This window comes from Heloderma suspectum, chromosome 2 (genome assembly GCF_057233095.1).
Source record: "Heloderma suspectum isolate Gila_16-S chromosome 2, 16-S_ref, whole genome shotgun sequence".
Lineage (NCBI taxonomy): Eukaryota > Metazoa > Chordata > Lepidosauria > Squamata > Helodermatidae > Heloderma > Heloderma suspectum.
Genome location: NC_139459.1, coordinates 61,312,366 through 61,382,994, shown reverse-complemented (window position 1 = coordinate 61,382,994; position 70,629 = coordinate 61,312,366). Strand labels below are relative to the sequence as shown.

The following is a 70,629-nucleotide window of genomic DNA, read 5'->3' as shown; positions in this document are numbered from 1 at the left end:
GGGTTTGACGACCCAGAGAGTGCTAGGAGATGCGGGCAAACAGGCCCGGCACCTGCGCCGGCCTGGGCATGCCGAGGCTCACGCCAAAGCAGCTTTCTTTTACAAGGCTTGGTATAGCCGGGGCTGCTGATCAGGCCTGCACATGCCTTACAGACGTTCGTTCGTCTTACTTAACGTTTAAAGTATATTACCCTTTTCTACAACAGCATGGTGCTTATTCCCAAGTAAAGTTGTGTTCCACAATTTGCTGCTGTCGACCTTGCTGTACTTCGTGGTTTTAATTTGTGTGAACCGCCCAGAGAGCTTCGGCTTTTGGGAGGTATAGAAATGTAATACACGAACACACGAACTGAAATAATACACGTGGCCGTCTAAGCACGACCACCACCACCACCACCACCGTAAGACCATTCAGTGCAGGCTGCAAAATTACCTAACCTGCACCACTGGGATGGACAGATTCGTGGGGTCTATTCAAGACAAACAATTCACCTCTTTTGTTGCTCGAGCCTGCTCAGGTCTACCCGGAACGAAGCCCTGCCGAGTTTCATGGGGCTGACTCCCAGGTAAGCATGCAGGATCAATTGCAGCCTTTGGCTGTACCACAAAACTAGAAAGTTCCGCGGCACACAAGGAAGGCCTGGGAGTGGCAGCTTTCCTAGTCTAGAGCGTATTTTCGAGTTCCCCAACCTGGTGCCCTCCAGACGCTTTGGACGACAACTCCATGGCTAACCGGGGGGAGGGGGGGGAGTGCCGGGAGTTGTGGACCCAACACGTTTGGACGGCACCAGGTTGGGGAAGCCTGGCGTATTTCATCAGAGCCACTGGGTTCTTCTCCCTTGCTTAGAAACCCAACAACTCCACCATCTCCTGAATTAGGCTCCGACTCGTACACTCTCAAAAGCCCATCCACCCAATCTGAAGCATTGCTCAAGTCCCATTTGAAATCACTTGGACTCTTAAAGCCATTCCTAATTCTGCATAGAATGAGGCTGGTTCAAGTTCATCTTTAAGTGATCACTGGCCTTACATTTATGTTTCAATCCAATAGGGCAGGGATAAATATACTAAAGATGCTGTCGACCTTCTTAATGAGCAACCATAATCAACCTCAAACGGTGACCTTCCTCGCACAGCTAGCCTTATCAGACGTGAGGAACCGGGAAAGGACAGCAGAACGCACGCACGCACGCACCACTGGTTCTGAAATCACGGGACCTGTATTGGCGCCAGAAGGAGGCAAGACCCCCCCCCCCTCACACACATAGTCTCCTGCGATTACTTCAAGGAAAGTCTTTACTCAGGTTCAAACCAGGCCTGCCTGATCCATGAACCAGGAATTGATTGCAGGGAGGCTGCGAGCTAAGCACGGTTGCCTCCATCTGAAAAATGGCACTTATGTCAGGGTATGCATATTTGGGTCAGGAACCTTCATGTGACCTACACAGTTTTTATTCTTCAGTTTTTATTCATGCCCTTGTTGGATCCCCTTTCCTTGTTGCAATGTTGTTCGCCCTTTCGCCTTTCCTATATCTTTGTGGTGCTGCCACTGTGAATTTCAACCTGTGCATTAATCCCTCGAATCCACTCAAAGCCTCCAAGACGGTTGAGAGGCTTCCCTTCAGCCTCCCACGATCTGGTGCCCTCCAGATGTCTCTAACTTCAACCCCCATCAGCCCCAGCCAGCACGGCTAATGGTCGGTTTACCAGGGATACTGGGAGTTGTTGTCCAAAACCTCTGGAGGTTGCCACGTTGGAGAAGGCTGTTTTCCCTTCCAGTATGGGGCAGGGTCGGCAGCTTAAAGGCACAGAATCCTAACTGTATATAAAACATTAAACACATAACATAGTTAAAACCCTACAAATGGCGTCCTGGGGGCCCAAGCGTTTGGGGGGGGGGTCGGATTGTAGGGGTGGGGAGCTGGCGCCTCCTTTTGGCTGCTTGCTCTGTGATTCTGGGAGCTCCGCAGTTGACTTGCTCTAGGTGCTCTGGCCACTCCTGGCCAGGACTTGGTCACCGGAGCCCACCGTTAATACTTCTTAAAGAACAGTGTCTTTCCCTGATCTCTGCAGAGGTGGCCAAGGGCTAAACGCTTCGCCATCCAAACCAGGGGACATTCGGTCCCCAAAATGCAGGAACCTCCTTCCTCTTTTTTACCTCCAGGCCGAAGGGGCTTTTGGGGGGGGGATCCTTCCCTGCCTCCACCGCAAACAAGATATCTTCATTAACTTTCATGAGTGTAACCAATCATCATATTAGTCCTGGAGGATGGGGTCCATAGGCGCCTCCTTTGGCTGCTACCTCCGGATGGGCTCTTGGGACCCCCTCCCCCTCCCCCTCCCCCTCCCCCTCCCCCTCCCAGATGTAGATCACTTGAGTAGAATTGGGAGAGACAACTATACACTGTAGCAATGAGGGGTGGGCAAATAGTCCCCAGCCGATGAACAGTGATTGCGGGGTGTCTGTCCCCCCTCAAAGAATTTCAGCTTTTATCTCCTCCGCAGATGAGTGAGAGAAGAAAGAAATCTCATGAAGAGTATCAATTATCGCCTTAAAGCACACTTTGGAGAGGCGAATGTTGGTTTAATGGATTCGTTTGGCTCGATGGTTTTAAAGTTTCACACCGCTGGTCTTTTCACGTCCTGATGTCTTCAGCAGCAGTCAGAAGTCTGGAATGAGCCCGTTCTACTTTCACTGAAACGAAGCAGCCGTCCGGGGGGCGGGCAGGAGCTGTGGAGGGTCCCTGCGGGATGGGGGGAAAGTAAGCACGGCTAGAAGGAAGTAACTGGGCTTGTGGAAATCTGTCCCGCTTTAAACTGGGACAGTTAAGAAGCTGGAGCCGAACAAAAACCAACACACACACACAGGTCTAGTTAATTACTAGTAGGGATTTTTAAAAATAATGTTTGTAACATTTTTTCGTGTCCAAACTGCTTCACAGAAGAGACTGAGAGGAAAGGGTCGATATTGGGCGGGGGGGAGTCAGTAATTCAGAGTTGACGTAAGCTTTTCAGTTACATATAACTCTTCATCGGGCAAACGAATATTGAAAGTACAATTCTACTTAGTTCAAAAAACACGTGTAAGAATGTCCCGGTTTTTGGTCTAAGGTGAATGCAGATTACCAATTTATTATGTCTGCTCTCATTTTACCTGATGAGCGTTTCTGTGTAACTCCAAAGTTTATACCTTTTTTGGGCCAATCAAACAAATATTCTCATCGAATCTGTGACTTTATTTCTGTAGGAACCTTTCCTTTTTACCCGACATGTTGTTAATTAACTGCCCGAAAACTTCGTAAAGTTGTTCCTTAAATGTTCCCATTTTAAAGATGGGCAGTTGAGGCTGAGGGACAGGTAAGGTCTCGTCTCTGTCCTTTTCGAAGAAAAGTCTGTTTGGATTGTTGAACAAGAGCGTTTCTGTGAATACCGCAAGGTAGTTTATGCAGCATAGCACCTAATTTTAGTAAATAAGTTGACATGGATTCCTAATCAACTAAAATGGGACGTTTACATATTTCTTTTCTCAAAGAAAGCTCACGTATTCTTCTCCCCCCACCCCTCCCACTTAGGAACTAATTCTCAAGTATAATTGAAAGCTGTCATATAAGAAGACAGTCTCGACTCTATGTACTTGATCTCAAGTTTCTGTTGAAGTTAAAGTAATCTGTTAAGGTAGGGAACTTTCTGATGGACAGATCAGGTTACTTGTTGACCTAGTCCCTCAAAATGTGAAAAAAGAACTTCCCCAAACTTTGCAAATGCTATCATTGCTCCTAATCCCCCACATTTTCCACATTTCTTTCCAGTTTCGGATTGCGTGTATTTGTGAGCATTTCACCAGATCAGTGACAGCTCTTTATTTGCATAATTATATGCTCTGGTCTGAAGAGAAAACTAACCCCCAAATTTCATGGGTCACCGAACTACGACAATCAATGTTTTATCACGTATGCTAAGCAAAAAAAGGGGGAAAAAACCCTAAGAAGCTATATGAAGTTTCTTGGGGAGGTTTTACTCCTAGGAAAATTAAACATGTATGCCCCTTGAATGGATGTAAAACCGTTCCAACTCTTTGTAGCTGAATTCTGTTTGAAGGAAAAACTAGAGATTAAGACGTAGATCTAGGGAGAAGTGGGGGGGGCATAGACCCTCAAACGTTCCTTCAAAGTAGATTTCCAAAGGAAGCTCCTAAGCATCTTGACAGTTTCCTGATCCAAATACTTTAACAGCGCAATCCTATACACGTCTACTCAGAAGTAGGTCCCATTGAGTTCAGTGGGGCTTACTCTCAGGTAAGGGATCCCATATACACTTTGTAGGACTATATCACATTCTGGGTAGACGTGTATAGGATTGCACTGTAAATCGGGTTTGCAGCAAAACAACAGCCCCATAAACCCATTTACTCTCTCTCTCTCTCTGCATATGTATATGTATATACACACACATGCACACATATTTGATTCGCTATCATATTTCCCATACCTAACCCATTGCTTTACGGCTGGGATCCTGCTTTCCGTCCATTTAACCCTCTGTAATTGGGGTGGAGGAGAAACTGACGGGAAAGTGTGCATGTAATCTAATCTATAGATATAAAGTATTTAAAATTCAATGTAATTATGACCCAAATGACCCCCCTCCGCGCAACAGGATTTGTTCTGGTCCATCAGCTGCACAGTAATCTCCCGCTCCCGCAGTTAAGGGGGTCTGTCAGTGTGGAATTGGATAAACGGGCATTGTGGGAGAGAAGAAGCGGCTTAGGAGTAACCAGCAGGAGAACCGAGAAAGAGGCTTGACTCCGGAGGCTGCTGTAACGTATTAACGGGAAACTCCTCCGCTGGGTGGGACGGACCCCGGGGGCGGGGCGGGGCGGGGCGGGGCGGGGCGCGCGGCAAGAGCGGGGCGGGAGATCCAGCGTGGGGCCCGCCGGCCCCTTTCGCCGGGGAGCTCAGTCCGGCGCTCTTACTCCGCAGCGGCCTCTCCTGCACCCCAAAGCGGGGTTGGGAAGCGCGCGCGCGCTCTGCTCTGGTTTCAACACCTGCCGGTCGCTTGTCGAGCGGCCTCCGCCCCGCCGCCTTTGGTCAAGGCCGCGTCAAGCAAAGCTTTCGGGGCGGGCGCGCATTTGGGGACTCGCAAAGGCCTCCGGCTCTCGGCCGCCTCCTCGTTCCTCCCCCGTCTCTGGGCCGCCGAAGCAGCCGCGAGGGGCCGAGTTGCGCACGGCCGCCGGGATGGCCCGGCCCGGCCGCCCCCGCCCTCCCGGGCCCCCGTAGAGCCTCGCGGCCGGGCCTCCCTCGGCTGGAGGGAGGTCTGACCCCGCGCGGAGCGGAGAGGCGGCTCCGAAAGAGGCGCCGGGCGGGAGGAGGCGCGAGCAGGCCGGGCCTCGACCGGGCGCGCGAGGGGCGGCGAGGCGCGGCGCCGGCCCCGGACGCGCCGGCCCGCCTGCCTCGGGACCGGGACCCGGCCGCTCCTCTTGGCGGCCGAGCGCTGGCGGTCCGAGGAGAGAGTTCGGGGGCCGCCGGAGGCCCAGGGAGGGCGGGGGCGCGACTTTCCAGGGAGGCGAGCCCGTGGCCCTCCCGGCTCGCCACGCCACTCGGGACCAGGGAGGGTGCGGGGAGGCCCCTGCTTCGCCCTGTGCGCCGGCTGCTGTCTTCGCCCCGCACCCCAGCCCCCACTCCTGCCATCCGACGTTCACTTTCACACTGCCATCCTGGGGGCTAAGAACTCCGACCCACCCGAGACCGTTTCCACTGCCCTTGCGGGTCATCTCGATTTCCAAAAGGGAAACAGATTAGAGATTTGCCTTTGCGTTAGCAAACTCCTTGAGAGGATTCCTTAAAGAGCCCACTTCTAGCTCCGCTTTAGTCGTAGCTAACGAAGATAGGCGAAGAAGCATCTTGCGAGTATTATTTTACCTAATAATATCAAGCAAAAATACCTCCAGGAGTTCTTGGAGGGTATGGCTCTGTGAGAATCCTCTTCCTCGGAGCACTGCTGTGTTCTTAAAAAGTTCGGTTCGTTCCTCAGTTCTTAACCTTCGGCTTCCTAACTACTTCTCTGAAAAGTTTGCCTTTCTGTTTTAACTATTTCTTCTAAGTGAAGGAACCATGAGATTCTATTAATTAGTAACGCTGATTTAGCGACTGTCCTTTGGTACGAATCTAAGAAACCATTTCATTCTAAAAAGGGACACGAATAATAAAGAGAGAAATAAATAACGGCTCCATTGATCGTTGATCATATTTTCGTTCATACATGTGTATTAGTACATCCTAAAGCCATGTTAAAGACTGACTCGTCTCTTTCAGGAATTCTCCCATTCTGGAAACCTGGAATCCTTGATTTCAGCCAGGCGTTAACATTTTTCCTACACTTTCTTTTCTTTAAATCTCACGTTGCTAAAGGGTCAGCTAAAGGCTAACCTCCTGTAAAAGTGAGAGGTTTAATATTTATTTATTTATTTCATTTCTATACCGCCCAATAGCCGAAGGTCTCTGTTTAAGAGGCCGGAAGTTGTAAGTCAATCTGACAGCACTGATAATTCGACAGCCCCCCCCCCCTTTTTGCCATTAGCTTGAAAGAATATTATCTGAATTTTGAGTTATTCTCCCGCTTCCTGAAGTTGGGTTGTTAGGATTTAGAAAACTAAAAAATCAGGACCACCACAGGATGGTTTCTCAACGTTTACATAGCTGGGATGGGTGCCAGCGAAAGAATCACTTGACGGGCCAACTGAGGCCGTGGCAGCCAGGATTCAGCAGGGCTTTTTACTAGGGAACCCGGGAAAAGGACGCGAAGCTGGACCTGCCCTTTCCGCTCCCTGTAGCACCATGGACAGCGCCTAGTTCTGCGCGCTCTCGCGCTCTCTTCGTCCCAAACTCGCCTTGCCGGTTTCGGCCCAGGCCTGGAACAGGCAGCGCAAGTCTTCACTCCGACAGATTTCAGGCTGGACTCCCCGCACCCGCCCCGCCCCGCCCCGCCCCGGTAGTTCCTCGCATCTCTTTTGGAGTAAGAACTTGTATCGTTGGAGAGTTACACATTCATTTCTTTTTCCTTTCTCAGGAGTTCAACCCCATGTACTCTCCTGCAGCCACTCCCGATTTAATTTTCACCGTCTGTGTATTATCTTCCTACGTCCCCCTCCCCACCCGGAAAATTCCCTTTCTCCGGCTTTCCCGCACTGCCCACTCTTGGCTATCTGCTTTGCCTGGTCTAAGACCTTCTCTCTCCCCCCCGCCCCCTCCCCCGCCCCTTCTGTGTATGTGCCGTTTCCCCTTCCCAAGCCCACATTTTCCTCGACCTGTACTGGGGGACCTGGGGTTCTGCTGGCGGGTTGTAAAGTAGATTTGCTCCTCTTCTTTGATGAACGCCTACTTGGAGCAATCCCGCTTCCAGACAGCTGGTTAATTACGGCCTCAGGAGACGCACCCCGGAGCCACAGCCCAAACGAAAAGCTGGAGAATCTGACAGCGACTCACTTGACAACCCTCCCTTTCTCCCCCCCCCCCCGCCCTTTGCGAAAGGGTCGGCCAGTCTGTGTGTGTCAGCCCCATAACTTCACCTCCCTGCAACTTTCCCCTTGTCGACCCACCACCTGCTGAGATCGTCGGGACCTTAAGCCCCTGTTCAGTCCCCCCCCCACTCCGCGCCCTTAATTCAGGTTATGCAGAGGGGCTGGGGGGGGGAGAACACGTCTCTTTTCTCTCTCTTTGATCACATCCCTGTCATTTTAGCAAACAACCTGGAGCCGTTCAGCTTGTAAAGTCAAGCTATTTACGTGTTCGCTGTTTAAATCCTACACGATGCTCTCCGTCCATTAAAACGTTTCGCTCCGACTTTCTAGTGGTAGTGATCAGATTCTTTCCGTTTGATTTCCCGATCAGTCCAAATGATAGAATTTATAAGATGAGCAGTTTGAATAGTTAGAGGTATCTCGAATTTCTGTTGGACGGTCCCCCCCCCCCCGAAAAATAACAGTAGCAGCCTCAACAAGTTACAACCCTCCAAATTTCTTAAAATATGAAAATAAATTCTTGGAATTACATTTAGAGTAGTAACAAACCAACACGGACACCTCCCTAGAAGATTTACAGTCAAATTTACACGGGTACAATGCCCTTTCCTTTCATGATCTGGATTCATATAAATTGTTTATTTAGTTCTTCACATCAGAGCGGTTTATTATTAGTTTTAAAAGCAGTGCCTTTGATCTGTATGCAACTTTAACTACTGCGAAAAGACTTCGCTTGTGAAAACAGTTTGCCATAAAGTCCCCCTCGAATTATTCGTTTTTCTGCATCAACTTTCCGGGCAGGTTCACGAAGGAAGCCTCTAACTTCCTTTTCACACGACTTCTACCCTTATTTAGATGGATTAAATAGACTCACTTTTTCCCTTCCCACCTGTGGTCAGGTTCCCCCCCCCCCCGTTTCCTCTTTTATATAAGCAAGTTTTCAGTTCTCTCCCTTTAATCTTCTGTTGAGCCCACAGAAAGTCTAAGGAAAAATATTAGTTCTTTCCAGCTCAGAAAGTAGTCCAGAGTAGAAGGAGGGGATCCTTTTCATTTTTGCAAACAGAACTCCCCCCCCCCCTTCGTGGAGGAACTTAACTTCAAATAAAAGAACCTGTTGCACATTTCTGGTTTTTGAAAGGATTTTTTTAAAAAAATCACTGGCGAATTTCTAAAAGTGTTTAACAGCAGCCTCTTTTTAGGGGCATCCTTCTTTTTGACCAGTTGGCTACTTGATTCCTATCTTATAATTAAGGCATTGGTATGGTGGGCAGTTAAACGCTAAGCCAAATTTTGTTTTGTTTTTAAACACAACTAATTGGCTGAGTTAGAGTTAGATGTTTGCATATTGAGATTTAAGAAGCAAAAGGATTTGTGTTAAGATGTCTCTCAACTTTGAAATTAAATATTTGGTTTTCTTCTTGATCTGTTTTAGAACGTTAGACTTTTGCCAAAGCATTTGCCCCATTGACTCACAAATAATTCCGTTGGTCTTTTCACACTAAGCCCTAACACCTCAGTTCCTACAGAATCCCCTTTCTCCAGGTAATTTTGCTCCCCCACCCCAATTATCCAGAACACTCCTAGACAACTTACAATTTAGCTAGTGCATTTCTAAGTTAGCAATCTTAAAAAATAACTTTTTAATGGGGGACATTTACAAAATGATGGAGTCTTAGAAGGGAAAACAAGGCACTGGTGATTACATGTCCAACATCATGGTATTTCTAATTATTTTCTCCTCAATTATTTTCCCCAGCTATGGTTTTCCTTATGATTATTTTCTTTTTCTCTTATTCGTGACATGCATGGATAATTGTTTTCTACTTTCTCCCCCTCTTACCTCCTGTAACCCTTCAAAGTCATTTGAAATTACTTTTCTTGTCTTTCGGCCATTTGTCAATGTCAAAAGTATCTGAGCTATCTCGTGAAATGAAAGTGCCTTTTGTATATTTTAGATATATACAAGGATTTTTCTATAGAGTTTTCTGGCAATCAATAGGCACTTATTAACGACTAGACTGTCTATTGGGTATTTCTGGGGAAAATAACCAGGTTCTCCTGTAATATCAGGATCCTCATTCTATTGCTCCAAAATATTGGAGTTCCTATAAAACATTTTCAAGAATAGTTAACAGACTAACTCCAGATGCTACTTTTCCAAAGTGTCTTCCTTCAATAATATCTTTCTGCCCTCTCTCTGTCTAACTAGCTATTTATCTAAAGTCATGCTGCAGTACATTTGATACTCTTAGGGTGCCACAACAGCTACAGAGTTTATATATATATATATATATATATATATATATAGTATATATATAATCACACAACCAAACCAAATGCCGCTAATATCCTTGTAATAATGGGTGGGACTTTTACCTTCTACAAGGCAAACCTTATTCTTTTCAATAGAAGTGAACCTTAGATGAGCTGGTAAACTCAAGAAGTGTATAAGGTTACCCTTTGGCTTCACCTTATTAATAATTATAATTTTGGCTTCATGCTAACCATGATCTGCTTTGATATCTGACTCTCTGAAATAGGTTTCTCTACTGATATCTCTCCTCCTTTCTCATCCCCACTATTACTTAATCTGAGGAATCCTGAGCGTTAAAGGTGGCATATGCCATAGAACCAAACAGGCAACCCGGAGACCTTTTTCAAGGGCAAGTTTTCCTGCTGCCCACAAAAAAGGGGAAGAGACTTGCATGCTTTAAAGCACTGCTCCATGGGTATCATCTGCCCACTCATGCTGAGAGAGATACCTGTGCACTTTGAATTGCTTAAGGGGTGGGAGGGTGAGAATCAGAGAACGGGTTGTTATGGCTCCAGCCAAGAGCAGCAAAATGTAAACCAGGCAAGTCTGGCAAAATGTCACAAAAAGGTAGAAGGATTCGTTCATGTTGGTGCAACTGGAGCCGCAACAAAAGCCAAGTTCTATAACATTTAAGATTTCATTATCAACTTTCCACCTTGCAAAATGAGACCTGCTTGCTTAACTTAATCCATAACATATGTTTATAAGGGTAGCACATTGTGTGTGTGGTTTGGAGCTGATCAAGTTGTAAATTTTCCACCTTAGATTTTCAGCGCCTCCTTACTCACAGCCTAGCACTTCGAGATTTTACAAAGGGGAGAAAATGAAACAATAACCAAGTAATTTATCCAAAGTTACCAGTTGCACCAAACCACTTTATGTTTTCCCTGTGGCATTGATAAAACAGAAGTCCTAAATTTATGAGAAACTGAATCAGAAAGGAGAATGCAACACAATTCCTTCTGGCACTGGGGGGAAATGACCGTTTTCAATAAGATTCCATCACATCACCTGTTTTAAGAATTAAGGATATGTTTTTCTTATTTCTATAAATCTAATGAGGATTGCAATTATGGTTGGAAAAAACTAGCCAAAAGTAATAACTTAAAAGTATTTTACTCCCTATTGCTTGTACCTGTCCATACAGAACTTTCAGACTTCTTTTTCTACTGAGAATTGTTTCCATACAGGGAATCTCTAATCATATAATCAATACAAACAGCCAAGGCTTTTAAACTCCAAAACGGTTTTCTTAACTTAATGAAATGAATAAATTTAGAACATAGAAGGTAATTCTTTCAGAATAAATTTAAAATGTGGGAGATATTGAAATAGACCATGTTTTTCTCCCCAAAGGCATCACAAATCAAGAAAAAGATAAAGAGAGACCATATATTTGATTTTGTGGCATTTTCACTTTAAATCGCTCATAATTGTTTTGATCTATTCATGAAAGAGTGACAAGGAGACTAACTTAATATGACCAGCTTTTATTTCTGCTGAAGCTATACCTCATGAGTGTATTTTCATTGTAGTACAACCAATGGAAACAGATATCAAACCACTTTGATATATTATTTTTCTGCTGGTAACTGAATCTTCCAAACACAAATTACCTACATTTTGGTCCAGCCACCAAAAAGGGAGAAAAATCATTAAGTAGATTACAACATGATTACAACATGGATTGGCAGAGTAAAGATGCCATGGTTTACATTTTGCTACTAGTCTGCCTTTTGTTTTAATCCGACTATTTATAGAATTAGTATAATTCTTCATATTATTTAATAGCACTTTTTTTGTCTGGGACTAAAAGAAAGAAGGGAGAAAATCTTTGGAGAGAATGCTAAAAAGGGCAGTTTTAGTTCTGAATCGGAATGTCTTGAGAGACACAGCGCCATCTAGCAAACAAATCGAGAATCAAAGGCGAGGAATCAGGAGGCCTTCGGGCAGTCTGAGAGAAAAAAAGGGCAAGTAAGGGAGGAAGATTGAGAGAGGAGGAGGAGAGTCGGCGCAGGAAACTTACACGCCCTCGTCAGTTTCACCTGGACAGACCGCTCTCCCACCCGCCCCCAACGGAGCAGATAATCCGCACCCAGTTAAGTGTTCCGAGGGATTTCCTTTTGAAATAACAGTTTTACTCTGTATTGCCCGCACTCTACTTCTGTTTCTTAAGCTATCCAGATTTTCCTTAATCGAGTCAGATATCAGCACTATCCGGTATCTAGTATTTATACACCGGGACACATGCACCTGGCTGCCACTTAATAACCTTATTATCTTCAAATACTATCTTGGGGAGGGGGCGGTGGAGAGGAAGAAGGCAGGAAAGTCATCTTGGTCAAGATAGATAGAAAGGAAAAGAACTATCAGATCCTCTAACTATAGCCTCGGTTTTCCTACCCCACTAGCCAAAGCGATTTGCCGGCCCGATGAAATACAGGAGTTTAAATGCTCCATGAAACAGGAGTAATGTATTTTATCAAACTTAGATTTCTGCCGCCTTTGTCGTTCAAGGAAAACAATCCCCTTTCATATGTATTTTCTTGTCTTTCAAAGGACTACAAAACAAAGGCAGTGTACATACAATCTTCGTCTTTGCTATTCGATTAGAGTCATCTTCTCTCTGTGTGTGTATTTAAAGACACCAGGCGGGGGGGGGGGGGGAGAGAAGAAACCAAATAAACCACCTCTGCGTGTTTGCAAACCATGTTTACATTACTTCTGCAAAATTAAACAAAGATACAAAATGATTTTGTGGAACAGAAATTGTCGCCACTCTGCAAATGCATTGAAGGTTTCATAATAAAGAAAAGTCATTATAAAGGCTTCATGGAAATCATCGTATGTGTGTTAGGAAAGAAGCGGCTGAGATAAGACAAATAAGGGACACCTTCGCATTAAGAGCTCTTTATTGCCACCTGCTCTGGAAATTTTACTGCATAGTTTCAATCAGACCCAGGGAGGCCAGCATGTCACCAATCGCTCTTGTAATATTGTTTTGAGGTCTCGGGGCTGTTAATCATTGTCTGGAGATACTTCAAAATTCGCTTCTTGTGCCAGATCTCCTTTAAGTGGCTGAGTATCTTTCGAAATATACATTTTAGAAACCTGACATCCATGAGCTGACCGGGCGCCCTTTCCCAAATATCCCCCCACCCCCGCCAACGAAGCAATTAAAAAGCCATGTGAGTAGCGTCACTTCGAACTAATAGTGATATTTCACACGTCCCTTATAACCATATCATGAGTCATTTCCATGGATTCTATTTTCTGTTTGTCTCACGCGCTGCAAGAACAAGAAAGCTTCTCCCCTTCCTCGGACGTCCTACACTGTCCTTCCTTCTGTGATCTGAGCGTTCGGTTTTGTGAAATCCTTCGGAAGTAGCCAGGAGACAGACGAAGCCCAGTGAACACACAGGTCTATCTGTTTGGGGCTCTTGACAGTACAGTGGTTGACGTTCCCTTGAAAAACGGGGAAAATACTGGTGGGGAGCGGGGGAGAAGGGTTATCTTTGGGTGTCTCCTTCGATAACGCCTCTCATCATCCAGATTTTCTTACCCATGAAACCTGCTCCGCCATGGGGTTCCCCAGCTGTTTAAATGAACATTGATTTATTGCGTTTAAAAGTAAATTTACACACGCGCCAACATCATTCCGTTTTGTTTCCCCAGACCGTAAGATTTATTTTCTGCTTAGAGCTTGTCTGACAAAACAATGTCCTTTAACTTTATTACACATCGATGAGGAAGCCTGTCTTGTTTTTCCCCTCCTGGAATTTATTGCTCTTGTTACCTGGTTTGTCGAGGACGGGGAAAGGAGGGGGCAGCCGGGGAGAAAGCTGCGCAAACCAGAAAAACTGGCGGCGGGGTGGGTGGGGGGGGGATAGAAAAGAAAAGAAAAGGGTGAAAAATACAACTTCAAGGAACCTCTCCGCACGCGCAGGTTTGGGGCTTTTGAAACAGGGATCAGGAACCACGAGAAGTATAATATAGATTTTCCCCACAAATTAGAATGTTTGAGTAATTTGTTTCAAGAGGGATAGACGCTGTCTTCCTCTGCTAGAATGTCTGATGCTCTTTGCTAAAACTCTCTTGAAACAGAATCAATTATTGAGGAGTTAAAAGAAAAGAAAAGAAAAGAAAAGAATTTTAACCGTCATCATCACCCAGCGTTCTCCCTACCTCGCTGCTGCCTTACCTCTGATAAGTAAAGTCCCAATTACCCAGTTTATGGGATGGTTGATCTCAGGGTACTGGGCAGTCTTTACAGCACACTTCATCTAGGTTTTTGTTGTCTTTAGTTCTCATTAAAAGGCCACGTTCTTCTTTTCACTGATACTCTGTGTTCTTCCTTTCACACTGTTGAATACAAAGTTCTTACATCTTATCAGGGAAGGAGGGCTGTGAGTCTCTTTGCGGTGGGGTGCGGGATAAAGCAGGAGGGGAGAAAAGAGAAGAGGAGGGAGGGACCTGTGGTCAGGATTTTTCAAGAAATATGTGAAAAGGGTGTGCGTGCGTGCATATGTATATATATATAGCCCCCTGGAGAGTCTCTTGAGGCAATGTAGTATTTCAGGGGTGTTAGAAGAGCATTTGAAAAGGGCCATCAGAGAGGTGCACGCCTGAATGGGGTCTGGTCTTAGCCCTCCCCCCGCCTTCTTTCTCCCAAACCTGATTTCTCACGGAGGCGTCTAATAATCATTTTAGAGATCGTCAAATGAGGACACTGTCCCTTTACAAGGCAGAAGTGAGGATGTGACGGGGGTTTATCAGTAGCAGTCGGAGGAGTTCTTTGTAAGGGAGTCTGCCATCAACACACCATCTTTCAAGAAAGACCCCCCCCTCCGGCTGCCAGCACGATCCCCGCCCCCTCCTGAACAGGCCTTGCCCACTTGTTGTCCAGAGCGGCCAAAGAAATGCAGACTTCGTGTATTTGAAGGATTCTATTACCAAGCCAGAAAGGGTGTCATTCAAATCTCTCTCTCTCCCACCCCCACTCTCAAATCAACGGGGCCTTCCTTTGCGGGCGCGTGTGGACAAATGCACAGACACCCAACTTAAAAATATATCCAGGATCCAACCCAAAACGAGGCGAAAAAGAAAGGCCAAGCCCTGGAACATCTCCCTATTCATATTAGCAGCATTTCTTTCGGGTTGCCCTTCGAAAGGGCCGTGTCACTCAGAGAAGGAAGGGCCATTCCTTTTCACACACCCCTCCTCTGCCCTCACAGGCAGACAGCCTCCTCCCTCCCTCGCACCAGATCTCCATCCAGCTGGAGCTGAAGACCCAGAAAAGATCACAGCGTTCACCGCCAGATCAGGACAAGGCGCCCTGTTCTACCAGGGGCTTTTCAGTCGCGCCTGGAGATGAGTAGGGGTCTCCTCCATAGTCCACACCCAGGTGTACTCATGCCCCAAGGAAACGGAGAGGCTAGGATCTGAGCCGAATTAGTCCTGTTTGGCGGGGGGGATTTACATTTGACGCCCCCAAAGCCTTTGGGGATGGAATGTCCCACACATGGAGGAATGTGGTTAGTGCGGATTAGGGGATGGAAAATCGATCCTACATTCTGGGCCGTGAGGGGCTGGTATTCGAATCAGAGTCGACTTTAAAAAAAATCAGTCCGACTGAAGCCTCGGTTGTGAACAGGACGGGCTTCCGTGAGATCAAACTCGCTCCCGTTCCAAGCGCTTGGGTTTATCTTGCCTGTGGTTCGGGCTGCCGAGAACTCAGGGCCGGATTTGTTCGGGGGCAAGCCGACTCCATGCCAGCCTGCAGGGCTCCGAAGAGCCCACACGTGGGGGCTGGGGGCAGGATTTGCCAGGCGCTCCGAGGAGCGGCTGACGGAGAGACCCCCGCAGGCGCCCCTCCGCGCGCGCGAAGATGTCTCCCGCGTCGTCATCCCGAGGCTGGGTCGCAAGGAGCTGGGCCTGGCCGACGGCCGCCCCCGGGCGGGAGGGCCACGTCGCAAAGGACACCCGGCGCGCCTCCGCGCCTGCCGAGGGCGTCGCAGCCTCCGATACAGCGGCCACGTCTTCTCGGGGCGGCGGGGCAGGCAGACATCGCGGGGCGGGGGCGGCTGCCCTTCGAGGCAGAGCTCCTGCGTGCCTCGCCGTCCCTCGGAGCGCCGGGACGCATGTGGAGCCTTCGCACGCCGCGCACGTTAGCTCCGAAGGGAGGCCGTCTCTCCCTCCCTCCCTCCCTCCCTCCCGACGCGTCGACTGTCGGCCAGCTTGAGCGCCACTCTTTCGGCGCCAGCCATAGTCACCTTAGATGTACCTCAGTGATTTCATGGGGTGCGAATCAAGGGGATCGGATCGGGGGCCCAATTCGCCTGAGCGGAAGATGCCCCAAATATCGACATTGCGGATAGGCATGGGAGGAAGGATGGGGGGAGGGAGGGGTACAGGCCGAGCATAAGGGTGGCAGGCAGTTGGTTCACCGAAAGCATCTGACATCTCTTCTCCCCTCCACCCCCGGCTCTCTTTGCAGAAATAGTAGCTACTAATGAACCGAGTTCCTGCCCCTGGCCCCGAACCGGGACGCTCCAGGCGCAAATCTGACTGCCCGCTCCAAATGGGGAACCAACAGGCACGAACCCCTAAGTCGGGCTCCACTTTCTGGTGGCCCTTGCTAATGTAAAGGAAAGAAGAGGCCAGTGGAGAAAGTGGGTGAATAAAATGCCCGTTAAAATGCTATTAAACACAGTAGAAGGTTCAAGGCTCGCGCCTCGTTCCGCCTTGATATGCAATTAAATTACAGCAAATTCCTCTTTAAATAATATCGTTTGGAATCCTTCGCTGAGATTCAAGGATGTCTGAGGTTAAGTAGCTTTTAAAACGTCAGTTCTAAATGGCTTATGCAATGAATAGCTACCTTTAAATCCTAACACCATTATAAATATGCTATACATGTGGATGTCAGTTTATCTCTACATATTTCTTTTTCAAATGAGGAAAGCATTCATGACCATCATAATAAAAAAAGCTCCTTGACATATCTGAGTTTAGAAAAAGCAGATGTTAATTTCCCCCCTCCCCCACATCTTGTTTTATGACCAACTCTGTTGGAAAGGAGCCAACTCATCCCTGTTCTTTGCTCAAAGACTAGTAGCCCCGGCGTATTATAGCCTTGGCAACGCAATCGAAGCCGAGGTTCTAGCAAGAAAATAAACATCTGGGATTTTTGCAACAGCAACAAAAGCCCAAATGAACGAAAGACTTGCTATAAAAATGGAAAGGGAGGTTACGAGGGGACTTGTGGATGGAGAACGAACACACCTACAGTTAAGGAGAAAAATGCCCTATTGATATTTGTCAAGGCAAAAAGTGATTTTCCGGGGCCTGGACAAATGCATGTGTATTATCGGCGAAGTAAGGTTAAAAACAACAACAAATAAACATCACTTGGTGTAATATTCGGACACAAGCATAGCTCCCACCAAAAGCACCCTGTTGGGGCATCTTTTTGCCCTGCTTTAGGGTTAAAAAAAAAATCTCTACCCAAACCTCCTTTGGGTGATTTCTGGAATGCTTTATTTCAAGGCACCCTTTTTAGCTGCTAGGAATGGCTGTATTCACCACGGTTCTCTCCAGGCACCCTAACCCTTTCCTTCTAAGTGATCAAGTGTAAGAATTCCCATAGTTTTCTCCCTCCCTCCCCCATTCTCTTTTCGCCCCATTAACTAATATGTTTGAGAAAGATTCTTGTTTGCACTGAGTTACATGGGGACCAGAATACATGGGAGGGCTTCAAAACTCTCTCTCTCTCTCTCTCTCTCTCTCTCTCACACACACACACACCAAAACCCACAGCAGAGCGTTTTCTGGCATAACAATTAACTGTATGCAATATTTATACTCCTACAATGTTAGCCATCAGAAAAAAACAAACGTACAGTCGGTGGAAGTTTAATAAACAGACACCCAGAGATTGATCAAATAGAATGAATAAAATGCGTGGATTATGCATACATCGGCGCTTCTGACTATTCGCTATTGATTCTGAGTTAGGAATACATTCCATTGGAGTGGAGGTGGGAAGAGGGGCTTTCCAGCAAGCCAGGTTACCTGCTACTGAAGTTAATTCCCCTCCTCCCCGCCCCCTTCTCGGCAAGTTCCCCATGACGGGAAATTGTCAGAATTGCATCCTAGGATCTCATCAGGATTCTCCTTATGACATATCAGTCCCATGAAGAATTCGCTGGGATGGGGGGGGGGGGCTAACTTTGAGGACTATGGTGCCTCCTTACTCTGGGAAGTGAGGAGTATTTAATGGTTTATTTTAAAATCCCTATATCTCTATATAAGAGATATAAAATCTCTTAAAATCGTATCTCTATATAAGAACATAAGAGCACAAGAAGAGCAGTGTTGGATCAGAGCAAGGGTCTATCCAGTCCTGCATTCTGTTCACACAGTGGTCAGCCAGCAGGACAGCACCTCCCATGCCCCCAAGCAACTGGTGCACACATGCATACTGCCTCCAATACTCGAGGGAGCGTATAGCCATCAGGGCTAGTGGCCACTGATTGCTTTATCCTCCATAAATGTGTCTAATTCACTTTTAAAGCCATCCAAATTGGTGGCCATCACCACATCTTGTGGAACTGAATTCCACAGTTTAACTATATGATGTGTGAAGAAGTACTTCCTTTGATCTGCCCCGAATAGATAGGTGTCCATAAAACTACGCGAATGCGAAAAATGGGGCCACCAGCCAAACTGGTCTTAATTGCAAGGAAATGGTACTGGGTTCCCCCCTTGCTTTCTCCCCCCCCCCGCCCCCTTTAAATGCAGCATCTCGCCGGCTGGGGCAGCACAATGGCAGCCATCTGGTGCGTTTGAGAAGCGGCGCGGAGTATGGCAAAGGGACCCAGGCATCCTCCGTGGCTTTCTCCAAACGCACCGGACCCCGCGAGCTCCCCACAGCTTGGACTAGGGAGATCTGGTGGCGAGCGAGGCGAGGTGTCGCCCGGAGTCCGCCAGAGCATCTTCTCCTGCGGCTCCGCTTCGCATCCCTCTTCTGGGAGCGGGTCCCAAACCAGAGCGAGAGAGAGCAAGCGAGCGAGCGAGAAGCCCAGCCCCTTTACCCTGTCTTGGAAGGGGATAGGCTGGCCCGGGTCTGACGTCACTCCTCACCGCGCAGGAGAGGAACTGGGAGCGAGAGAGAGAGAGAGAGCGCGCGGGTGGGGTGGGGGCTGTTGCGGGCTCGTCTTCCCAGTCTCAACAGTTGGGAAGTTGAGCTGGGAGCAGCAGCAACCAAAGCGACCCTAGCCAGAAATGAGCATTTTTTGCACATCCTCTCCACCCGCCACCTCCCACTTTTGCTGGGGTTTCTGTCCCCGTCCTTGAGGGTTCCCTGCAGCGCCCTCCACTGCAATGCAGGGCTCCGCTTCAGGGCACGCAGCAAAGCCAAAGGAAGCCCCCCCCCCCCCCGCTCGTGAAACTGACCCGGGCAGAGACCTGGAACGGGCCACCCCCCTTCCTTCCTGGCAGAGGGCTCGAATGACCTCCTTCGCAGTCCCATCTCTCTGTCTCCGTATTTCTGTCAGGAGCTTCGCTGGGATCAGAGTTCCCTTCCCACTCTTACAAAACGCCCTTCCCTTTCCCCCGATTCGACCACGCGTGGCTCCTGCTTGCGATCCAACACAGGGTGGTGGTGGTGTGTCTCTGTTGCCAATCAGGACACATCCGCAGCCCACTCAGCAGCCAGCAAACCACTTACTTTGAAAACGAGGAAGACTCTTTGAAAGTTCCATCTTCCTTCTTCTCTTCTTTGGCTCAAGCTCAGTCTCCCCAGGTCACTCAGCTTTGACTACAAAAACTGGCTTGGTAGTCATAGACCAATGGCGATCAGAAGAGAACTCAAACTTTCCCCCTCTCTCCCCCTGCCCTTCACCCACCCCTTTCCCTCTTCTGCCACCTTCTTTCATGGCTAGACCTCTCTTTCCGTCCCTAGAAGCCCTCGCTGGGGCAGCGTCTCCCCTTCCTCGTTAGGTGGCAGCGGCGTTTCTGCGGAGTTGTTTTGGAGCAGGGAGCGGCCGGCGCCTCGGAAGCGAGGCCTTTGAGTGAAGTGCAGATTGAGACATATCAGGATCCCTATAAAAGGGCCATTTCACGAGGGAGGTTGGACACAACGTTCGGACTCGTGACTGGCATTCCTGAGAGGCCTGCATATTTTAAAAACAACAAAGCAAGACCCCAAAGAAGGGCTTAGGGGGAGAGAAGAAGGGACTGGGAGAGAAGTTACTAAGTGACAAACATCTGTCAACATGGGCTAATTTGTACGCCTTGTTGCAAGAAGAAGCTGACCAGTGGGTGTGTGTTTAGTATACGCAAGGATCTTTGCCGTCTCTCTCTCTCTCTCTGTGTGTGTGTGTTTAATCCTAGCAAGTTTATAAAATGGATCTGAGAACAAGCCAAATGGGAAAGTTTGAATTGAAGGGTCTTTCTGGCCTTCGGATTAAAGTCACATCTTCTCTCCCACCCCAGGCCACCATCCCAATCTCCCTCCCCTTTGTGAACTGTTTCAAGGTAGGGAGAGATCTAAACGTTTTTCAATAGAAAAAGAAGAGAGAGACCAAAAGAAGCCCAAGGGATTTGAGCTTCTCCGCCCGCCCCCCCTCGTTCTCAGGTCGGTTTTATCCTCCCCAAATTATGTTATTTCATTTGCTCCTAGAATACGTTCGCCAAAGCTTGAAGAATAACAGCCAGGGCCGTCCTTTTGGCGTCCACGTCAGGAAAGCAGCAGCAAGTGCGCTTTCCCAGTCGCTTCCAACAATTGGAGCAGATCTGAAACGCGGACCCAGGCTGGGAAAGAGCGAGAAAAGTTGGTGGAAAGGCAGGCAGGCGCGCGCGGGGGGGGGGGTGGAGGCGGGTCGGGAGTCTGCGGTTTAGGAGATGGGACCGGGCTGGGTGGAATCAGCGGCAAGGCCTGGAGCTGGCAGAGCTTCAGCGTGCAGGCAGGCAAGGCCCGCGGAGGAGCCAGTTGCTCCCGGAGACAGCGGAAGACAAAAGGAGACGAGGCCTAGTGGTGAGCTGGATATCTCTGTTAGTTGTCAGCTCAGGTCTGGGGGCGGGCAAGGAATGCTAATCAGCCGTTGCAGAGGGGGATGGCGACTGCAGGTCTCCCGCATAGTCACGTCACCGCTCTCGCTCGCTCGCTCTCTCTCTCTCACACACGCAGCCCGTGGAGGGTTATTTCAGTTACACTGCTACCGCATACGCTTAGCCTTTGCGCACACATCCACTAACTGCAGGTTTCCTGCAGATGGAACGCCACTCCATCCCCCGGATGAAATCGGCTTCCAGGTGTTTGGGTTCAACCGGTCGTCAGTCTGCCAGGAAGGCGGGGGGGGGGGGTGCTCTGTCGGGGCATCTAGATTCACACGCATACGGAGGCGAGTTTTACAGAAGCACCGTGCCTTTGGCTCTTGCAGATTTCCTGTTCAGTCTTCCATAGACATATCCGCTCTTCGGTCTTCTCTCTCTCTCTCTCTCTCTCTCTCTCGCGCGCGCGCACACACACACGCGCGCGCGCGCACGTTTTCTGCCGTCCTCTCTAAGCAGAGGGATCGATAGCTGACCTCACGGTTTGGCCAGTGCTTTATTTATCTGCCCGAGCAAGGATATTATCAGCCTTAAACGCTATATACAGCAAACGTCTCCCTAAATCAACACACAAGGGGAGCTCCCAGAAGCAGCCTGCTCCTCGGCCTGCAAAGGGTGCGCTCTCGGCTATCCTCCCCTCCTTCATTAAAGCAACCGGGGCCGGGTTTATACCCTCTGGTTTTGAAGGGGATGCGCTGTTTTCAGCTTAATGGAGGGTCTTGCCACCTCCGAGATGTAGATACACGATCATGCAGCCATGATCGCTGTTACTTCCAGAGATTCGCTTGTCAGCCTGGCTGGGCTGTTTTCAAAGACTGCTCAACCTTATCCTTATTATTCAGAATGGGGTGGGGTTGGGTGGGGTTGGGTGGGGAGAGGAGATCCAATTTCCCACTGTTCTTTCGGTTAACCGCTTTCTTTTCTAGCAGTTATATTTCTAAACCGACTTGGTCCTTTCCATTTTATGGCTTTGTGTTTCTGTTGGAAACCACGTGGTGGGGGGGAGAAAAGGAAGAGACCCCCCCCCCCGGCGAAATGCTTTTCCTTTCACAGTCTTGTTTAAGGGTGCAATCCGCTGCACACTTACTAAGGAAGAGGCCGCATTAAATTCAATAAGACGTATATTTGAGCAAGGATACCGGAGGATTAGGTACACGGTCCTACTTAAGAGTGTTTCCCCCCCGAATCGGGGCCTTAAGGTGAAAGTCACCAGGCCCAGAAACTTGACACAATACCCTGTTACTCGGGTATCAAACAGAAGATGGGGCTCGCTTTTAAAAAGGGTCCGGCGGTCCATCCTACCAGCACCCCATCACCACCACCACCTTCTACTGGTGGGTGCACCTTTCGTAAGAGAAACTACATACGCGCCTCGAGCAAATATTTTGCTTCTTTGCCCTCACTTCATCAGGCCATTTCATCAGGCGCCGAAGCACCCGTGCTTGGAGTTCACCCGCTTTATACCTGCCGCTGTTGCCGCCTGTTAAACGGCTGCAACCCAACACATCTGCACATCCAATTTAATGCATAATTACTCGCAAGTAAATCCCAGTGAGTTCCGTGGGGAGAGTTCCAAGTGAGTGTGCATGGAGTTGCAGCCTCACTGGGGAGTTCTCGTCACTGAACACGGTTGGGACTTACTCCTGAGCAAACAGGCTTAGGGTAACACACTGTTGCTCACCGTCCTTCAGTTTTATTTGGAGGCTTTTAACGAACGCCCAAGCATCAGGGTAGGGAAGAGGTAAACATGAAACAGTTCAGAAGACCGGGGGAGAGTCACCTTGGCTCCTCCGGGCTTCTATTCGCACATTTCTCCTGACTTTCCAGCTGTTTTGTGTAGACCATTCTCTGTGATGAGCCGGGGGGGGGGGCGGCGGCGGGGGGGAGAGGAAAGGGAGAGTAATTGAGGGAGGGTATTTAGTAAGAATATTTCATTCCAGAGTCTTCAATGATTTTTTTTAAACCAACAACCCAGGTTTGAAAATGGATCCGCTGACAAGTAAGGATAATAAATGAGGGGCGCTTTCAGATAGATATCTCAGACGTGAAATTGCGCCCAGCTGGTTGTGTAAGCAAACAAATAGTTCCATGTTCGAGGCTCCCGACTTGCGGCTTGATGAATAGAACACGACAGAGGTAAATGGCTCTTTAACTCATTTAGGAATAAAACTCGTTGGCTTCCCAAGTCAAAGAGCCCAGGAACGGCGTGGATTTGGAGAGAGCCCTTTGAACAAGAGTTTTATTGGCTTCCACTTGCGATTCCACCTCTCCCCGGCCCTTCTCTCGGTTCCCCTCTCCGCAGGGGGGCCTCATCAAGTCACCAATTGGCTAGCAATCCCCGACAGGTTCGGAAAGGTGCGTCCTCAGGGCAAGCTCGAAAATCTCCCCTGATTAGGGCTGACCGCTCGACTTTTCTCCTGGAACCCCTTTTTAAAATGAACTCACGGTATCCCCCCCCCCCCACACACGCACACATATATTTCTTCCCCTAACACCAGACGGTCTTCCTTTTGTTTTTGGCGTTTTTTAATTACACCCAAATTGTTGGCAGCAAGGCTAATTACACAGGTGGGAGAAGGGGAAGAATATATTTCAATATCTTTTTTGCTGAAAAAAGGGGGAGAAGGAAATGAGATTCCATTCCACTATATTAAACACCAGTCAAATATAATAGGAATGTTGAGGGCGGGGGATAGATCCCCCCGGCCGTCTACAAGCCCAAACAGCAGAAGAGCAAATTCTCCTTAACTCAGGCTCCACGAAGGGGACATTAACACCCCAGTCTCAAACTAGGGATCAATGGAACTTTCAGGTAAATAATATGCTTAGGACTGCAGGCCTATTTCCAAAAGGTCTGCTCATTACTGGAGCGAGCTGTTGCAGGGCTGTCTGTCTTTCTGTCTCTCCAGATTTACAAGGCAGGCGAGGGGGCTGCCTCACTCCTTGGGTAATTACTTGGGGGACTTCTTTCCGACCCCTCCTTTTTTTTATTTACTTCCAAGAACAGTTTGAATCTACAACACTTTCCAGCCACTTCAAAGAAATTTCAAGCCCTCTCACTCTCTGTGAACGTTTTGCCTGCAAACAGGAACTCTTTGACTTTCATATGACACATCTTTTTCTTTTTTTTAAGAGATCTACACCGAAAGGAGTGACTTCGGATTAAAAGGATTGAGATCTGTTTTCTTCTTGATGAGTTGAGAAGGAAGACAAGATAAGCCAAGTTTGCCTTTTACAAGGGAGAATGTCCCTCAGCCTTAAGCTTTCCACCGCAAAGCTTTCTCTCTCATTTATCTCCGCCGGAGTATTTTTATATGGAGCAGACTGGGTCTGAAACACATTTATTAATCCCCCCCTTTCTGTGATGTTAAGCGTGACTCAACAAGGTTCCTTCCTTCCTTGCTTGCTTGCTTGCTTCTTTCTTTCGTTCGTTCGTTCTCTTTTTCCCATCAATAATTCGTCTTGTGGGCTCTTATAAACAGAACAAATCTATTCTGCCTTAGTGGGTGAAAAAGATCATAGTCTAACCCTCATTTCGCTAACCCTGGAGCCCAGTCGTAAAATCGCTATGGCCATGTTCACAGGTCACTTGGGCCGAAGTCCATGCAGAATGCCATTCCTTACATGGAAACCAAGACCGAGTGGTGGAATTGACTTCTGCCTAAACTGCTTAAATCTGGGGTAGCAGCCCCTTGTCTTCTCTGTGACAGCCATTTCTTCAAGACAAGACTTAGTTTAAAGCTGCCGCGGTTTACACTTATAATGACCGACTCCTTGGCGAAATGCTCCGTTCCCATTAACTATGAAGGGTCTAAATCCATTTTACATCAAGGCACCTGACTTATTTCGTTGTTGACCTTGAATGCAACTGAACACTTACAGGCATCTGCATTTCCACATTACAAAAGTCATATATTTTATTATTATTAATCATTATTATTAATATAATCATCATAATCAGCATCGATTTTCCTGTTTATCAGTATTCTTACAGTTCTCAAGAACTGTCCCAGAGAGGACCAAAAGCCTAGAAAAGGATTAATTGGGGTGTGGAAGAATAGGGGGAAGCCAGCCTATTTGAGAGAAGGCAAATGGTGTGGCTTATTGTGGCGCAGCATTTCGAAACCGGCTTGGTGGGGAAGCTGAGAACTGGCCAACTTTTTCGACTACAGACCCCATAACTGGTGCAAAAACAAGCCCATAATTCCATGGCAAAGCAGTACACACATAGCATTTTGGTCTCAGACACTAAAGCGAGGTTCATCCAACAATAGTGTCCATTTCTGCGGAAGGGTAATGGATTCGAGGCCACGTGACATGTCGAATGGAGATAACGCCATGGGAGAAAGTCTTGGCTTTTACCAATCTCTTGGAGTGACTGGAGTCCTCATAAATTTAGGCTAGGGTCTACCCAGCATCCGTTCTTGAGCGCCCAAGGGTTTGAGATTCTGCTGAACTGTTGGCAAACTATTTCCAGCAAACATCATCTGAACCCCCTTCCTAAAGCAAACTGGCTAGGCCGCAATAGAAGCCTTGTAGCGCTTCTCTCAGACTTTATTGTCCGAGGAGAGAATGAAAAAGAAGCTCAGGTTGCCCCATAACCGGGAAATCAACGCCCCCATCTGTACCTCATCTAGACTGGAAAGGTCCCCTGCCCGCATTTTAAAAGTATCAGTTCAAGTGATGTCAAAAATTAATGGGGGTAGGGGTGCAGGGTAGGAAAGGAGAAGAGGATGATTTACACGAAATGTTATTCTGCCTTCACCAGGAGGATAACCTCGCAAAGGATACTTTGACTACGGAAGAGCGCAGTTTTTCTCAAGGATCTTCATCCTATACGTTTAAGGACTGTCTGAGATGCCCCTCACCCCCGAAAAACCAGAGCCACGCTGGGCCCGTGGTTTTTCACCCGAAGCCAAATCCTTCAACGAACCCCCAAGTGAATAAGGGTCAAAGTGCGCATTTCCCAACCTTTCTATTGAAACTAGCTAGTCCATATAGACTCTGGCTGCTAGCAGTGGTGATTATGGAACTGTAAGTGCCCACCATGTAGAAATGCACGCTCTTTCCCTCTCGCTCTGCCTCTCCTCGGATCTTCTGCGTCTAGACTATTTAAAAAAAAACCCCAAGCCGGTTGGATTGAAGGCTCTTGTTAATGCAAATTAAAAAAAAAATCTGGAGAGTGAAGACAGCAAATTAACAGAAAAAACATTGCCAGTGACTCTTCCAGTTGAAAATCCTGGTTGTGTTTGGAGGGTGAGTGAGTGAGCGGAGAATAGAAGAGGAGGATGGGGGGCGGGTGGGAGTGGGGAACACATATGAATGTTATTTTTAAAGATCTGGCTTTATTAATACGTTAAGAAAGAGCTCCCTTGGCAGTGTGTGTTCTTACAGCTCCGTCTCAGATCCTATAAAACATTAATGTCCTGAAAGCTGCTACAGAGATCTGCAGCGACCAGCTTCAAGCACTGGGAAAGTCTTTACCTTCAAAAGGGTAAATTCGTTCACTGTGAGAACGAATGGTACATTGGGGGCGGGGGCGGGGAAGAGGTTGTGGGGCTTTGAGAGGAGACCCAGCATTAGGATTCAAGGAAAGGCGTCTATGTGCCCACAGGGATAGGAGCACACACGTGTCCTTGGGCCCCGTTCACAAGACCAGACATATGGTATGTATATGTATCTATGTATCTTTCTCGTTTCAGTCCATACATAACTACCACAACTCTAACCCTTGATTTCACTTAGGGGCACATAGGGAAAGAGAAGCATTCATTTTGATAAAACACTCCCTCCTTCTCTTAACCACACAGAAACAATAAGCCACATAGGTTTGGGTGTGGGAGGATAGCAGAACCAGGGTAAAATCCCCAACCCTGTACAAAGAAGCACACGGGGATAAATCTTCCATGCCTGATAGTGATACCTCAACACAGTGTCCTTATATCTATAGTGGGCAGGGGGAGAAATAAAGTAGTTAATCCTGACTTGGAAAGAAAGACAGACCGTTCCAAAGTAGTGGAAACTTTCCCCCCATTTCTGTCCTGGATTATGCGCATAGAACGACTGAAAACTACTGGAGGTTAAGGAGATCCCTCCAGCTCTTTCTATTATGTCCGCTTCAAGACCCACATAAAACCACTCAGTCTGGGCATGGCCAGAGATCTGTACATCTTACCAGCAACGTGGCCGTGTACTTAGTTGTTTGTAGCTACTTTCCAGAGTGTCACAGGGTGGGAATGTATTTTAAAAGACTTGGTGTATATGTGTGTGTGGGGACAACCCCCACCCTGCAGACCTGAACAGAAGGTCTGCTTCAAGGAACAAAAACTCGTGGATTGGCATGGGATGTTGTTGTTAATGTTGTTGGTGGGTTGCCTTTTTTTTTTTTTTTGCTAAATTCTTTTATTTTTGTTTAAATTCTCACTTCAATTTTAATTCTTGAAGAACAGCTTCGACAACATATATCGCACTCATTATAAGAAGCAAAGGGTTATATAAAAAATTATTAGTATAGAATCACAGGAAGCCTGGTTTGGAACCAGAAAAAAATACAAAACAGATATAGATACATACACACAGAACAATTCCTTGTTTTTTTTTAATAATTATTTGGAAAATGTTATTTCCCCCTCCCCTAATCCTTGTTTGTTTCATGTTTTCCCCCCTCTCTTTTATGCGCATACGATGTTTAAATTTTTACAAAAAAAGTGAAAATAAAGACTAATTATCTTACAAAATGAAGAGCAATGTTCGTGGTAAGTGTTTGCTTGTGGGTTCCCTTCCCATTTCCCTCCCTGCATTAGTCAATTCGGCGTCAGGTTTGTTCGTTCGCTTTGTTTTTTAAACTGTGTGTTTGTTTGCTGTACAGACGATATCCACCTCAGTCCATCATAAATCCAGGAAAATCCATTCTAGTCTTCTTTTTGAGGGGGCTTATATTAAAATCCCTTCGGTCCCCTTTTCTTTTTCACGTTTCCCATCTCAGAGTTTTTGTTTGTTCCACAAACACGAGGTGTCCGTTTCGCCATCGCCTCTCAGCCAGGCTCTGATCCTAAGCGAGTCTTTCGTTCAGTGTCTGCGGTTTCTGATTATACGTCTCTCTCTCTCTCTCTCTCTCTTCTCCCCCCCTCTTTCTCCTCGGGACCCCCCACCCGGCGGTGTGAGCCCCCGAGGTGACTGGGCCGGTCTCTCGCGCTGGAGGACTTCCTCCGGGTCTCTAAGCGGGGGAGGCCACGCGGTGTTCTAGGAACACTGGATGGACATGTAGGGCCAGTTGAAGCTGCTCCCGGAGAGCAGCATGTCTCGGATGAGCGTCTCGATGGGGGTTTTACCTACCAAGCGGACGAAGAAGAGCTGCTCGATGACCGACGACGACACCGTGCGCAGCGAAGGCAGCCGGAGAAGCAGCTTGCCGAAGCGGCTGGGCTGGTTGGGGTACTGGCTCCGCACGTATTCCTCCAGGGCGCACTGCGATTTCTCCTGCAGGCTTTCGATGTGCGCCGCGTCCGACAGGCCGCAGGCATCTGCCCAGCCACGGGGGGGGGGGGCGGGGCGGGGCGGGGAGGGAGAAAGGCAAGAGGGGCAACACGGTAAGCGAGTGGTGGCCACGGCGCCGAACCAGCCACGGGTCTCCCCCCCCGCACCGCCCCCCCGCGCAGCCCCCCCGCGCAGCATCAGCAACGAACAGACAAGAGCAGCCGAGCAGCCGCGACCCCAGACGCCCCCTCCCCCTCCCCCTCCCCCTCCCTTTGTGTTGCTTCCTTCACCTTGCGAATAAATAATGGGAGACGCGGAAAGGCAGCCGGGAGGGAAGCCGGAGCCATCTTTCCCCAGCCAGCCAGCCAGCCAGCCAGCCAGCCAGCCAGCCAGCAACCTGGCCCCAGCCGCCAGGAAGAGGAGCTCGCCTCGCTCTCTCGAGCTGCATCCTATTGTTATCCCATGGACACACACGCGCACACACCATTTCTCTCCACCGCCCCCCACAACACACTCGCCCCAATAGAGACAGACGGACAGTCACACAGCCGGCGGGGTGGGGGGGAGGCTTTTCCTCCTCCTCCCCTCTCTCAAGTACTCCCCTCCCCCACGCCCATCATCAGCTAAAGGGAAAGGATTCGGGGTGGAAGAAATGGGGCCAAACAAGCGCGTGCAGAAATGAGCTCCGAGCCAGGAGAGGATTTGGAGTCGCTTGCACGAAAGACTGCAGTTTCCATTTCCGAGAGAGAAAGAGAAAGGGGGAGGCCCTTCTTTGTCTCGGGATCTCGGAGATCGAGTAATTGAAAATTGGTCACATCTCTGTAAGCTGTATAATCATTGCCAGAAAGATGGCTCAGTTTCTCCCCCCCCCCGCCCCCCCGCCTGTGCTAAGCAGGCGTCTGCAGCTGCTGTCGCTCGCTCGCACGCACAAAGCTATGCCGGCTGCATCGCCTGAGCTGGTGTGGCGAAATCCACCTAGAAAAAAGGAGGCCGGCGGAGAGCCGTCGAGATGCCCAGTTCTAAGTCGACTAGGAAGCATACTCCTGAAGCTCCGCAGCAGAGCCAGAAAACGGCATCATAAGAGCGCACACCGCTCAGCCCCCCCAGTTCGATGCTTGCTTGCTTGCTTTCTCTTCCTGCCTTCTTTCCTTTCGGGTAGTAGGAGAAAGAAAGAGTTTAGGGTTGACCCTTCCTTCTCTCTCCTCCTTCCCCATTAAAATAAACAAACGAACAACAATCCATGTAGTATTGTGGAGGAGAAAGAGGAAGCCACACACCTAGGTGGTGGATTATCCGAGCTCAAGAAACCACAGGGCCGGGAAATGCAGAGTCGTTGTCTCCCTCGTTCAAATACACGACCTCTTTTCTTATATGAATAATACATATTTCGAAACACTAGGATCACAAGCCTGCAGCCAGCGAGAAGGACGCTTTAGCGCAGATCAAAGGCAGGCTTCGCTAATATATAGATCTGTATATGAATTAATCTCAGGGTAATGGGCCCCAAAAGGACGTTACAAAATTGCGACTGTAAAATGATGACCCTGGAAAAGACTCTGCTCTTCTATTCAAACAAATATCTATCTATCTATCTATCTATCTATCTATCATCATCAATCTATCATCTATCTTTTTTCTTTTCTTTCTTTTGTGGTGTTGGTTTATTTTTCTTTGTGAGGTTGAGGGATCTTTCGGTTTGTAGAGCTGGCTTTAAAAAGATTGCCAAACACCTTCATGTCCACCTTTCTGGCCTCAAGCGAAAACAGAAATTAACCAAGCTATAATTCAGCCGCTTCTGAGGAAAAGACCCCCGTGGCCCCCGCTAAGGACTAAGGAGCGCTTAGCTGTACAATTACCCACGCCCGATGGTTGTGCTAATCCACACTTTTGCCCTAAATGCAGCGATCATTTGCAACATCTAAAAAAGGGGCTGGCTGGCTGCGTGGGGTGGGGAGAGACAGGTTGCACTACACTCACACACACACAGAGCGGGGGCCTTGGCCTTCTTTGCGGTCCATAGCGGAGAGTCACTCGCCTCCTTAGATGGCGATTGTCAAAGATCGCCCTCTGCTTCTCCATCTGACTTCTAGCTTGCCACTTGCCATGTACTAGTCGCCCATTTATGCCAGGGGCTTCCACACAACGTCCAGACAAGGCTGGATTGAAGTGCCCAATCGTCTCCTCAGTACAGCTCTTGGGAGGCCGCGTCCCTTTCACTCGGCTGATGAACTATTTAGTGTAACTTCTTTCTCCAGTGCAAGACCACTACTGGGACCCTGAGAAAGGGCGTGGGCAAGGAGCCCTCCCCGCTATTCTTTGTATTTCCCACGGATATTTTATAAAACGCCTTTTCTGTCTGTTGTTTGTTTTTATCCCCCCTCCCCCCGCGGAACGGTAAAGATTTTATTTGGCACCCCTTACACTAAACACGATTCAGTTCAGTGGGACTTAATGTTGTTCTTTCCAAGCAAACGTGTCTACCCACGGTCGAGGGAAGCTTTCAACCTCCCTTGCCTAACCGGAGGATCTGAAAATTAATTAAACAATCTATGGTATCTGATCGATTAGCTGATTGAGTTGAGATGAAATAGACCAAAGAAGGAAAGCAATGCATATTCACCTACTGTGAATTACATCTCAGCAAAGAGTGGGGGCTGTGAAGGGATGGGAGAAGGGAGGGTTTAGGTGGAAATTGTGCGTGTCCCACTTTTTAAGATGGTCGTATTTCTTCCTGCAGTCATTATTTCTCAGTATTTCTTCCTCCAGTCTATGGCAAAGAAATGATGTAAATAAATAATCATTACTGTTCAGCACATGCCAACCTGGGCCTTTGTACTACGGGGAGTGTATTTCATGTAACGCATCCAGGAGAGTTTAGTGCTCAGAAAATATAGATGTAATCAGCTCCCATATAACGAGAAATCAAAGTTCTTATGGCACAGGAGAAAGATTTATTGAACTGATCTTATCTAACCTGATCCTTCCTCTGGAGATTTTATATATCAAAGTTGGGGGGTGGGGTGGGGGAGAAGTACAATGGCATTCTTTAATGAAGTTTGCATACATGTGTAAAAAAACAAACAAGCCAGGGCTACTTTCAGGTCACTGTTCAAGGCTACAAACTTTTGTGGATGCAAAATAATATCGGGAGCCCAAATGGGGAGATTGGGGGTGGGGGAGAAATAACAAGCCAGAACCAGAATAACTTCCAAGCCAGTTTAAACACTGATCCCTCATCTTAAATAACATTTGGAAGCAAGACTCATTCTGCATTTCGGATCAAATTGTTGAGTTAAAACCTCTGGGACCAGGTGGCTAAAAATGTCTTTTCCATCAATCAAAGTTTGCTTAAAAAGTTGAATGACTTGGCGAAAGATTGGCCATAAATTACCTTCTGGCTAGCAATCAAAACAAGATTAGGCCCAAGTGGAAATGGGTGTATATGAAATTTGAAAACGCGGGTGGGGGGGAGGGGTTGTTGAGGGAGAAAAAAAGAGAAAAGAGATGGCATAGCTATAGTAGCAATTTTATTTCTATACATTTGTGGCAACCCCCCACCCTCCACCAACCAAAAGTTGGAAAATGCTATTTCGGTTTATTCTGGGATGTCAGCCTCAGCAAAAACAACGACAAAAAGTTGCATTATGTGCAGTTAAATGGACCGACGTGCACAAATACATAAAGTCATCCACCTAGCACTGGGGGCAGGATGCGTGGAAACGGAAAGAAAACGCCTCTTTGGGGGGTCAGATCTTTTAGCCAGGAGTCTTTGGCGGTGAAGCCAATAAAGCAGCCGCCCTCTTTCTTTTAATACTGTGGCCTAAAAGCTGCATTTTCAAATCGGCCCAGCCATTCCCACCCATTGATCAGTTTAGCTCTAACCGCCCCACCCTCACCCTCCCGAAACAAATAAATGGGTTAACAAAAAGCATGCGAGTCTGCAGGGGGACCCTCCAGTTAAATCACCCTGAAAAATGCCACCAGGGTCTCTTTTTGTCAGTTCTGAAAAAGCACGTTTCCGTCAGGAAAGGACCCTGAAGATAAAACGCACCCACATGTCTCAGGGGCTGTTCCGTAAATCTCCCCCGTCTGTTTTAAGACCTGCCCTTGATCCTCTGAAAAGGAAGGGCCTCGCTCTTTCCACCACCCTCAAGCTGCCCGGCCTGCATTTGCAGCCAGAGGAACAAGGGGGGCAGTCACAGCCCGTGTCTCCGAGCACCGCGCATGCCAGTGAGATGCCCCTGTCTAAATAAATTATCCGATGTTCAAATCGATATTAATACTACATTTGCTACATTACAATATTGTGCAAATTTAAGAGTCATTTGACTACAATGTAAATACTATTCCTCATGCATGAAAGGCAACAAATATTGATGGATTCTTCCTCCCAGCCAGACCCTCAACAAGACTGGCCAGCTTTGTTCCTGAAAGCTTTGTATATGGCCTGGGCCCACTTTTTAAAGGTGGTGGTGGGGGTTTAATGGTACAGGATTAGGATCCTGAAGGAAAGGGATCATTTTTAAAAAGTTTTTTTTTAAGGTGCTATATTAATGTATATATACACACACACCCTGCCTTAAATGCCACCCTTATCTTTGTTTCTAATTCCTTGAGCTTTGATGTTTATATACGTCCCCCTCGCAGGTTACAATAATAAAGGATGTCTTGTATTCTTATAGGCTCCAACCAGCGCACTTCAAAGGCGACGTTAATGCACTCTCCTGCAAAGTTAATTTGAACCATCTATCATAAGCAAAATTGCTAACATGCCCGTTACCCCCGCCTACCCTTAATTTGCTGTTTTTTCAGGCAATCTGTTACATTTCCCATTATTTGCCTGGTTTTGCATTGTTTGTTTATTTGTTGTTGTTTTTTTAAAGGAAGAAAGAATGAAAGAGAAATGTATCTGCAGGTTGATGCTTGCAACCCTGAGGCTGGGTTTCCCTTCCTCCTCCTCCTCCTTTTTTTCAAAAAGGGAGAAATGAGTCCCTTTTTTGGCACTTGAATCCATTTTTATGAGCCTCGCTAACCACAGCAACTGCAAATATGAATGGTTTCCGATAAGGGGAGAATCAGGCAGCAATAACGCAGCATTATTTATGATTTATTTGTGCTTCTGCTTTCCTTATTTGAACAAGCTTTGGCGAGAAGCCCTTTCAGCAAGGCCTTAAACCTCCTTCTCTCTCTCTCTCTCTCTCTCTCTCACACACACACACACACACACTCCAGAACTAAGAGGGAAAAGTGTGTGGGATATTTAGGTTTCCATTCTCCCCTCCACACCCACACCCCCCTGAAGCCAAAGGCAATCTCCTACATTTAATACAACGCATCACCTTAGGCTTGTCAATTTCACTCGAGGCCTACAGGAAGCGACCCACCACATTCGCCAGCAAAACTAACGCGATGGACACAAGGGATGCTCCCTCACCCCTTCTTCTCAGAAAGACAACGGCCCTCGAAGATCTACAGCTCTGTGGCAAGGGAAGGCATCCAGTTTCCCAAGGCCAACTGGGTTTGGGTGAGGCGAGCAAGCTTTGGGCCCAGGACTGGGAAGGCCCTGTGACCTGTCCAGGACGGTGCCGGGGTCGGCTGAAGCTGAGCGCTTGGGAAAGATCCCCGGGGGCGTCTTGGATGTTCTGACGCTGCTGCCGTCACTCCAGCTGCTGCCCCCCTCGTCCTCTGTCCCCCACCCCCGACTCGACTGACCTGACGTGAAGAGGACGATGGCTTTGAGGCAGCTGTACTCGGCCGAGTCGACGTGCAGGGCCTTGAGCTTCTCCACCTGCTCCTGGAAGATGCGGATGTGGTCCATGAAGGCCACCACGCGGTCGGCGGACATGGGCGAGGCGTGGAGGCCGGCGGCGGCCAGGAGCGGGGCCACGTGCAGAGGCATGGAGCACTGGGCCGCGTTGAGGACGAAGAGCTCGCTCCAGGTGAGGCGCAGCAGGGCCACCTGGTCGGTGATCTGCAGGTCTGGGAAGAAGGGGATGTTGCGAGCCCACTCGACGGCGCTGAAGAGCAGCCGCGCCGCCAGCTCGCAGATGTTCTCGATGCCCATGATGTTGTTGGGCTGCATGCACTGGCTGCCGTAGCGCGACGTCGGGTAGGGCTCGGCCCGCAGGAGCAGCGAGATGTAGCCCGACAGGTAGCAGTGCCCGTTCAGCGGGTCGCCGTTGGTCAGCGCGTACTGGCCCGGGTTCGGCTGGCTCGGAGGCATCCTTCCTCGCTGAACCGCTGACGAAAAGAGGGAGAGAGAGAGAAAGGGAGAGGAAATGTGCATCCAGCAGCCTTGGCAAAACCCAGCCCGCCAGCCGCGCACGGTGCAAAGCCTGCTTCCCGCAGCGACACACGCGCGCAGACACGCACAGACGGGCTCGCTCGCTCTCTCCGACGCTCGCACGGACCCACAAATCGGGCTGGGGAGGGAGGGTGGCAGACGCGCACAATGCAAGCCCCCAGACTGGCATTGTTGTGCAAATGGGCACATGGAGACCCTCCTGAAAGACCGCCCTTCCCCTCGCGAAATAATAATAACAATAACAATAATAATAATAATAATCCAAAGCAGCCCTCTCCAGAACTACAAAAAGTCAGGGCCCCACCTCCAAGTTGCTCCCTGCTAGCTTTTCCAGAGAGCCAAACAGCCATCCTCGGCACCCCCTCAAACAAGCCAGCCAGCCTCAGAAGTTGCTGGAATTCCGAAAGGCCATCGACCAAAGACTCTGCTTTATTTACCAGTCCGGAGTCCCACTTAGCAAATAGGCTTACAAAAGTGTTTGGAGGGGTGGGGGTGGGGGTGGGGGTGGGGTCGAGGAGAACCCTCCCTAGCCTCCCATGCTACTTCTGCCTAAACAACCAGGTCCAAGCCCAACTTCATATATATATATATATATATATATACACACACACACACACACACACACACGCACACTCAATAAAGTTCTCCCTGTTCAAAAGGACGGGGCGGGGGAGGGGGAGAAAGCGTTTTGTTGTTATCGTCGTTGTTCAAGGAGGGGTTAAAATAAAATTTGGACTTAGAAAAGCCAAACATGAGTTGCAAGAAGGGAAGGATAATATTAAGTCCTGGCCTGTACAGTTCCAGATGCAAAAAGTCTGCCCACTGCTTTGGCCAGTGAAGGCACACGTTTGCGACTGTGCCACCCCCACCCCACACACAGTAGATTCATTACCCACCCCAAAATGTAAGGATGCTTGGAGTTGCCAAAGCTGAGTGTGTGTTTGTGTGGGGGTTTACTTATTCAGGGCCAGCAATTCAAACTCATGGCATGTAAACAAAGGTAATTTAAGGCAAAGACAGGGCCACTGAGAGTTCTTTTTAAGGAGCAGAAAATTAATATTTTCCTTTTCACAGGAAGGTATATTTTCTTCAGTGTTTCCTGTTGTTAATCATATTTTTGATGAAGGAACCTCCTTCACCACCACCACACCCAATATTCCCATGGAAATGTCAGAATCCCTCCCTCCCCCTGCAAATTATACTTCCAAACCTGGCAGTTGTGTGTTTCAATTAAATGCAAACATAGTTCAGTGGAACTATTATTTGCTACACATCTCTCTATGTTTATTTCCCTCTGTGTATATATTGTCTTTCTCCGAGACCCCCTCTCCTTGCCAGCACCTCTCTGAAGCTACAAATGAAGTCGTCAGTGGCCAGTTTTTGTTTCTGTTTTTTTCTTTTTAAAAATCTATTCATCCCTTGTGGTGCATGGGAAAGAATATTTTAATTTTTTTTTAAACCCCCAACCATATCCACTGCACACAATCGACTGTTTGGCTCATTTGACTCTTAGGACGCCTTTAACCAGAGCCACAAAGCAGACTTTTAACCATCAGAGTGCTAAATAGATTGGGGGGGGGGGGATAAAGACACCACATACGCCACTGCAGTCCATCTTGCGACAGGAAAATAAAAACAGATTACAAGGAAACATTAAAAATAAAAATAAAACACTCCTATTTTGGAGGTGGGGAGGGACAAAGAGCCTCGACCTTATAGCACTGGAAGCGTTGGTTTTGTTTACAAATGGTGGGCATCACATTCCAGAGGCAAATTATGTCTTATGATGCTAGCGAAATAATAACAATAATAATCAGTAACTGGGCTGGAGATTGCAATTGGGATGCAATATTTAAAGAGATGATGGAGTCTGATGGCGAAATAAAATGAGCAGCATGCGAAAGGTGGCGGTGGTGGCGATGGAAAATGACAGAACTATAAAAGCACTGATCGTTCGAAAACTTTCCTCGGGAAGCACGAGGGAGCCAAAACAAGGCCGGATTTTGCGAGGGGGTCGCCTGGGCAGATCGGGAAGGTGCAAGAAAGCAGCAATACATAACTTACACATACACCCTCCAGTATATATTTGTTTTCTACTTACAGACGTCTCTTTCAGCTTTCAGAGCAAGGGGGGGAAAGGAGGCTGCGAGAAATGGATCTAATGTGAAGTGTTGTGATTCCTGCCACCTTTGTCCCCCTTCTTTTAATGGGAATAATAACAATAATAACAACAAAAAGGGGGGGAAAGAAGAAAAAAAGAAAAAAGAAGAAAAAGAAAGAGGAATGGGAACCCAACGCTGAGAAAGTGGTCTGTCTGATCTCCCCCCCCCCACTCCTTTCCCAACTCCAAGCCAACAAAAGAGAGAGAGAGACACCCTAACAAGGAATATAGAATGGGGCTAGAAAATTCAATACATGTTTAGTGGTAGAATCATCATCATCATCATCATCATATCTCTGAGGAAGGCAAGTGGCAACTGTGCGGTGAGGGCTGAGAAGGCGGGGGGGCTCCGAGGAGAGGGCGCCAGCATCCCCCCCCCCCATCTGCTCTCGACACACACAAGCTGGAAGAGAATTAGAAAGAAATAATATTCACCTTCCCGCCTCATGCCCACTTTGAGGCACTTCTTGAGGCGGCAGTACTGGCACTGGTTGCGGTGGTGCTGGTCGATGGGGCAGTTCCGGTTGGCCCGGCAAGTGTACGTTAAGTTCCTGCGGACGCTCCGCTTGAAGAAACTTTTGCAGCCCTCGCAGGTGAACTGCCCGTAGTGCTTGCCGCTGGACTTGTCGCCGCAGACCACGCACTCGATGTGCTGCTGCTGCTGCTGGCTCTGCCCCGATCCCTGCTGCTGCTGGCCCTTGTCGCCCGGCGTGGAAGGGGCGCCCGGCTGGCTCGGCGTCTGCGGCGTGTGGGGCGCCGCCGAGGCCCCTTGTTGCGGATCCCGGCCAGGCTGAGCTGCTCCGGTGGGGCCGCCCCCGGCCACGTCCTCTTGCGCATCTCGCCAGCTGCTAACTACCATTGCCATATCTCGGGCCCACGGAGGAAGGGGGGGGCTGCCGGGAAGAGGCTGGGAGAGGAGGGGGTCGGGGTGGGGTGGGGTGGGGAAGGGGGTGGGGGAGAAGAAGGGCGCCTGCCTGGCTTGCGGGGGGCAGAGGCGAGGGATCGGGGCTTCTCCCGCCTCTCTGCTCCTACTGCCGCCGCCTCTTAGCTCCTACCGCTGCCGATTCCTTTCTGCTTCTTTCCCCCTGCCCTGCCCTGCCCTGCCCTGCCCCCGCCTGCCTGCCTGCCTGCCTTCTCTCTCTTTCTCTCTTCCCCCCTCCAATATGGGGGTGATTTTTCGTGGAGGGGCAGTGGAATTCCAGAGGGCTTTGACCCCCCTCTGCTCCCCCCCTCTGGCTCGGCGGTGTTTCTCTCCTTCCTCCCTTCCTTTTTCAGCCCCTTCCTTCCCTCCCTCCCCCCCAGAAACGTGTCCTTCTTCAAGTTGCGAAACCAGCCAAGGCGAAGTGGGCTGTTGGGAAAGGCATTCAGGAGGGTCACCCTGGGGAGGCGGAGAAGGGGGGAAGGAGGAGAAGGAGGAGGAGGAGGAAGAGGGAGAGGGGGCGATCGGCTCGCCGGACACCCGCCCTGGCCGGCCAGCCCCGCGCCGCCCGCGGGTTAGCAGCACGCACCGCCGGCGCACCGGCAGGGAGCCAGCACGGAGGAGAGAGCCAGGAGCTCGCCGCCGCCGCCGCCGCCGCCGCTGGTGAGGCTGCCGGTGCTGCGGCCGCCTCCGCCGCCGCCACTGCCGCCGCCGCTGCTCGCCGCCGGGGCCCGGCCGGGGTGCCGCCGCTGGATCGCGCCCGCCGCCGCGAGGCTGGGAGTGGAGGGAGGCCGGCGCCGAAGCGGCCGAGGCGCGGCTGCCGCTCAGGGCGCGCGGGTGTCCGGGGGCCAGGTCCGAGGCAGCGCGGCGCAGTCGGCCATTCAGGAGAGGCGCTTCGGGAAGCTCCGGCGGCGACGCGGAGGACGCGAGAGCCGAGTTGCGGAGACACTTTGGGGGTCTGTTGCAGCCGCCGCCGCCGTTGTTCTTCGCAGTCCTTCTGCCGCCGCCGCCGCCGCCGCCGCCGCCTCTTCGCCCGGCTCGCTCCTTCGCTGGCTTCCCTCTCTCAGTTTCGGTGGGGAAGATACAAAGGCGCAGCCCGAGCCGCTTCGATTTCGCCCAGCGGACGGAGGATCCCCAGCCAAGCGCCAAAGCGAAAAGCGAACATGGAGAGAAGCGAATGTCACACGCACGAAGGGGAGGGAAAAAGCCAAAGGAGAGAGCGAGAGATCCAAAGTAGGTCGAGTAAATAAGCCCTCTTCTCCTCGCGCCTTCCTCGCTCGCGCTCCGCGCCTTCTTTCTTCTTCCGTGCTGCTGACAATAATCACTGCAGATCGCCCAAGAAAACCTTTCTTGCTTGCTTCCTTGCTTTCTTTTTTTAAGAAAAAAAATTCGGAGGGAAAGAAAAAAGCACGCGCAGACACACACGCACACAAAACCGCTCAGCAGGCAAGACCAAGACCCTCCCCCAAATTAAAAAGAAGTGTTAAAATTGACGATATGCAGATGTTAAAAGGCGTCCCCTTTGCTCTTTTCTTTGAGATCTTCTCTTTTCCTTTTCCTTTTAAGTTTTCCCTCTCTCTAGTCTCATGGAGGAAGGAAGCGAAAGGCAGAGGGAAAAGAAGGGTGGAAAAAGAGAGGAGGAGGAAGGAGATAAAGAAAAAAACGCCTTCAACTGATAGAATATGCAAGGAAGGAGAAAGAGAGGGAGAGAGAGAGGGAGAGGGAGAGAGAGAGAGAGAGAGGGAGAACCAAAAAATGAATGCGTTTAAACGAGAAGAGTGGGAGCGCGATGTTTCCGAAAGGGGGATCCGCGCGAATGTCTGTATATAGTGAACTTTGACACTACTATTGAAACTGACACGTTTCTATGGAGATCGCTGCCTTATATGGAGCTCATGTCAAGGAGCCAAGAGAGGGGCTGCTGGCAACTGATAATCAAAGGCGACTGACTGGTCAGAGCCCTGAATCGGGGGGAGAGAAAATGGGAGGCTAAGGTTAGCCAAGCCTCCCTCACTCTATTGGCTGAGGTCTCCTCTCTCTCTCTCTCTCTCTCTCTCTCTGTCTCTTTCTCTCTCGCTCCCCCCCCCCGCCTTTCTTCTTTGCTACCTACTGACTGAGATGGGAAGGGGGGAGGGGGGAGGGAAGGAGAGGGAGGGGGTGGAGGGAGGGAGGGAAGGAGAGAGAGAAAGAGGGAGGGGGATTCTTCTGACAAGCACAATTTACATTGAGATCGCCCTGCTCTGCTATTTACTTTGAGACCTGATTAGCATGGGTCGTCTATGGTCACACACACAGACACACACGCACGGCCAAAGAAAGGAGAAAGGGGGGGGGCGGGCGGGAAAGAGATGCATTGTGATAGGGGGAAAGGGGAATTAAAAGGAAATTATTTTGGCTCATTCTGAAAGTTTTTTTTTTTAATTAGATTTCTCTGTGTCTCTTTGGGGGTTCCCCCCTTTCTTTCTTCCAAAAATATCCTGATTAGGAATTACAATGCTTGGATTGGATTCCATTGTTTAATGACTGCAAGTAGATGGCTAAGGAGATTCCATAAAGAATGTAAGTATTTAAAAATACATTTATGGCTCCATATGTTCCAGTTCAACACGCCCCCCTCTTTCCTCTTCTACCACACTGCCTCCTTTCCCTCACTTTAAGTGTTCTCTCAGGTTGTTGTTGTTTTGTAAAAATACGTTTTATAACAGCCACTTACACAGTGGAATTTGCTTGATCAGAAACCAACATCCCACTTCACTTGGAGATTTCCTCCCTTTTTAAACTTCTATTTTATATAGATATATTTTAAATTAACTTGTCCCTCTTCCCTATGTCTTTCTCCCATGAATGTTTTTAAGCAGCCTTAGTAATGAATTAATTTATTGCAAAAGTAAGTGGACTTTTTTGCTGTCTGTGAGAGGGTCGATGGTTGCAAAGGAAAGTTCAAGAGAGAAAGAGTTTGGAGGAGTGTATGCTGGGAACCGGGTAGGTGGAGGTGGACACACACACACACACACACACACACACACACACGACCACGACAGATTCCCCTCTCCGAATCCATCCCATGCTAGTGGAATCGCTGGATCGTGCTGCCATCTAGCGGACAGGAAGAGAGCAGTGAAACTGCAGTTTCTTTTGCTCCCCCTTCCTGCTGCGGGCAAAAGAGGAAAAAGGCAAAGAAAAGAAAAAGGCTAGTTTCGCTAGTGAAGGAGTAGGAAGACACTAAAATATCTGAATGGATCTTTCTTTTATATGCCGCCCCCAAACCTGGCATGTGTGTGTGTGTGTGTGTGTGTGTAACCCCTTCCATTTGAACGAGTTCCCATTAGCTTCGGGGTCGTCCCTGTACTTAACTTCTTCTCAGCATTTCCCCCATCTTTCCAACTCCTATAAAGTTTCTACACCGGGGCAGGGGTGGGAGGAAAGAAACGTTGTTCCAAAATATCCTTGTGTTCTATAAGGCAACCCGAGGAAAAAGTTGTCTTTGGCATGCTGTTCTTTCCCGGTCTAGCTTTTAAAATCTGAGGAGCCCACAATTGGGAGAGGAGAGTTCTGGATCCGAAGATGCAGTTGGCGATTTAGTGGTGGAATAATGAAGGGCGATTCCCCCCCCCCTATCACTTTCCCCTGCCAAGCCGTCCCTATTGTAGATTGCATTGATTAAAAGGATGTTATTGACTATGCAACAGCGGGCTCTCTCGCCTGCCTCTCTCTCTTTCCCAATAAACTCTCGGTCCTGTCTTCTGGTGGTCACTGAAAAGGTGAAACGAATAAGATTATATCAGTCGCTCTCTCTCTCTCTCTCTCTCACACACACACACACACACACACACACACCAGCAGTGTATGTATATCATCTAAGATTTTATTCCCCGGACTGTGGAGAGACAAGGAGAAAAAAAGAGGCAGAGCGAGCGAGAGAGAAAGGAGGGAGGAGGGGAGAGAGAAAGAGAGAGAGAGAGAAAGCCTGGGAGAGGCACCAGCTCCTTGACAAGGTTTCTTCGGAGTCCGGATCCCCTCAACTGGCAACCAGCAGCAGCCCTCGGCCATTCAAGGCAAGTAGCGTTCGGTTTCTGTCGCCCGTGTTTATGATGAGGTTAGAAGCTGGGAAACAACATCTAGTTAGAGTTGGGATCCCCCTCCCCATGCCTCAATCTCCTCTGATAGAGCTCCACAAAAGTAGCAACTTGACCAGGAGAACTTAAAAACAAAACAAAAAACCCGCCCCCCTCCTTTCGCTGCTTCTCAGCAGCATCTCGCTTGCTTTGCCGGAGATTCTGAAAGGTATCCGGTTCAGGCCTGGTTGGATTTCCCAGCCAGATTTCCTCTGAAGGACGTGGTGGTGGTGGTGGTGGTGGTGGTGGTGTGTGTGTGTGAGGGGCAAGAATCAGTGGCGGCTGCTGATGGCTTTGAGATGGAAGAAGTTATCAGACAGATACAGAGATAGCTAAAACAAACAAACAAAACAAAATGTTGTGGTCCCATCCTGAAAATCCATTGATAAGTTTCCTTGAAATCAACGAGACTCACTTCAAAGTCCATGGACCATACAGAAAATTCGCATACTTGTATACTGTGGGACGAGCTTTCTTAGGAAACAGCTTTGGATGGGAGGAAAAGGTATTATGAACATGGATCTGTCTTTTCCCAAAGCTGAGTCCTAGAGTCCTTTTCTTGCCTAGGTGTGTGTAGGAAGAGGTTAACAGATCCATCCACTGGAGCACTGCTGTGTATTATTATTCTGCGATGACTTTTCATCTCCTAAAGAGGGATGCCAGGGTGCTTGCAGCCGACTAGTGTCAGCGTGCTAATGCTTGTTGTCTTTCACCTGCTCTGTTTGTTATTTGATCACCTAATGAAAAGATCGATTGCAGACTGTTTATCTGGGGTGGGGGAGTGTCAACAGATTAAAGGGACAACAGCGAGATCCACAGAGAGAGAGAGAGAGAGAATTACAACAAGCCATACAACACATTAAAATAATTATAAAAATCTGCCCTTGATTCCAATTACATTCTGTGTCCCCCCCCCCCCGAAACTGTTCTTTTCATATCCAGGTGGTTACTGCCACAGTTCTAAGAACGGTATAAAATAGCACCCATTCAGTCTCTTATTTAGGGAAGTTAGGGCGAAGAGTGGCCGTTTTGGTCGGTCCTCAAGGAAACCTAATCTTTTAAGGTGTTGAGCAGTGGGAAATGGATAACAAGTTCAGGCCAGGAGAAATGGATCCTTCAACAGGAGGGATCCATAAGCTCGACAAAAGAAGCTGATTCAGACGTCTCAGATCTAGAAATCTTTTGTCAATCTCCCTCCCCCCCCCCTCTCAGCATCAGCACTTAAAGAAAAACAAAGAACAGAAATATGGATTTCTCAATGTAATTGGGAAGCCGGCTTTTCGTAGCGTTTGGCATATATGTCTCTGGAATATGACCCCCAAATTAGAAGCAAGCTCTAACTTTCTCCCATACCGAAACGGTTACATGGAAATCGCCTAGGTTTCCGTGGCGCTTATCTGTGTTTACAATCCCAGCTTGGCCTGCGATGGGCAAATCAGTTAAGCAGAGGGAGCTGCTAAACCGGTTCAGCCTCAAATAGCAGGACTGCCAAATGACATTTTCAGATGTCAAGACACTTGGCTGGGGGGAGAGGGAGGAGAATCTAAAGTAAGGAACATCCACAGCATAGTATGGACGCATGAATTGGGATAGTGGGGGAATAAAAGATATTGATTATGTTCGACGAGCTTGTAATGTTCTGGAAATAAAGGGCGTAAGGGGTTTGTTGATCGCACCGTCACGGTCCTGCGAGAAGAGAACCTGTATTTCTCTCTTGTATTTCAGTGAAGGCTTAAAATCTGATAGGGGTATTTAATGGGGAAACAGAGATGCAGCCTGCGTTTAAGGCCACGAGCCACGACACTCTTACATGAAAGTAACCTCGTTCGTTTGAAAGCCGTTGGATTTACAGCCACTGAAACCGTAATCCTAAACCCACTGTCCTGGGAGTAAACCGGATGGAATATCATGGCACTTACTCCTGAGCAGACATGCATAGGATTGCCTTGTTAATGGGTTTAGGAGAGGAGTGTTCGGTTCTTGCTCTCTCTGGGGCTGTTGTCTGAAGGGGACAGACGTACCTCCTGTCTGGATCAAAGGAAAATCCTATGTCTGTCACAACTTTTCGGAGCTATTTCTGGAAGCACACTCGAGGCACATTTTTAAAAAGGAAGTGTCCAATCCCAGTTAAAGAGTAGGCAACAATGGCACCTAAACTCAGAGATGGAAACTATATGTTTTGAGACTTGTTTATCTTCCTGCAGTACGCATTGTGTGTGTGTGTGTGTATATGTATGTTTTAAATAGGCCTAATTTTCCTAACACACGTTATACGTGTGTTTGTTTTATATATTATTACAGTGTGTTCGTGCATAGACGTGTTTATTTATTAGAACAGCCTTATATGGAAAGATATCATAGAACAGGAATCCTCACTCTCTCCTAAGTGGGGGAAAATATGTTACATTCTTTTAGCAACTTTGAGCAGCTCACCCCCTGTTCTGGTAAGAGATCCAGCTGCATTTCGTTAGGACATGACATTTGGGAAGTGCTTTTTAAAGCACACATATGCCATTCCCGTTCTACATAGATCAACTTAAAACAGACCCAGAAAGCCATACGGAAGGCGTGCTCTGAATTCTGTTCTCTCGCTTTCACACACTACCAGCATGCTGGGCTGTTTGCCCCACAAATCAGCGAGCGAGCGAGCGCTTTCTACGCACTCTTGACAGGCGCTGCCTTTTAGCTTTTGGATGCCTGATCCATCAGACTGAAGGTCAGCAGGTCGAGGGGCATCCGCCTTCGAGGACTATTTCCAGTATTTGGCAAATATTAATTGTAATGTAAACATTTCTGCCCCCCCCCCACACCTCCCTTCGTCCTTTCCCCAAGCCCCTTCTCCTATTAAAGTACATTGCGCCCTTGCTGGCTCCTGCCCCGATCTTCCGCTGGCGAGGGCTCCTGTGTCCAGCAGGGCGAAGCCCGTGAACAAGCCAACCCTTGGCAGCGAAGCTTACCCAGAAATTCCGCTTCCACGATGAGCGGAAGTAGGTCCCATTAATTGTCAGCAGTGCCGGGTCATTCGTTTTTCTCTTTCCCTTGCTAGCCAGTTTCAAGCGAAATGGAACTCCCGCCCCACTCGAACGCTGCGCCATGCACGCCTGTCTGTTTCTCTGTCATTGCGTGTTATCTGTATAAATCTAGTTGTCTACAGGTTACAGCGATATCTCTCGCCCCACCCTCTCCTTCACGGTAGACCTGCCATTCCCAGGTAAAGCAGCCGCCAGTGGACTCTGGCTCCCAGCTGTAAATAGCCACCAGGGCTACCTAGCATTTGGCCACTTATTAAAAAAAGAGAGACATGTTGCCTTTCAGACAAAGGTACCGCATGCCCTGGGATGAGCTCCGTCATGTGAGGTTTCACCAGCGTCCCCACGGTTCCAACCGATTTGAACACTTCTCAGTTCTTTCTAGTCTCACTGTGAGTAATTAGGTGTCTGATTATGGGATATTTCCCACTTTAACCCCTATTTTTTGGTGTATGTGTGAAAAAAAAGTAAAACTCATCCACACAGATTTTCCTCCTCCCTTTTTTACTGGAGTAAATGTAAATGAATATGGCTAGAGGAAAGGTGTCGTATGGGCGGTGTATCTACAGAAAGCATCCTTTTCGCTCATCGTTGCTTATACCTAACATCCTAACCAGACGTACTTTTAAGGCAGTCCCTTCTGGGATTCGAGTATCTACAAAACCCATTAGGCCGTAGTGAGTTAAGCATAATTACTTGGGACCAAACCCTGCCAAAATCAACGAGATTTACTTCCAAGTAAACGTGGTGAAAAAGAGCTTGCAGCGAGCTTAGAGAAAACGTCTCCTCACAGAAGAAGAAAAACCACAACAGCGGGTTTATTAAAGGCAAACTAGGGGAAACCCACGAACTTGGGCAGCAAGATGGCTTTAACCTTTGCAAACGTTCCTCTTCATACCATCTCGACTGGCTGAGGGGTAAAATAAAAGTTTAATCCCCCCACCCTCTAAAATAAACACAATGTGACACTCCTGACTGTCCTTCTTGGAGGATTGTAAGAGAAGCTGGAGAGAGAGAGAGCTAGCGAGCGAGCGAGAGCAAAATACCTTTCCAAATGCTTCTGGCCTTTCTGTAAGCCATCCAGTTACCACTAGCCTGTATTGTGGGATTGGTTCGGCTGTTTGGCATCTAACGAAAAATCGGGGCTTGATCACTGTTGGGGGAGTAGGACGCCGAGTCAGAAGCAACTGACCGTTGAAAACATGGATTTGTTTTCACCCACAAAAGCCAAATAAGTTGAAACTGGCAGAGACATCACTTGCATCGCAACTCTGCAGCTTGTTTCCCCCCCACTCAGTTCAGTGAGGCTTCCTTCTAAGTAAGAGTTACAGTTTCACAGCGCGATCCCCTCCGTGATTACTCAGAAGTAAATCCCATTGTGTTCAATGGGGAATGTAGGCTCCCCGGAAAGTGTGTATAGGATGACAGCCTTAGAGACCTTAAACTTGGCAGTGTAGTCGAATCCCATAAAAGGGCGCAGGAACCTTCCCTCTCGCTCAGAAGAGGGGCCATATTCTAGGCCGTACTTGGAAGCTTATCGTGTGCTTTGTTTCACAGCCGAAAGGATCAGGGCGATCGCAGCAGGACGGGAAATAGATGGCCAGAAACTCTCCAATCTTCCTGCATCAGATCGATTCCACTCCGCACCCCCCTGCCCCGCCCTTCCCGGCACAAAATGGCGAGTTCTCACAACCAAATATTTACTTTCGGCACAAGTAAAGCTGCGGCAAGGATCCGAGTGCGGCAAGCAGAGAGAAATAAGAGTGTGCAGAAGAAAGTCATTGAAAGGGGTGGGGAGGTGGTTAAGGGAGAGAGACTTTTTTCCCTTACAGCAGATCTGAGTGCAGGAGGAGTTTCTCTTTGACTTCTTGGAGGATCTCCCCTGCACTGGAGGGCTCAGAGCAGCATGTACCGGGAAGGATGCCCAGGCGAGTTTATGCCCAGACATAGATACAACAAAAATACGTGAATATAGGGCTATGCTGGGGATGAAAAAGGAGGCAGTTGCAAAAGCAGTCACAAACTTGTTGTCTCGTGTCCTGACAATACGATCCCCTGGCTTGCAGAATCATTTCCCATAATAGTCACCTGTCACGACTGCTATTTCTTTTATCATAGGGATTAGTCCATCAGAAGCTGGGTTAAGTTGGACTTCTCTTTCCCAGGCTAAAAATATAATTTAAAAAAAGCGGGGGGGGGAGAAGAAAGAATCCACTCGATGTTAAGTTATCGCTTGTCACTTGCCTCGTTTGCTCAGAGGCGCAGATGGTGTAAAAGTTGGGCGGAGGTTTGGGGCCGCCCAGGAAGGCCCGGCGTTGCTGCTGGTGTGAGCAGCACTAGCATCACCCTAAGCTCATCCTAAGCTTGATATAAGTAATAAATCTCACTTTTCACTTAAACTGTCAGGGCCGAGATATGTTTATTACAGGCCTGTTCTGTCAGACAGCTAAGGAGAGGGAGGGAGGGAGGGAGGGAGCAGGATTTTTAGCTGGGGTTGGGCTTTTTGTTTTTAAGTCAACGAAACGAACCGCTCAAGCAGACCATAAAGAATCGTGGTACACTGAAGCAGGCTAAGCAGACCGGACCGGGGGGGGGGGGGGTTGAGTGCGCAGCAACTGTGAGGGCTCATAAAAAGTATCCCGACCGGCGTGAGCCTGGCAAAGGGGTGGGGTGGGGTGGGGAGAGAAACGAGGACCAGTTTTATTGTTAACCCCTTGCACGGAGACTTCTAGAGCTGAAAGGGCAAAGGAGGCAGAGGAGTCTTTTGTCTCAACTGATCCTCGGCTATTCGGGGGCTCAGGTTGGTGTGAGAAGGAGGAAGAGGTCACTTGAGATCGCCTTTTATCTACTCCGCTTTTCTCTCTGGATCAGCAGCTTTGAATAGGCGTCATCTAATCGCTCTTCACAGGAAGAAAGTGGGCAAGCCACGAAAATGCCTTTACTCTGGAAGGAGGGACTGGGTTGCATTATTGCTCCTAGGCCTCAAGCCAGGCGTCGGAAAGCGGAGGAATGCAGCGAGCCCACTCCGCGAGCCTGTTAGAAATGCAAAGAGAGGAGACTCCGTTTTCCTTCCTTCTCCTTTCTCTGCATTTCATTCCCAGGCTCATCCTGGCGGGTAGGAGTTTTTACAAGCCCTCGAGTTTTATTTATAGTCCCTTGATTATTTAATTATTTTCTTATTTTGGGACCCCACCACCCTGCCGCTTGGGAAACAGATCCAAAGGAAATCAGAGCAGGGTATAAACCTCTACTAGGAATCTCCTCTCTCTTTCTCTTTCTCCCAGCCCCCATTTTGTTTAGACCATTGCAGCTGAACCAATTTTTGCAGGACTAGTAACACGTCTAGTGGTTCATCAGGACTTGACATCTGACTCGTGGTTCCGGGTTTTTTAGGCTTCGCCTGTGGCCCTGCTTGGTCCATTGTCACTGAGGACACCCAGTAAATCCAAGGTAAATGGGTGCGGGAAGATGGATCTTCTTTTCCTTCCCGAAAGCTGTCAGGCGAACATAAAGTTGGGTCGCTTAAGCAAAATCCGCGTTTGTTCAGAGCAGTCTTTCTTTCTCAATCTCTCTCCATCCCCCCCCCCCCCCCGCGTGGGAGATCAGTGTGCGTCTTTTATTGCCAGAAGATTGAGCCTGGTTAGACGGAATCATTTATTCATTTGCTTCAGAAGACAGAGTCCTTTACTATGATTAGCCTAATGGTTTTGGCTGTAAGGAATCAGAAGCATTTTAGAGCCAGCTTCCAATTCCCCCCGCTGGGGGGGGGGAGGAAAAAAAGGGGAGGACACAACACTCTCGGTTGCTCCTGCCCCTCTGGCTAGGAAGAGCCACCGTGGCTAGGAAGAGCCACCTTGCTGTCTAGGGCCAAAGGATGCTTGGAGCTGGAAATACTTTCGAATGGAGACATGGTTGCTAAGGCTACCCGTTCCCATCCCAACCCATAAATCCGTCCAGCCTTCCAGGTCCAACTGGGCAACGAGGCTTGATTGAAGCCTACCTCCGCCCTGCTCCTGGGAGCGCATTCCCGCTTACACGCCTCCTAAAGGCGGCAGTTCAAATCGAGAGCTAAGCGGCCCCTTCCCTCCCAGATCCGTTTGACTGGAGGTTGTGATGGAAAAGTGTCCACCCAGACCAGTGCCACGAAGATTAAATTAAGTAGAAGGAGGCCGGCCGGTCTACATTATGAAGGTCCGCTGACGCGTCAAAGCGCTGTTTAACGCGTCGTTTCCACCTACTGTGCACAAGTCTTCATCAGGGAGATCCTCTTAATTTTTTTTCTGCCTTCGGGAGTAGGGAGGTGAGGCACATGCTTTCGCCTATTCTCTCTCTCCCTCCCGCCCCCCGCCTCATTTTCTCTTCTAAAACAAACACAAACGTTGCTAACTGATCCGAAATTCCTGGCTGAATTTTTGCTCGGGTTGCTCCCAGACATCTCATTTGTCACCAAGAAAATGACCGTCGGTGTATTAAGCAGAACATCTGATTTATTTGATTTAGTGCTCTGGGCTGGAGCGGAGACCTTCGAAGCAATCCCCCGATGCGGAGTTAACACTGAGAGAGAAATCAAACGAAACTTAAGAGGCAGCATTTAAGCCTTGTCCATTTGGCTAAACTGACCACGATTCCCGAATGGCTGAGGAAATATTTTTACAAACAGCTGCAGCAGAAGGAGCAAATGTTTGGAAACCCCTGATACTTTCAGTATCGAGGGAAAGTGGTGTGTGTGTGTGTGTGTGTGTGTGTGAGAGAGAGAGAGAGAATGTGTGTGGGAGAAAGAACTACTACAGCTATTACGAGAGAGAGAAATTAAAGGCAATCCAAGAGACGTTGAAAACCTGATCTATGCCCTGTAAAAGTTTAAGCCTGATTCGGTGACCGCTTGTAAATGCAAATGGAAATGAATAAATAAACCTCAAACCGGCTAGTTTGGGTGTAGTAGTTTAGCAAGACTAATTGCAGACAATGGAGCTGAAATGACTTTTCCAATTAGCTGCTGGTTGGAGTTTAGTTGGAGGAACTGTCAGCTTCACCGATGGGTAATTGCTTTATTGCTCACAAAACTATCATCTATTTAGAACATATGTGCTAATTACTGTGGATGGGCGTTGGGGAAAAAAAAGAGAGGAGACCATAAATCTATTAGCACTTGGAAAAAAAAAAGTCCATGGGGCTTGTAAGTAGCCGAACTGCCTTCCACATTATGATCTGAGGGGAAGAATGGTGTGAGTGATAAGCAGGTCTCTTCTCCAATGCAACATCCGAATTCAATCCACCCGGAAAGACAAAGGAAATATAAGGTTCGATCCACATCCCAGTTAACTCGGAGCACAGAACCAATGCCTGACTTTAAACCGGTTTAATGTCACTGAAGCGAGAAAGGGTGCACATCGATCTTCAAAGCACAGTACTTGGGCTTAACAGAATTTTCGGAAGGAGGGTTGTGTTGCATTGGTCAATTTCAGATGGGGGCACTTAGTTTTAAGGACTCCTTAAAGGAGACAACCATTTTCTGCAACCAATCACAGCCATAAATCACTTCCCTTCCCCTTCGCCTCTTTCTCCACCCCAAAAGATTAGTTTAGAAATCTTTTAATTGGATTATTCTGGAAAATTAATCTCCTTTCGGCTGGCTAAATTTTGTGTACCAAATATTGAAAATTAAATCCTCCTCATTTGAGGTGGGGCAGATTGGAAGAGGGGAACCCCGGGGCCTTTTGTTAGTTACTGATGATTTTTTTTATTTTTTTGGAAAGGGCTACGACCCAGGTGAAGGAGATGCCAGTGGGGGTGGGGAAAAGAGGGGTTCAGAAGTCCCTAAGGAAACCCAAGACCCAAAGGTTGGCAATCTAGTTTGTAAGAATGTTACTATAAGGTGATACGTAGAACAGTCTTGGAGGCAGGATCCGGGCTAAAGGAGGACAGAAGAAAACCTCAGATCAGGATTTTCTTTTCTTTAAGTTTAGAGGCAGCAGAAATTTTTTACGGGAAGCCATTGAGTTACTCAAAAAGGGAAGTGACAAGAAATAGTCCTTTCTCTTCAAACTGATAACTTGCATTCTGTTTTGGGTCCCCCCACTTTTCCTTTGGGCGTGAGAAAGAGCAAGTATGTAAGTAGGGGAGAAAATCTTTCCCCCTTCAAGCCTAGTTCTAGGTGGGATTGGAAAGAGGCAAGGGATTGTCATACCCTTCACAACTTTCCGCATCACGTTCTATGTTTCCTAAGGCTAGGTTTCTCAGCACAGCACACCGTTACCTGGAAATGAATCCCACTTAAAATCAATAGGATTTTATTCTCAAGTGGGTGTATGTATATATATTTGGACACCCAACGACACAAAACCAGTTGAGGAGGGCAAGATAGCGACAGAGAGACCAGCCTGCTTTTGCCCATTTCTTTGTCTTTCAACTAATGTCTGCAGCTAATTTACAACTCAGCCTATTGAGAGGCAGGTTGGCAACAAAAATCCCCCCCCAATCCTAATCTTGTCTGAAACTGCTATTCGCGTTTGTCAACCAATTCCATACCTTCCACCAGAATGTTTCCCGCCACTCTAATCTCCCACCTCTATACTTTCCAATTTCTTAATTTTTCCCTGGCATATTTAATTATTTCCTTATCGGGCTTTGAAAGGACCTGTTAAGGCAGAGATCAGGAGTCAGAGCTCCAGTTCTGGCTACCTGCTGGGATCTCCTGTGCGAGATCACGACATCTCTCTAAAATGGGATACCTCACTTTTAAGCTCAATGTAGCTGTTAATAGCAGCCCTCTGAGGTGTGGTTAATTGGTGGGATAAAGGCGCAATGACTTCACAGGGAGACTGCAATGATCCTTTAATGTACCTTAAAGAAGCACACACACAGGGTGAACATGGCGTCTCTTTGGTAGGAGGAGAGCATTTTGAGAGTGGAGTCTTCGTAGGAAACAAACGCGTCACTGGAACCCGATGATCCATACACACAAGACGAGTGAGCGAATTCCTCTGGTTCTTAGGCGATTGTGTGGATGGATAGGGCCGAGCAAGTAAATGGCTAGGAGCGGGGTATGGTTGGCTGGGGGCCAGAGGCTTGAGAATTTTGCTGGACCGTCTTGGGAAATCACTGTCTTTCAGGCTAACCTACCTTACAGGTTTGTCATATTCTGAGCTCCACTGAAGGAACAGGCGGAATAATAATCAACATTAAGTAGGTTCCCGCTTATCCCTCCTTCCCAGGCGCAGAGAAGGAGCGTCCTGTCTCTTTCCTAGCAGTTAACCTTCTTCCAGGCCATCCTAGCCAGGCCAACGGAGGAGGTGAAGCTGGTATCAGGTCTCCCATTTCAGAGGCAACCCGGTTGTCAGCCGGCTGCCCTTCAGCAGAGAGTGCGGAGAGATGAATTTCTCTCTTCGCAGCTCCTCATATTCTGAAAGTTTCAGAAACAAGCACGCCCGCGATCGAGAACTTGTTTTCTCCCGAAGAGACCCATTCACTGCCTTTTACTGTAAAGAGTAAATGAGAGTAAATGAGAGTGTTTAAAGAGTAAACACGCAGAGCGTGTATGAGGACGAACTCGTAACTGCAGGATGATTTATGAAGACAACGACGTGGCTGTATGGAACACCAGACCTTCTCAAGTCAAATCCAGCCACCGCCTAGCAGTATATGATATGTGAGAAAAGGAGGAAAGCTTCGCACTAGATATAGGATTTGTGGCACAGACGAAACACACCAGAGACCAGCACAGGACATACCTTTGTAAACGTATACATTTCTCTTGACCTGCGGCTGCAGTTCTCTCCATTTAGATCAATGGGACTTTCTCCCTCACAAGTGAGTAGAAGATTGCAGCTGTCTATGATGGGTGGATGTCAAATACCTATAGCTAGCGAGAGAGAGAGAGATTATATGCAGCGCACATGGGGATGCTTTGACTTCTGCAAACCCGTGTTATATATTTGCACAGACAGACTTATTCCTAAATATACCACATACAATACCTGTGCAGTGCGTACACGGTTCTGCCCTTAATCGCACACGTTTAGAGAAAATATATGCGTATATATAATATGCGTATTTATACATTAAATATATACCTTTCACACGTACGTGAAAAGCATGTAGTTTCAAGCATATCTTCCATATGAAACCGAACGTAATTACCTCGGGGTCTCATCGTATCTCTATTACTTTCCCACATCCCACAAGCAAAATAAAGTGAAACTTAATGCCTTCCCTTTCCTGTATGGTTTGTTAAAAACTTCCTGGTGTTCCAGTCCAGTTTCTTCTCTCTCCCCCCCCCCCCCAATAAATTAATGTTGAAGTTCGGACGCCTTAGCAGCCCGATTTTCCAGGCGTAGAAAAAAGTGCTATTGCCATCAATGGTACTGCTTTCCAGGTAAATCGGTCCAGTCCTATACAGACTGTTTTCAATGGGCTAAAGCGCTTAACACTACATAGGATCGGGTGGAATGTGTTCAGGCTCGGGGTATTAGGTTTCACCTTCTAATATTTGTCAAAAACACCCAACATGTATTGAGACCAGGACTCAAGTAAGAAACAAAATCGACTTTCTATTCCTTTGGCCGTCTGTTTTTGCTTTACGTTCTGTGGAAACGATTTATACTTCCAAAGATCCTAACCTTCATCTTCGAGGTTTGAGTTTTTTCTCGGAGGAGAGGGAGACCAATTAATCCCCATTATTGTATCCAGAGAAATAGATCGCAGGTGTTTTAGCTACAGCTGTTGAATTTTAATCTGCATCTCTCAGTCAGATTCCTTAAACAGAAAGGCATCGCACCAAGAAAAACCTTTCCTGGACCCGAGGCAGTAGAATAGCGAGTACACCCCCCTCTGTCGAAGTATCCGTTAATCCACTTACAGCGCAATCCTATGCATATCTACTCAGAAGCAAGTCCCATTCAGTTCAATGGGACTTACGCCCAGGTAAGTGTGGATAGGATTGCAACCTTAAAGGCGTGTGGGCCATATATGTCCAGGGACTGCAATCTCATGTATTCTTAAAACCTGATTGAACTCATTGCGGCTCTACCAGCCGGGTTTACGCACGGTTTTGGGGAAAGCTTACTTGGAAGTACTCGCAAGTAAGTGTGCATAAGATTGCCTTAAAATACACTCCTCTGTAGACTTGCAGGGAGGAAAGAAAACCTTATTGGGGGATTTATTTCCCAGTAAACGTAGATGGGACCGTTCTGAAAGCTGAAGCATTCTTCTTTGGTCAGTCAGTAGAGGCTGGTGATTCCGATCCAGGTTTTAATTAGAACCAGTCAGAACTCTAAGGAGTTCTCTCCTTAGAGAGGAGCACCTTCAGTCAGAGCTCCCTTAGAGTTCTGACTGAAACCCGGAGCGGATTCACTACCCACTGACATCAGAGCCACCAGCCTCCACTGTCCCTAGATCCTCCACTATAGTCCCTACAGTGTGTGTATGAACGTGTGATCCTCCTTACAGAATTGTCCTTTGCTCCACAACCAAAGTGCACTGATTGCAATAAAAGGGGAACCAATGAATATGTACTTGTATATTTACAGTATACAAGTAGAATCGCATCCTCTTAATTCAGTTCAGGTTATGGTTGGTTTAGGGTACAATCCTATGAATGTTTAGACAGAAAAAAGGCTCTACGACTCCCAGCAGGCTGGGGACTGCTGGGAGTTGTAGGGCTTTGTTTCTGACTAAACATTCATAGGATAGCACCCTTAGTGATCTTCCCTATCTAGAGTCGTACCGATTTTTGGTGCAGAGGTAATTCGAGACTGGCACAAAGTGCGGTGCGTAAACCAACTCAATATAAGGCGGTTTCCTCCTACCCGTCTATTCGGGCCTAGTTAGAATCCTGTCTCTAGAACGGTCAGATCCGACTGCTTGGTTTTAGAAGTCCTTATTTTGATCCAAGTTCTTCGGCAGAACTACTTCCTTTCCCCCTGGGCCACAGTTTTCACTCCGTTCCTATGCATGCCTTCTACTGGGAAGCCAGGCCCACGGATGGGATTTACTCCCAAATAAGTGCGCCTGGCTTTGGAAGCTACAACCCTATGCGCCTTTCCTTGGGAGTATGCCCCACTGAACACACTGAGTACATTCGCAGAGCCGGGGTGGAAGTCTCCGACCCTTGGGCAGGATAAGAAAAAGACCCACTTTTAATAGAAGAAAATCAAGAGGCGTCGGAGCAGAGAAGCGCAATTTCCTATTAGGCAGCAGGATAAATAAGTAAGTTTCGCCTACGTGAAGGCTCTGTTCATGTCCAGGTGAATATTGAGACATAGATCTCGAGAGGCAGAGGTGCCCTGGTAGACTGGAAGGGAGCGCTTTCGGTTATGATGAGGCTTTCTGGGCTGTTTTGCAGCTCATAAGGCACAATTAGATTGGAACTTGTAAAACAGATCGGGGGAGACGGGGAAGAAAAGAAAGAGAAAAAAGATGGAGAGCGGCGAATGGAGACCTTTATGAAACCAATACAGCCTGCTTTTCACGTGGGGGAAAAGGACAGGTCTTTTCGCCCTGCAGCAACTGCAGAGAGAGAGAGAAACATGAAAGGGCCGAGATACACTAAGGCTGCAATCCTGTACCCACTGATTTAGGAGTAAGCCCCATGGAACACAATGGAACTTACTTCTGAGTAGACATGGATAGGATTGCACTGTAATTCAACCTGCCCCACCTCGGTGCCCTTCAGATGTGTTGGGACTACAACTCCCAGAATCCCCCAGTCAGCATAGCTAGCTAGGGGATTCTGGGAGTTGTAGTCCAACACATCTGGAGGACACCAGGTTGGGGAAGACTGCAGTAAGGGCTGTATCCAATGTTAGACTCATTTCAATGGACCTACCCTGAGTAGGCCCAACCCTGAAACGTGAAGCAGGCAAGGTCCGCTTCCTGAGCGCAAAAACACCCCAGGTCCCTCCCTCCTTCAGGCCGAACCGAAGTACGCTTGCTTGAGAGTAAATCCCACTGAATCGGGGTGGGGACTTCCTTCCGTGCGTGGCGTCGGGACGGAGGGTTGCCGTCCTAACCAGGCTTCCTCGGAAGCAAGTGCCAAGGGACTGGACCGTGGGATGTCCACCTCTCCTCCTCTGGAGAGAGCAACGTCGGCAGCAGCAGGAGGGCAGGCGGCGCGCGGAGGCGTCCAGGGTCTTGCTTGGGCGGTCGTCTTCAGTCCAGCGGGGCCGCGGCCGGCCAACGCAGGGAGGCGTGGCGGGGGAGAGGTCCGGAGCGGGCCCGCCGAGCCGAGCCTTTGATCCCTCTCCCGGAAGGGCGGAGGAATTCTGGAGCTCACTTCGAAGGGGAAAAGACGCATGGCAGCAGGAACCCCACTTGTTCTGGGGGGGATTGTGCGGGGATTGTGGGGGATTGTGCGGGACAGAGGAGGAGGAGGAGAAGCCGTGTACGCGGAAGGCCCTATAGAGGTCAGCCCTGAATGCCAAACCGTTGCTTCTGCCCGCGCAGTAGCTGCTGCTTTTTTTCGAAGACCCTTCTAGGTAGGAAGCACTCGGAAGTCTCACGAAAGGGCTTACTCAGAATTACGCCCCGTGCGGCCCGACGACATGCAGGCCTACTCGGAAGTAAATCCCACGGACTTGAATGGGGTTGACTCCAGGCGTCCGACAAGGGGGCTAAGACTTAGAGCGTGTGTCTGGAATGCCACGCTTCACTCCTGGCAGATGGAACTCCGGCAGGAGAGGGGCGAATGCTTCTCTGAGCGTGTGCAATGCGCTTTCCTCTCCTCGGTGCGTAAACCCGTAGCTAAGTGTGCAATCCTAGCCATATCTACTCAGAAGTAAAGCCCATTGAGTCTATGGGACTTCCGCTCAGGTAAGTGTGTACAGGATTCCAGCCTCAGTAAACTTTTCTGTCCGACATCTCGGATGAAAAGACAGGGCGGAGACCTGGTATCCATTTTCCGCCCCCACCCCCGGAAAACTATCCACTGGCTGTGTCCAATCCCTGCTGTAAAGGCAAAGAAAGAAACGTGATGAGGCCTACCACCCGACTCCGTTTCCCCCCTCCCCCTGCTTGCAGGTTCAGAGCGAAACCCGCCAATATTTGAGCTGCCAACTCCCTTCTCCCCGTTCGTGCCAGGGCTCCTGTGTCTTTAGCAACTGCCGGAGAGACTGAAATTTAAGCAGGTGGAGCTTTTCCAGGACGATAGAGAAGGAAAAGCTTCATCTGTTAAGTATGTATGTATGTATGTATTGCCTCTGGGCGCTTGTTAAAGGCACAGGAGCCCTTCTAGGACAAAGAATGATGGCAACTCTGCTTAGATTTCTTAGCAGAAACTTTGTGTCTCCTGGGATGGTCCACTCACATTTGTTGGCTCGCAGGCGTGAAGCAAGGAGACATTAATAGTGTGGTCTTGTTTCTGCCTTTAATCTCCATTGTGTGGATAGTAAGACTCTCGAGATCGGAAAGCTGGCGGTTGAGGCCTTCCTGGATGTTCTCTGAGAAAGGCAGAGGACATCCTGCGCAATCCTTGGAATGTCTACTCGAAAGTAAGTCCCACTGAGTTCAATGGGACTTACTCCCAACTAAGGACTGCAGTCTTACAGCCTCTCCCGCGCCTTTCGCTTGCTTGCTTAAGTATGTAAGATCCATACTACATTCAATGCGAGATACAAAACCATTACTGCTTAGGAAAACGATGGATTTTTTAAAAAATTGACACTTTATAGCGAGTTAGGTAGTCTTAACACTGATGTGGGTATAAGTCCCATTGAGCGCAATAGGACCTACTTCTGAGTAGACCTGTATCGGGTTGCACTGTTCTCTAATACAAACGCTCCCCCTCCCTACCTCTAACAGCTGCCTGTTCAAGAGAGAAAACTCCATAAATCTTACTTAGAAAGGATATAATCCATAATTTGGTCTACCAAGCATTTTGAGCTACGTGTAGCCAGACTCACATACACACAGTGAAATAGAAAACTTTAAGTCAATTAACTTACCATGTTTTAACAGATTAATCAGGTAGGTTGCCCTACAAGGGATGGCACACTATCTCTAAATACAATATTTAATTGATATTTTAAACGCAGAGCAGATAGGATTAGAAAAACACACACAAAAACAATTCACAGCTGTGATCATTTATTCATTGGGAGGAAAAACAACCACCACCTAACATTAAAGGATTGTCCATTGCAGGAGAAGGTTTATAACAGTGTCCTGATTTTTCAGAATGTTATTTATTTATTGTGTTATAGATTATAAAATCCTGTGTAAACAGTCAAAGGTACAATCTACCCCACATTGATTTGAAAGCATCTGGACTGCTCCCAGTATTTTCAAGCCTGTTCTTAGTATGTTTTAAGAACCCTCATTAATAGACCAAGGCTTGCCTCTGCAACCTGATCCAAGTTAGCCTGGGCTGACACAATCTTACTCTGTTGGTATTTACAGATGCCAGCCCGTTCAATGAAGTAGGTCCTTACAAAGCCTTTGCCTCCATGTTTATTTAGATTAGATACATATTCAAGAATAGGTGTATAGCAGTCAAAAGTATGTTTACTCAGGAGTAAGCTCCAGGGAATTCAATGGGACTTACTCCCTAGTAGGTGTCCATATTGGTTGGTTTCACTACCCTTTCCAGAATTCCCTTTAAAAAATGCAGCTTGTTTAAGGGTGACAAAATAATGGATTTGGTTATTCCAAAATACTTAATCTGGAGCTAAATTGTGTGTGTGGCACTATTCAAGAGATCGCGGTTATTTCACCAGCAGCCCAGGTGTGGGAGTGGGCACTAGTAAATCAGCCAAAAGATTCAGAAATATCCCTACCTTAGTCAACAAAATAGTTGACTTATCCCCCCTCCAATTCAGCCAGATGTTGCAATAAGTCCGGTGGATGTGTGAGCAGGTAATATAGGCTGGAGTGACACTGTTAACAGAAAACATCTAATTAACAGTGACTTCATTTGATTGGGAGGATGAAAAAGCCTTTTTAAATCAATCCAGATTTACTGGCCTCGGCACGGCCAATTTATGGCTCTGGAGGCTGAGGAGAGTCTGCTTTCCCTCAAGATGTCATCCAAGGGGGATAAGGGGCTAGGTGAAGTCATTTGGTTAGCCTGTGGAAACCCCAGGAGTCCCTTGATTTGGGGATTGAAGTTAGTGCTGCTTCTTCATTTTATTAGGAACAGGCCAAGCCCATCAAGAAGGCTCTCCTGGCTTCTTGAAGCAATTAGGCCCTCCCAATTAGCATACTTCTCCTGACCCCAAGAGCTTCTCCAGGTCCTTGCATTAGGCAGCTCTTTAAAGAAAGGGAAAACCTGAATACACGTGGATGCCAACTGGTGAGGCCAAGCCCAGAGGAGGCTGGTGGCTCCAATTTCAGTGGAGGGGTCAAACTGCTCAGGGTTACAGTCAGGACTCTAAAGGAGCTATCCAAGGTGCTCCTCTGTAAGGAGATAGCTCCTTTAGAGTTCTGAGTAAAACCTGGAATGGATTCACCACCCCACTGACATCGAAGCCACCAGCCTCCACTGACCAAGCCTATACCCAGAGAAGGGGGGAAAGGTTATAGTGGATCATGGGTATAACACCATTGTCTGCTGTTCTATCCCACCAAGAGGGTTTCCTCTAGACCTTGGGGTGAAGAACTTGTGGCCCTCCAGATGTCGTTGGACTACAGCTCCTGACATCCCTAACCATTGGCCATGCTAACATGGGGCGAATGGCTAGGGATGTCCAAGAAATCCACAATGGAATCAAATGAATTTGGATGTTTATGAATCTGATCCATGGATTCTGCAGTGGAAGAGCTTTTTCTCCAGTTGGGTGGATTCTTTGGACTTGCAGGCTGTTTTTCTAACTTTCTGGAATTTTAGCAATAGGAAAATATGAAAAAAGCTGGCCAAAAATGCTCATTTCCCCCATAGGCATTTTAGGGGGGATTTGCACATTGGGGGTGGGATTTGTGCATTTTCACAAGTGCAAATTTGTGCAAGTATGAATTTGCACAAATTTGGAAACAAAAAAATAATCCAATTCCATCAATGAGCACAGCGGAACAAAAGGTGCCTGTCAATACACAAAACACAGGTGGAATGGATTTTACACAATCCGTACATCCGCATAATGGATACTGGAGTCAAACACCTGAAGGGCTGCAGGTACCCCACGCTTGCAGACCCTGGAAGGGGTCTTGAAACATGAAAGAGTCCTGTGGCACCTTGAAGACTAACACATTATTTAGGGAACTAAACTGTGGAAAACAGGAGCTTCACACAGATGGCAGCTGTTCCTTGGGGATAGGCAGCTGCTCCCTTTATTAAGAACATAAGCCCTGCTGGATCAGACCAAGGGCCCATCTAGTCCAGCATTCTGTTCACACCATGGCCAACCAACTGCCCACCGGAAGCCCACAAGCAGGGGATGAGTTCAACAGCACCCTCCCACCCATGTTCTCCAGCAACTAGTGTACAGAGGCTCACTGCCTCTGATACTGGAGGTAGCACATAACCATCTGGGCTAGTAGCCATTGATAGCCTTTTCCTCCAGGAATTTGTCCAACCCCCTTCTAAAGCCATCCAAATGGGTGGCCATCACTACATCCTGTGGTAGCAAATTCCATAGTTTAACTATGCGCTGTGTGAAGAAGTCCTTCCCTTTATCTGTCCTGAATCTCCCACCAGTCAGCTTCATGAGATGACTCCGGGTTCTAGCATTTTGAGACAGGGAGAAAAATGTCTCCCTGTCCACATTCTCCACTCCATACATAATTTTGTGCACCTCTATCATGTTTCCCCTTACCCTCCTTTTTTCTAAGCTAAACAATCCCAGCTGTTGTAACCTTCTCTCATAGGGGAGATGTTCCAGCCCCTTGATCATTTTAGTTTTGCCCTTTTCTGCACTTTTTCCAGCTCTACAATATCTTTTTTTAGGTGTGGTGACCAGAACTGGACACAATATTCCAAGGGCAGTCACACCTTAGATTTGTATACAGGCAGTATGACATTGACAGTTTTATTCTCAACTCCTTGTCTAATTATGCCTAACATGGAGTTTGCCTTTTTTTACAGTGGCTGCACACTGGGTTGATATCTTCATTGAGCTGTCCACCACAGCCCCAAGATCTCTTTCCTTCTTGGTCACTGCTAGCTCAGATCCCATCAGGTTATAATTGAAGTTGGGGTGTTGTGCCCCAGGGCACATCACTTTACACTTGCTTACACTGAACAGCATTTGCCTTTTAGATGCCCAGTCTCCCAGTTTGGAGAGATCCTTTTGGAGCTCTTCCCAACCCCCTTTTGTTTTAATCACCCTAAATAATTTGGTGTCTTCTGCAAACTTGGCCACTTCACTGCTCACTCCTAATTCCAGATCATTTACGAACAGGTTGAAAAGCATTGGTCCTAATACAGATTTCTGTGGGACCCCACTATTTACTTGCCTCCATTGGGAGAATTCACCATGTATTCCTACTCTCTGCTTTCTGTTCTTTAACCAGTTACTGATCCATAAGGGGACCCATCCTCTTATTCCATGACTGCTAAGTTTGCTCAGGGGTCTTTGGTGAAGGACTTTGTCAAAAGCGTTTTGGAAGTCCAATGTCAACCAGATCACCCCTGTCTACGGGTTGATTGACGCTCCCAAGAATTCTAAAAGGGTAGTGAGACAGGACTAACCTTTGCAGAAGCCATGGTGATTCTTTTTCAGCAGGGTTTGTCCTTCTATATGCTTACTAATTTTATCTTTGATAATGCCTTCAACCAATTTACCCGGAACAGACATTAAACTAATTGGCCTGTAACTTCCCAGATCCCTCCTGGATCCCTTTTTGAAACTTGGTGTAACATTTTACAATTGGTGTTACATAGTCCAACATACTGTAGCACTGTTATGGGGCAGGTTGCAGATGTGCACCTTTTAAAGGTGCCTTTAAAACTTACTCAAAGTGAGTGTTGAAGGTAGTTCCTATGAATCAGAAGTTCTGTGTTGTGACCCCATATGCACAAGAGCAGGTTGTGTTTACTCAGCAATGAGGGAGATGCACTTTGCACATGTTTAGAAATCACTCCTTTATTGCCATGTTGGTGCCTCAGGATCGATAACGAGTTCTGGAGATCGGCCATGGTGAGCACTGACTAAATTAAGCTTTACTATGCAATGAATGCAGGGATTCAAACCCAGGTTTCCTAGGACTAACTTCAGAACTGTTCATGGAGTCATAGGAAGCAAAACAAGAGTTTGTAAGACCAACATTCAACTGTGGTCAATATAAATCCATATTACTGCCAGTTTAGGGAGAAAAAAATTACTCTGTTAATGTTTATTATGCCTGCAATTTATGTTACAAATAATACAGGGGTGTGTAAGGGAGGACCTATGGACTGCAGGGACTAGTGTGTGCATGTGCATGTGCGTAATCTCCCTCATGCACAGGGCCCCTGCTCCTTCCTTCCCTTGGTCTCTACAATGTTTTAGCTGTTGCTGAAAAAGTGAGAAGAGGGAGGAAGGTTTGTCTTTGCTTTTGAAGGCATGACCTCTGGCTATACTCAGTGGTGTCATCAGGGTAGGACTTGGGGAAGAAGTCCAGGGCTCCGCTCAGCAGAATGAGCAGCCCCCCCCGCCTCCCCCCCCAAATGCAGCAGGGCTGGCTTGCCACATTTTGAAATCAATGATGTAATACCATCTAAAGCAAAACGATTAATTCCAGAGACTAACATTTCTTAACTGCACCCCTGGCTACAACTATACCACTGCTGAATAAGAGCAAACGGAAAGCAGTAGGTCTGGAGAGTAAGGAAGGGAGGGGGGCTGAGGGGCCCAGAGAACCAGGTCTACCTGTACCCCTCTGGCTTGTATTACCCTACTTTCAGCCATACTGGAAGGTGCTTTTCATTGATAGTGGACATTGTGGTGATATCATGTTGTCACTTAAGGCTCTAAGGGTAAAAAATCAGTTCCTTGAATCGTGCAAAGTGAACCAGGTTTTTATATACATGGTATAATTCTTATACTTTTAAGGGTCAATTTTTTTTAGGGTCATTCCCGCCTCTGTCCTCACAATGACCTTGTGGTGTGAGTTAGGTCACAAGTATTCCAGTCTTTCAGATGGGGGCAGAGACACAGTTACTGGTCAGAAGTAGGTTTGGGCAGGGATTTGATTCCAGTTCCAGCATCGTGGGTATACCAGTCATGCCTTTATAACCTCAGAACTAGGCCACTGACATACACAATGCATGGAAGGCTTCAGCTGATACAGAACTGGAGTTCTACCTCCTAACAAGGTTGGATGGTTCCCTGACAGCATATAATAATACCAGGGCCCCTAGACCGGCATTACATTCCTATCACAGTCAAGGCAGAATTCAAGGTGCTAGTTTTATACCTTTAAAGCCCCTGAATGGCTTGGGTCCCACATAGCATCACAATGTCCAATATCAACTAAGGCTGTGATCCCATATCCACTTACCTGAGAGTAAGCCCAATGGAATGCAATGGGACTTAGTTCTGAGTAGGCACATATTGGTGGGTGCTGTAAGGGCTCCTTCTTAGTGACACTGTCTCCATACCCAGTTAGAACATTACACACACATAGAAGGCTTCCAAAGAGTTGCTGCACTCTCTTCCTATTTAGACCCGCCAAAACTTAGTCCTTTTTATTTGGTCTGTTTTTTGGTGATGGAGCCTATGCTGGTTGGGATAGAGTTTTAATCTGTTTTTTTTTTTTAATTGTTTGAAATGCATGTGAGGTAAAGATTTTAAAAAGTGATTATTTCTGCCACAGTGCAATATAATATTGCTGCGCAGAGTGCACTGAAGGATAAAAAGATGGAGGAGGTTACTAATATGTGCAAGAATGAGGTAGCAGCAACTTCATGCTACATTTAATATTACTGTTTGTCAGAAAGTGGTATCATTATCCATTGTATTATCCATGATAGGTTAATTATTAGTGGGGAATGTTGGGCTCACTCTAATCCCACCTCAGTTATGAGCTCATAGGGAGGCAATCCGAAAATATGCCTACTAAGTCCTACTGAATTTAATGGGAATTACATCTGAGTAAACATGTTTAGAATTATGCTGTCAGCCTCTAACTGTCCAGTGAAGATATAGATGGCCTTGTGAGACTCCTAGGGTGCAATCCTATGCATGTTTAGACATAAAAATGTCCTATAACTCCCAGGGGCATGCTGGGAGTTGTAGGACATTTTTATGTCTAAACATGCATAAGATTGCACCCTAAGAAGAAGAAATGGTAGGGATCTTAGTTAGGCCTCAATTTGAGCTAAGCATCCACCTTGGAGTCAATTCTGAACACCAGGACTCAGCTCTGGAACATGTGAAGTAATGAGTCAAAAAGAGAGTGCCTTTGAACATATGCAGAGTACATTTTGCTTACTAGTAAGGATGTATCATCAGCCCCAGTGCACACCTGGGATAAGGGAGAAGAGTTTTGAACCCCATCCTCATTCACCTCTCTTTGGAGAAAACAAGCCCTGACTCTGGAGCAGTTTTGGTCACATGCTGGATATGTGGTAAGAGCCCCAGTTGTCAGGGGACGTTCAGATGCAGGCTTCGCTTCTCTGCCTTTTGACCCTTGCATTTTCTTCACTGTGTGGCCATGGAATGACTGCCCCTTCTTTCCTAAGACTGGACTACTGGAAAGGATCTGCCTCCTGGGTATTTGACAGACTGGATCAGATATTGAAGGGGACTTTTCAGTGCTTAGCATAGTGTGAAGTCCATTGCACACCCTTCCTCGCACTGGGAGATGTTTTCCCTACTCTGCCCTCTCTAGGGAAATGGACATTCACACCAGCTTTGCACCCAAACTAGTAAAGCCTCTTGAGACAAAGTGTTTGCTTGAACGCTAATGGATTTCATTTTGCTTCAGACTCTCATCCTCCAGAAAAATAGCAGCGTGTTGCATTATTTTGGCTTACGCCATTGAAAAAGAATTGCTTCTCCCAGTCAAAAATAAAATGTACGCACACACACTATACATACATGCAGGACAGCAGAGGGGAGAGGCTTTAGCAGCTCAGTCAGAAAATAACATTCATAGTTGGTGGGGCTTTGCGGGGGGTGTCTAATGGGAGAACTTAGCTGAAACATCACTGCATCAGACTGGAGAGCCAGTGTGGTGTAATTGTTAGCGTGTTGGACTGGGACTGAAGAGACCTGGGTTCAAGTCCCAACTCAGCCTTGAAGCTCACTGGGTAACTTTGGACCAGTTACTGACTCTCAGCCTAACCAACCTCACAGGGTTGTTGTGAGGATAAAATGGAGAGGGAGGGGATTGTGTATGCTACCTTGGGCTCTTTGGAGGAAAAAGCAGGCTATAAATGCAATAAATAAATGGAGGGTGACACAGAGGAAAGTTCCTTATTACAGGGATGGGCAACTTGTGGCCCTCCAGATGGTGTTGAACTGCAACTCCCATCAGCCCTAGCCAGCATAACCAGTGGTGAGGATGATGGGAATTGCAGTCCAACAACATCTGTAGGAGTATAAGTTGCTCATCCCTGCCTTACTACATTACTGCCAGGGCTGCTTGTTGTCAAACAAATGCTTATGACCACAACCGTTGTTCACTTACTCAGAAGAAGCCCCATTGACATTAATAAGAAAATGTAGGTAGTAGGAAATGGGTTGTGGATGTTGGCCTCTCTGTCAGAACTCCCCAGTAACACCAGGGTCCCCATAGGAGAGAGGAGGATTCTTGGACCTCTCAAAGTTGTGTAGGGTAGGGAGTCTATTCAGGGGACAGTTTACCTCCCCTCTGCAGCACTCCGGCAGCATGATCTCCACTTGCTGATATTCAGCCTTGAATGCAACAGTTAATTGTCTAGGAGCCACAACCTGTACTGCATCTGGCATTTCTTTCTGGTTTGCAAAGGCAGCAAATTATTAAGTATTTTTTAATGTGGCATAGGCAAAAATACACAGATCCCTTCCCAAGTAACTTGCATTCTAAATAGGCAGTGGAGAAAACAGCAGAAGGAAAGGAGGAAAGTGCAAGACAAGTACTAAGGAGAGAAGGATGTCAGCAAATGTTGTTATAACCAACCTAAAGCTTGGTTATAGTTGGGAATGAGGATGAAGGTCCACTAACCTGGGAGGAAGCCCAAATGAGCACAGTGGGACTTACTTCTGAGTAAAAATGCATAGGATCAGTAAAAATCTCACAAAATTGCCTTTTACAGTATTTGAGGCAGCCTAGTGATTGCAGCAGGGAAATCCAGTTAGTAGAGAAATAAGACTACAGAAAATGGGACCATTTCCCCATCCATTCTCACAGCACACCCAGGCCCTAGGCTCTGTTTTAAAATGTTAATAGTTTGGAAATATCTGTATACTCTGTCTTTCTCACTGTTTGTCAAAAGAAGGCTTAGACTTAGAGTCAAACTAACCTGAAACCTCAAAATGGGTAGTCTTTTCCACAGAATCACTGTGCAGGGCAATACCAGGCTCCAAAAGTAATTTAGACCTGGTGACATTATCTGGAAGTGGGGGATTCTGTGGATCTCTGACTGAAATGCTCAGGGTGATCTTGAGATGGATAATGAAATTAGGGGGGCATCCAAAGGAGAAAGTGTTGTAGTAACGACTTCAGTTGCCCTCATACAGACTGGGTAAATTTGTGTTCCAGTCATGACAAAGAGGTACAATGTCTAGATACCCTAAAATGACTGTGCCGTAGAAGAGATGGTCATGAGACTGACCAGAAAGGATGTGACACTTGACTTAAATTACACCTAGGACCTGGTGTGAGATGTTAGTGTTGTTGAACCCAGTGGAAACAGTGACTACAGTGCGATCAGATTAAATGTGTGTGTATACATGCATGCATGCACGCACGTGCGCACACACACACACACACACACTTGCCAAGGAAGTCCAACAGAGTCACATTTTAAAAGAAGAAACTTTTCAAAAGGATCTGTATCAGGACAGATGCTTTTTAACCTGTTCATAAATGATCAGCAGTTAGGGGTAAGCATTGAGATGGCCAAGTTGTTTGGTGACACCATGGTAGTAAAAACAAAAAGGGATTGTGAGCTTCAAAAGGATCTCTTCAAACGGGGTGAATGAGCAATGAAACAGCAAGTGCAATTCAAAATAAGTATAAAGTGATGCATATTGGAACAAAAATTCTGATGGGTGATTGTCCAAGTAAAAGATCTTAGGGCTGTGGTGGATAGCTCAATTAAAACATCAACCCAGTGCAAGGCTGCTGTGAAAAAGGCAAAGTTAGGGATCATCAGGAAAGGGACTGGAAATAAAACTGCCAAAATCAAAATGCCTCTGTACTAATCTATGATGTGACCACACTTGGGATACTGTATAGTTCTGAATGCTGCATTTCAGAAGGATATTGAAAAGCTAAAAAAGGTGCAAAACTGGGCAACCAAAATGATCGAGGTGCAGGAGCAACTCTCCTATGAGGAAAGGTTACAACATTTGGGCCTTTTTCCTTTGGAAAAAAGACGAGTAAGTGTGGAGATGACAGAGGAGTATAAAGTTATGCATGGTATAGAGAAACTGGATAGGGAGATGTTTTTCTCATAATACTAGAACCCAGGGTTATCCAATGAAGCTGAATTGTAGGAGATTCAGGACAGACAAAAGGAAATAATTCCTCAAACAGCACGTAGTCAACCAATGAAATTCACCACCACAAGATGCAGTGATAGCCATGGACATAGATGGCTTTAAAAAGGGATTAGACAAACTCATGGAGGATAAGGCTAGAGGTGGCTACTAGTCATGATGATTATATGCTACCTCTAGGATCAGAGGCAGCAGGCCTCTGAATATCGATTGCTGGGGAACAACAGCAGGAAAGGGCTATTGGCTCCTCATAGGCATCTGGTTCACCAGTGTGGGGAAACAGGATGCTGGACCAGATAGGCCAGTGATTCTTATATAATATATTACTATGTTATTATTTATATAATTTCATAGAATCACAGAATCATAGAATAGTAGGGTTGGAAGGGGCCTAGCAGGCCATCGAGTCCAACCCCCTGCTCAATGCAGGAATCCAAGTCAGAGCATCCCTGACAGGTGGCTGTCCAGCCTCGTCTTGAATGCCTCCAGTGTGGGAGAGCCCACTAATTGGTCTAACAGTCAGGAAGTTTCAGGATTGGTCACCAATCCCTAATCTGCAATTTAGACCTTTAATTAGAAAACACCGTTGCTTTGGCCTGCATATGAAAACTGTGGTTTCTAGATCCAGATGTTGGGTCCTGTGAAGGATGCTTGTGTTTTATAAAAAGTAAGGTGGCTCCACTTGGCACAAGACTGCCTGGAAGGCAGATGCTCTGTTCTGGAAGTGCCTTTCCTCTAATTCCAGAGGTGTGGTGTCTGTTTTTTTTGTGAACCACTCAGAGTGCTTCAGCTATGGGGCAGTATAGAAGCCTAATAAATGAAATAAATGAAAATATTGCTCAAATGATGAGAGAAATTAACACTTCATAGAAACAGACACTCTGTCCATTATTGTGATTACCAATGGCAGTTGGCTGAGCTCTAGCATGGAAAACAGGTGAACAGCACGATCCTATACATGTCTACTCAAAAGTAAGTCCCATTGAGTTCAGTGGAGTTCACCGAGGAATAGGATGGCTCTCTAATTAGCTCAAATTAACCCCTCACATGGGTGTGTGTGCTCAGATTAAACTATCACGGGTGTGTGCGTGTGTAAACTGTTTTACTGGGGTCAACGTGAAAATGAACTCACAGTGGTTTGAATGAATAGTTCTATACACGCACTGCACACAAACCCCAGACTTTAGGTTTGGGAAAGAGCTCTGCCACCGACTGCTCCAGAGCCGATATCCTACCTGTGGTGGTGAAACTGAAGACCGTCAAATTAACCCCAGTTGTCCTTCAGAACCAGCAGGATTAGACCCTCGTGAGAAAAGGCTCTAAGGCTGGTTGCTTTCCTTTCCCGCTCCAAGAAGGGCCCAATCCTGCCGGTTACGAAACACAACTGCGATCCCTCTGACAACCCTCGGTTGCCACTCGAAGGGAACAGATCAGCCCCCTGTCAGCATGAGGCCTCGCCTGTGGAGATTGTTTTCCCCACCCTTGCAGATCACCTCTTACGGTCCTCCTCAGCAATGGACAATCCCTCTTGCTTGTTAGGCGAGGCGTGTAAAATAACAAGCCGCCGAGGGCTCCGAGGCGCTTCGGGAGGGGTGGACGCGGGTTCTCCTCCGCTAGAAGGGAAGACTTGCTCCGAGACGCGGCTGCTTTCAAAGGCACGAGCAAAACACGGCGTGTGTGTGTGTTTTAAGGTGGATCCCGACTGGCTGTGAGACGTGCAAGGCCTGGAAATGGGAAGCAGCAGCAGCACCCGCGCGTCCCTTGGCGCCCTAAAGAGCAACGAATTTATTGCGCTTCACCTACAGCCCGCAGCCAGCCAAAAAGTTTCGGGGGGGGGGGCGCTTGAAGGCCCTTTAAAGACAAAAATGTGAACTGTTTTTTAATTATGTCTGTAAAAAAACACGGGGGGGGGAGGAGCACAGAAAATTTAGGGTGGGGGGGGGGTCCAGGCCTACCCTAGCCTACCTCTGGCTGCAGGCCTGCTCACCTACATTTTGGAACCGAAATCTGGTTAGAGTTTAAGGGGGCAATCCTATGCCTGTTTAGACAGAAAAATGTCCTACAACTCCCAGTATTCCCCAGCCAGCTGGGGAATGCTGGGAGTTGTAGGACATTTTTCTGTCTAAACAGGCATAGAGTTGCGCGCTAAGGCAGCCGTCCCCAGCCTGGGATCTTCCAGACGTCTTGGACTGCAACTCCTATCATTCTCAGCCACATATGATGGGCGTTGCAGACCAACACATCGGAGGGGCCCGAGGCTGGGGAAGGCTAGTTGAAGTTGCCACAGGCCTCTCTTAGCCGGTTGTGCTGCTGTCTGGGGAGCTGGAGCCCGGGCTTCATTCGGATGAATGGATGTGCCGTTCGGAAACGGGCCACGAGATAACCTCCTACAGCGCGAGGAAGAACAAGGGTAACGGGAAGATGGTGTGGACTGCTTCCGTGGGAAGGGCAGGCGGAAAGTCTCAGGTTCCGTGCTAATGGATCCGGAATAGCTGCCACTCCGATTCTGGAGTCAAAGTAGCAGACACGACCCCCGCCCCATCTACTGTGTTTCACGCATGTATTATACATGCACAACACACGTGTAAACGTGTATTGGATTGCAATCCTATGCACACTTTCTTCGGAGCGAGCTCCACTGAAACGCAGGGGGATTTACTTCTCAGTAAATCAGAAGCGAATATGGATTTGCCCCACTCTTTCGTACGCTGAAGTAGTGGTGGAAGTTTCTTTGCATCTGGAAAACAAAGACGTGGAATCCTGTACCTGGAGATGATGTGCAGTGGAAGAGAGACCAGAAAGGCCCCGATTCCGAGTATAGCAAACTAGTTCAATGGTATTACATCCATATTTCAGTTGTAATTAACAGTGCCCCACTAAATATCCGAATAGGGATGTAGGTGGAAATTAAAGATCACTGAACAGCGTAATCCTATATATGTCTACTCGGAAGTAAGTCCAGTTGAGTTCAGTGGGGCTGCAATACTCTACCGGTTTGCCTAAATTCCGTGGGGATTTACTTCTAAGTAGACTTGCATAGGATTGGTGTGTTTATTTGGATTAGGGACCTTTTACCACTGTTGGACCGCTTGGTGTGATTAAAGGGACGATACTTTCCGCCTCT

General features: G+C 47.8%; 2 protein-coding genes across 3 annotated transcripts; one reads left to right on the top strand and one right to left on the bottom strand.

Annotated features, from left to right (window-relative positions):
• Window positions 1–27,336: 27,336 nt before the first annotated feature.
• NR2F1 (nuclear receptor subfamily 2 group F member 1) lies at window positions 27,337–38,046 on the bottom strand. Of its 2 annotated transcripts, XM_084833649.1 has the most exons (4): window positions 37,322–38,046; window positions 34,134–34,661; window positions 28,281–28,468; window positions 27,337–27,996 (listed from the first exon to the last, which is right to left on the bottom strand). In XM_084833649.1, exons 1-4 carry the CDS (start codon window positions 37,749–37,751, stop codon window positions 27,913–27,915), a joined length of 1,230 nt encoding a protein of 409 aa, XP_084689775.1. In that variant the 5' UTR covers window positions 37,752–38,046; the 3' UTR covers window positions 27,337–27,912. The 2 variants fall into 2 exon arrangements, with proteins under 2 accessions (XP_084689775.1, XP_084689774.1); XM_084833648.1 differs by having other exon boundaries at window positions 27,362–28,468; window positions 37,322–37,769.
• Window positions 38,047–38,049: 3 nt separating this feature from the next.
• LOC146352284 (uncharacterized) lies at window positions 38,050–47,346 on the top strand. The gene is made up of 4 exons (XM_084829650.1): window positions 38,050–38,055; window positions 38,385–39,038; window positions 40,291–40,364; window positions 46,507–47,346. Exons 1-3 carry the CDS (start codon window positions 38,050–38,052, stop codon window positions 40,336–40,338), a joined length of 708 nt encoding a protein of 235 aa, XP_084685776.1. The 3' UTR covers window positions 40,339–40,364; window positions 46,507–47,346.
• Window positions 47,347–70,629: the final 23,283 nt, after the last annotated feature.

Excerpts from the sequence above, each read along its gene's own strand:
- NR2F1 (XM_084833648.1), bottom strand. The coding sequence starts at position 37,751 with ATGGCAATGGTAGTTAGCAGCTGGCGAGATGCGCAAGAGGACGTGGCC. Across the intron at positions 34,662-37,321 it reads AGTGGGCATGAGGCGGGAAG|CGGTTCAGCGAGGAAGGATG; the intron begins GTGAATATTATT and ends TCTTTTCGTCAG. Across the intron at positions 28,469-34,133 it reads CATCGTCCTCTTCACGTCAG|ATGCCTGCGGCCTGTCGGAC; the intron begins GTCAGTCGAGTC and ends GTGGCTGGGCAG.
- LOC146352284 (XM_084829650.1), top strand. Across the intron at positions 39,039-40,290 it reads GAGAGAGCGAGAGATCCAAA|GAATTACAATGCTTGGATTG; the intron begins GTAGGTCGAGTA and ends TATCCTGATTAG.